The sequence below is a fragment of the Salvia splendens genome, unplaced genomic scaffold, assembly GCF_004379255.2.
Source record: "Salvia splendens isolate huo1 unplaced genomic scaffold, SspV2 ctg839, whole genome shotgun sequence".
Classification (NCBI taxonomy): Eukaryota; Viridiplantae; Streptophyta; class Magnoliopsida; order Lamiales; family Lamiaceae; genus Salvia; species Salvia splendens.
Window position 1 is genome coordinate 1 of NW_024599519.1, and position 66,225 is coordinate 66,225.

Consider the following 66,225-nt stretch of genomic DNA (forward strand, 5'->3'; position numbering starts at 1 on the left):
TTTACTTTTGTAAATACATATTTTTTTCCTTGAGACTTTACTGAGAAAATAATGGTCTCTGGTTTTAAAAGGGTAAAAGAAAGAGAATGATTTGGGCAGTGATATTGCTTAGATAATAGAGCATAATATGAAATGGTAATTAATCTTTTTGTTGAATATAATGGCAATATAGTAAATACCAAATCTATGGGAAGATACGAAATGTGTGTGCACACACACCACTCGAATCACCTCCAAAAATCTAAACCTGCCAATAGCTGTTGGCCTCTCCCTTTTCCCATATATTATCCTCGCCCCGCCACATTTATTTTAAATAAAATTGATATTATACTCCATTTCCATTGCTTTTTTATCAAATCAAATTGAAATAATTGTAATATTAAGAAGAGGAAGAGGAAAGAAGAGAAGAGGAAGAAGAAACAACAGTCACACATACACAGCTGAGCCTGAGCTTCCCCCAATTCCTCCAAACAGGTAACCTAACTGTACTTTTCTTTTTTACATTTTTTATTTGCGAATTCATCGATCTTATCGAAATAGCAATAGCAGCATGCATATATATTTGTTTTCTTACCTGAAAACCAAAAAATTTATTAGTTTGTGGCGAGTGATTATGGTGTGGTGATGATCATGGCCACTGCCGTCGTCGGACTGCACACCGCCACCGGAAAAAGCCTCCTCCGCCTCGGCGCCACCTCCTACTACTCCGATCTCTCCGCCGAAAGGCTCAATTGCTCCGCAGATCCCTCTACCTCCTCCTTCCATCATCAATTTCATCTCCGCCTCCGGCCATAAATCACGGTCACGTCGCCGCCCGCACTCCATCAAAGCCCTAAGAGATCCTCACCCCTGCCTCTCCGATCCAGATCATCTCGTCGATGCGGTGCTTCTGCTGCGCAGAAATCTATGCTCGAGAAGCAATGGAATCTCGCCCCTAAATCTGAGGTCACTTGTTCCGGAACATCCGCCCGCCGCCGCAGGCTGGAATCCAGGAAGAGAGTTGAGAAGCCGATTATGAATCCGGAGCTTCTTCGCAGAGGCTATGTCAAGACCGACCAGCTCCTCACTCATTCCCAAGTCGTTCAGCTCTCGCACAAATCAAAGCAGGCCTTGCCTTGGAAGAGCGGAGGGCCAGGTTAAAAAATATAGTGATTCACATAGTATTATTATGTTTTTTCATTATTGTGATGTTGTTTGTTGTTGTTGATGTGATCAATCAATCCATCAGGCTGAAGCAGAGATTAGGATGCGAGCCCTCGGATGAGCAGCTCGCGCCTCCATGAGGATGAGCCGTGCTAATCTGCAGTCGAAGATGATTGAGTGCTCGTTGGCGAGAGAGAAGCTGGCGATGAGCAATATCCGTCTGGTCATGTCTATTGCTCAACGATACGACAACATGGGTGCTGAAATGCCTGATCTTATTCAGGCCGGTCTCATTGGGTTGCTACGAGGGATTGAGAAGTTTGATTCTTCAAAGGGATTCAAGATCTCTACGTATGTCTATTGGTGGATAAGGCAGGGTGTTTCAGAGCTTTAGTCGAGAGCTCTAGAACCCTGAGGCTGCCAACGCATTTACACGAAAGGCTAACTTTGATCAGAAATGCAAAGGCTAGGCTTGAAGAAAGAGGAGTAACTCCATCTATTGATGTGAGTAAGCCCAGCTATTGGTTTCCATGTTTTAACATAACATATGAGATCTAACATATCATTTGATGCCTGTTGCAGAGAATTGCTGAGAGTCTCAACATGACTGAGAGGAAAGTGAGAAATGCCACTGAGGTACTAATGATTTTTGTATTTATGGATCACTATTCAATTTCAAATGGATTCTGCATTTCCATCCTAATAACACTTATCTTTACAGGCAGTCAGCAAGGTTTTCTCTCTTGACAGAGAAGCATACCCCTCTTTAAATGGTCTTCCTGGAGAAACTCTTCATAGTGTAAGTACACGACTCATATCTTCTTCATATCATGGTTTCTCATTGATCTAATTTTATGTGCTTATGCAGTACATTGCAGATACTCACATCGAGAATAACCCGTGGACTGGAGTTGATGAATGGGCACTTAAGGTACTAAAACCCCAGAAAAAGCTCTTTGAATATGATTACATTAGAGATCCCTCTTTGTCCCTCCTAACTTTAGAGGGAAGCATAATAAGTGTCAAAATTTTCGTCTTAAGTTAGGATCACATGCATAGTTATGAGTATGCTTTCTATAAGCGTATGTATTAACATCTCTCAAGTTTCATTCTTTTATTTGCTCCTTTCCTTTCAGATGCGAATATGTTCTTTTGATGTTAAGTGAAGACCAAAATGAAACACAAAACACAAGGAAGTAAACATGTTGTGTGTTGCAGAATGGAAGTAGATAACTTATTAGTGAGACGTTGCGAGAAAAGGGAACAGATATTATACGTCTAGACTATGGCCTGGATCATGAATGCCTCACTTGGGAAGACATTAGCAGACGGTAGGGACTCTAGCTAAACTGTTGTGTTCCCTGGCTTCGAGTAGATTGATGATGAATTGACTGAACCATTTTGTTGGTAAATTTTCAGAATAGGGTTGTCGAGAGAGAGGAGTAAGGCAGGTGGGGCTCGTTGCACTTGAGAAATTAAAACATGCTGTCAGGAAAAGCGGATTGGAGGCCATGTTGGTGCAACACTGATAGCTATAAATACTGTGCCCTTAATGTATATATAGAGGCAGAAAAGAATGTTATAGATGAGGATCATATGCCATTTTTACACAATATTCATAAGGATGTACTTACAATTTTTAGACATGTTAGATCTCTGTCTGATGTCTATGATTTCATACACTACTAACCATATTCACTTCACATTGCCAACACAAAATGGCTAACATTGTTAGGAGAAGCTAGTGCGGCCATATGCGAAATAATTGAAGGCTGGACATATGTAGAAATAGTCGAGTTAAGATAGTAGATGGTGATAGAGCATATACTACTAGACCGTTTTAGCTAGAAAAAACCAAAGGCCTAGCTCCCAACCACATAAAACCAAACAAGCACTAGGCACACAAACATCATGACGATGGCTAAGCACGACCATCCCACAAGCATAAGTAGTTAGCTTTTTCCATCCTCAGCAGATTTCAACTTGTGCTGGCGGGTTAAGACCAAATTTATTAGCTCGCTCCCAGCGTTCCAGACGGCTTATCCCTATGCAGGGTCCATAAGCCATGTTCATGTCAAATTGCCTCAGAACCTCCTCCTTCTCATCATACTCTTCTGCATTATGTCAAATGCATTGCATCAGAAATTATCTTTAACCAACCTCTCTTGCAGAGTAAGCATTGTCGGCACTGCCTTTTGTCATCTTTTGAATACATAAAGCTTTGTTTTATTTAGCAAGTATTGTCCCCATGAAACACCATATCTTCCATCTTAGTTTCTAAATAAGCAGAAAAATGAGAAAGGAACAGTTTCTAAACAACTATTGTCCCCATGAAGCACCATATAACTGAAATACTGCAAGAAAACTTTAAGAAAAAATTGCAAACTCCATGAGCATCTTTAAAATGTGATTCTTCAAAAGTTCAAAATATAGTTTCAACACTAGGTTATATAAACTCAAAAATCACACTATGGAGGATTTAGAATTTAACCTTTCTAAGTTAGTTTGATTGTTGACCTAATTTAATTAGAGGACTCTCTTATGAACTAGCTCAATTTAATTAACCATATTTATGAAAATATAAATGGATTTGTATTTAAATTAATTAATTTAATTAGTTGATCCAAAAATGGTTTAGTTAATTAAATGGATTCTGTCATGTACTGAAGTTACCTCGTTCGCTTAATGTACTAAGCAAATTCTGTCATTTAATGAAGTCTTGTTCGTCATTTAATGAAGTAGAGTACTTATTATAGGTTAATAGGTGATCTAGATTAAATTAAATATATGTGTATAATTGAAAAGGTATAAAAGGTAAGTGAACAAAAATATTCTTTTGAATTTGATTTGATGTAAATGATCGGAACAAAAATCAACTTTTGACCTGACAATTACATTCAAATGAGTGGTATAAATAATTGAAAAAACCTAATGATTTTCTTGAAACTTCAGCAAATAGTTGAATCTCCAATGAAATTGCCATGAGAATGTTGTATTTGCAAAATTGAAATCTCAAAAACATGGAGGAAATTTTATATAAAATCAAAAATGAAAAAACAGAATAAACTTCGAACACAGAGAAAGCAATTGAACGATCATCAGCTCTTTGTCATAACGGTGAAAAGTTTGAGAAGGCGTGACTGATAAAAAATTAGGTTTCACGCAATCGTTTGTTTGCAAACAAATGAACAATATGAGTAAGTAAAGGAGGTGACCTTGAAGATCGAGAGTAGCATGGGAGATTAGAGCCGGGGGCTGGACAACGTCGGAGCCGCAGGAGGCGGATTTGTTGCTCTTCTTCGTCGCTCCGGGCTTTCCTTTCTTTTTCTCTCGGAAAAATCCTTTGACTCCTGTCGACGCCATTGAATTGATACGGAGATTACGGTGGTGGTGACTGGTGAAATTTTGAAATTTGAATTGGGGTATTAGGGATTCGGATTTTCTTTAGAGATGGAAATTGCAAAAAAAAAAACCCTCCGATTTTAGATAAACTACAAGAAAGCCATTAAATGGGCTTCACTAATTATGGCCCATATGAGCTAAGGCCTAAGCCCATTTATAAATGCTACAAGGTCCAATAATCCAGTCCATCTTCCTTGGACAGCAAAGCAAAGGCAATTTAATTGCTTTCTTCTCCGGCGCCATGAATGAATGAGGGATAGCTCAATTACAATGGAAGAAAACAAGGCGCAGCAACATCAACAGCAACAGCAGCAATTGTTGCAACAACAGCTGCTGATGCAACAGATCCAAAGGCAGAAAGATGCTATGTCACGGTTCCCCTCCAACATCGACGCCCATCTCCGCCCCCAGGGTCAGGCGCAGGCTCAGCACCCCTCTCTTCTCCAGTCCCGCCCTCTCACTAGCCCTAACCCTAATCCTAATTCTGCTCCCGCTCCCCAACAACCGAATCAGCTCCACCCCAATTCCAATCCCAACCCAAACCCTAACCCTAATTCCTCTTCTGCATCGACTACTGTAATTAACCAGCACCAGCAACAACAACAGCAGCAGCAGCAGCAGCAGCACAAGGCTTCTCTCCAGCTTGCTTATCAAGACGCTTGGCGGGTCTGTCATCCTGACTTCAAGCGCCCTTTCTCTTCCCTCGAGGATGCCTGCGAGAGGTTTTTCTTGCAACTTAAAAATCTCTTTTCATTTCTCGCAAGTCATTGCTGTTTTCACTCTTAAATACTATTGTGGATAACCCTTTCATTTCTTCTTCTTCTTCGTGGTTTTGCTTTGTGAATCGTGGTCTGTATAATCGTGGGCATAAAATTGGGGAGTTGGATGATTTTTAATTTTAAATCAATCAAGGACAAGATGCTTAAAGGTCTCTACCTATTTATTAGGCGTTGTGTTGCATCCTCATCTGCAATTTTAGACCCATAAGATGCAATGCATAAAAAGCTAATGTATTTATGGTTGTTCTTTGCCATGCTCTTTATTTGGCTTATAAATCATTGAGCTTTAGATCGGGCATCCCCAACAAATGAAATCTAGTAGAGTTTAAACAAAAATAAACCAAACTCACTTCCTTTTGAATTGGAATGTTATGTTGACAGTCTTACATTTTACCCACCTTTCACTTCAACTATAAGGAAATGAATACGAAATAAAGGGGATAGTTTAGTGGGTACTCTTCTTTAGCTTCTCTGGTGGTATAGGAACCTGAATGTGGGCAACCCACTGCTGTTGCTTTTATAATTCTTACTGGGAGCATAACCATTAACTGTTTTTCTCTCTTGAATTGTGCATAGGCTATTACCATATCATGTCGTGGCAGATTATGAAGCAGAGGAAGATGACAAGATCCTTGATACAGCCACCACAGGCCAAATTCTTTCTCGCTCTCAGCAGTGGGACAATAACATTGCTGCCAAAGTAGCAGAATTCACAGCTACATTCGAGAAGCAAGTCTTGGCATTCAACATTATTTCCCGCAAACGGGGTCTTGGGGAGTTTCGGACTGAAGAAAAGTTGATGATGGAGCAATTTCTTTTACAAGAGGAGAAGCGGTCACTGCTGGAATTAAGGGCTGAAATGGATTCGCGGCAGAAGGCTAGTCGAGAAAGTCATGAAGCAAATATGCGGATGGCAGCCATGGCACATGTGGATCAGGCTCGTGCAGAATCACAAGCGCATGCAGAAATGATGGCCCGGGCTCCAATAAGAGGAAGTGCACTTGGTTCTCGTGGTAATAGCTCAATTTCTGACATGGGTGAGCAAGAGCAGGATTTCCACCAGGATGAAATTATGAATGGGTGGGGGAGCAATGCACAGAAAGATGATAGGGAGCCATCTGAAGACTTTTTGAATGATGATGAAACAGAAAATGGAGATAATGCATTGCAAAGCGAGTGGCCTGAAGGAGGTGAGCTAGATCTGAATGCGAGATAATTTGTTCATCTTCAGAATAACACAGCTCAGGGTTAATAGTTTGAGGGTTGAATATGGCACCACACCGTTCAATTCAATCAGCAGTGTGTTATTGAAATAGGCTTGAGTTCAATCATCTTTATAGTTTTCTTTGATATTATGATTGTGGTTGTTTGTGAGTAACAAAAGAGATCATGAAAGGATGTATGTTGTTGGTCTTTCCATCTTGTATATCTTTCCTTTTTTATCACCTGATAATGCCTCTCTCTCTCTCTCTCTCTCTTCTCTCTCTCCTCTCTCTCTCTCTCTCTCTCTCTCTCTCTAAGGTGATGTTTTCCTACTTGAACATACAATGATGCATCTGATTGTTAGAAGGTGACTAGTTGAGGTTTAAAATTGGCACTTGGCACTTGGCACTTGGCACTAGCCATGTCTCTTTTGAATGGAGCCCCCTTTTTTTTACAAAGGGAAAGCAAGCATCACTATATCTCAAGGTTTAGCGATTTTTGTTACACTGGTGTCTGGTTAGTTAAATACTGATACTTAAAAGTGGTATTGGTCGAAAATACAACCCAACTTTGGATAAAAACTGGAATTTTTTGCAGACCTTTATAAGTTGCTGATAAAATCATAAATTTTTAGTGTGGTTTAAATTGATGCAACATATTCAAACCTTCGTGACATTATGCGTGCGACATGGACGCCGATTAGCCGCATTGCGTTCGGCGCCTAGATGGCACTCGGCGTCCGCCGACATGATTGCCAGCGCATGCCAATTCTACCTATAAAATACCATACTCTTATCTCATTTTTTGCACCCAATTCTCACTTCTCTCTTCAACTCCCAATTTTCTCACTTCTCCTAAAAAATGGTTTCTGATGGTGAAGGCCCAATAGATGAACTCATTTCGCAAGCCTTCTGGAAAGAGACAACGCGCCAACTAGAACGACGCAGGAAAACAGAGACGGAGGTGGCGGTCCCTCGACAGATCTGGCATCGAAGGACAGTCATCCGCGCTACCCAATGGCTGTTTGGAGACTATTTTGCCTCGGAGCCACGGTGGGGGCTGGCGTTGAGAATGCAACAAGATCTTTGCATGCACATTGTTAACACGTTGTTGACGTGTAAACTTGCCAGAATTAAGTTAGTCACAATAGTGGAGGGGAGATAGATTATCGATGAGGTACAATATAAATCTTAGCATTGTGGTGTGGTGTGGTGTGGTGCCGTGTCAAGATACATTATCGTGACCAAACTTTTGAGAAAAAAGCAACAGATCCAGAGATAATAATAGACGTAACATCTAGGCTGGAGTAAAGTAGCAACCGAACAAGCCTTATAAGTGATAAGTTCCTACTCAAATTACATAATCCAGACACAACACAAACCAAGAGAAGTTGACAGACATTCATACACGAGTTGATTATTACAAAACCTAAAAACAAACCAAAATAAACTAAACCAGACCAAACCAACATGAGTACAAGTTAAAAGCCTACACAAGTATCGCTAGTCAAGTTTGGAGTTTATAAAAGAACATTAATGCTAATAAAACAGTTAGTGATCAGCATCCATCTTGTTCAAATGGAAACCACCTTCATCGTTCTTATGCACCTCAACCTTAAACTTCTCCTCTTTACCACCTCTCTTCACTTTCAGAAGCATGTCAAATTTGGCAGATGATTCAACAACCTACCCAGGGGAATTAAGTTATAGACACGTTAGTTATATAAAAGTTGGCAAAATGAAAAAAATTTACATATGGATTCGAAGAAAGAGTTGAACTTGTCAGCATATATACTAAGCAAGCACCGAAACAATGATGACACCACCTTGAACTTTCACGTGCCAAAGAAACTCATTAACTAATCTTTAAAAAGAAAAAACTATCGATAAAAACCCCCCTCGGACCTTATAGTCAATATCGCAGCCCCAACTCATACAGTGAATTGTAGTCTCAATAAGTACCAATAATATCTATCTATGAGATTTATCGGTCTGAGGTTATTTTTTTCATTAAATCTTTTCAAGGTCATCCACATTCATGAGATGAGACCTACATCTATGAATACAAAGATTGTGTTAACAATGGAAATTACATGTTCCACAATCAACTTTTGAAAATTGCTACTTAACACTATACCGATCAATCAAAGAAAACTCACCTCTGCATTAGCGTGTACAATCTCACTAAGTTCATAAGGAAGTAAAGAGTTGGATCTCTCCTGGATGGTCTTGACAGCATGGTGAGCCGCATCTTGCACAACAGGATCGTGCACCGGCACTGATTTCCAGCCAGCCACATCTTCTTCTGTAGAAGCAAAACCCAAGTCTTGGAATTTCAGGACTCAATTTCACACATAAATCTAACCAACATGATTTTAACTATACAAAGAAACGATCAAATTTGAATCAAATAATCAACCCTAACAAGAAATTTAGTTCAAGAACAAGGTACAGTAGTGTCAATGCTTAGCTTCTTAATGTTTAAAGCAGTAGTGAACAGTGTAAGTTGTGGATGCCCTTAGATATTCCTATGGATTGAATCTAGTAGTACTAAAAATTTACTAAACTTACAACAGTAGCAAAGGAATTGATCAGCTGAAATAGAGAAAGATGCAGAAAAATTGAAAAGGGGGAAATGGATTAGGTCGGTACCCTTCTTAGCGCCGAGGTCGGATGAGGTAAAGGAAGGCACATCTCCAACATGTTTGAACTCTTGAACCTGCATAAAATCCTCCCATGGTTTAACCCAAATTTTGGTCTCGTAAAGCTTCTTCTTCCCGGCGTCGATAACTTCGAGAGTAAGATGATGGATCGTGCCAGCGACGACTTGCTCTTGCGCCTTGACGACCCTGACCAGCTCAAGCAGGATATTCTGGAAACAATTTAAGTGTCAAATTGGAGAGAGGGAGAGAGAGAGAGGAGTGGGGGAGTGGTGGTACCTCTTTATTGTTGTGGTGATCAACGGCGAATTTGGCGAGAGAGTGGACATCGGAGTTGGAATCGCGGGGAGCGCCGAGAGTAGCCATGGTATCGGTGGGTTGATCGGAGCAAAACCCTAAATCGGAGTGGGAAAGAGAGGAAGAGAGGGAATGGGCACCGAGTAAGAAAAGGAAGAAGAAAGAGAGGTGTGTCAGTGTCATTGTCGATTGGATATGAAGATAGCCTAATGCAAACGCGTGTATTTATTACTTTTTTTTTTTTTTTTCTGGCTCTCATCCAATTTTCGTATTTATAAAGTTATATTGGGTCAGATCAAGAATCTATAGAGGTTTGTTCGCCCTTAGAATATCGGCCCCACTCGCTTCGCTTTGGTACTGATATTCTTCATTCTAGTAGACGCCGCAAACTTTTTTGATTTCTGTGTCCACTCGATCAAAATGACCGCGAAGCATCTTCAGACTGCGGGGGAGAGGGGGGCGTTCCTCTTGGAAGCACGCCCGCCGCCACCAACGTCCGCAAATGCCGAACAACCTGCCAAATAACATGGGAAGAACGAAAAGAAATGTCGCGGTGCTTGCAACTATTCCTCTCCGTCCAAATGAACCAGTATACCAAACAGGGAATAATGAAGCTGATGTGCAAGGCGGTGGCCCTGTGAGAGGACCTCCACCAAAAACCTAATCTAAGTGCAAAATCAGTGCACGTGTGAATGTGTGTGCTGATGTAAGGGAACCAGCCATCAAAGTAATCCCAAACCGATCTCGCCAGAGGACTCGACACAAACAAATGCTGAAACGACTCGACTGAAATAGAAGAGACACAACACAGACACTTGGAAGCGAGAGAGATACCACGGGCCTGAACATAACAATCAACAGGGAGCCTGTGGAGGAGGAGGCGCCAGATGAAGACAGAGATGGTAGGGGTCAGCCCAGCATTCCAAACCATGCGAAGTCCGAAATGTCTAGGGGACCGTGTCCGGATGAGCTCCCAAGCTGAGGCCGTCGAGAACTCGCCATCGCCAGTGAGGCTCCATCGCATCACATCCCGCCTGGCCACCTCAATCGGTACAGCCCTGATAAGATCCAACACATACAAAGGCACACCATACAAAGCCAAATAATCATGCAGATTTTCATAATGCCAAGTATGGTAACAATACTTGCGCATAGTGAACTGCGCCCATAAAGATCCTGTGCGAGAAATCTCCACCAGAGCTTAATGCTGAAAGCTTTGACTACCTCGCTGAAACGACGGATGCCGAGGCCTCCCTCATCCAACGGCAGGCAAATCTTCTTCTTCCAGCTAACCCAGTGAATCTTCCTCTGTTCCCCAACCGTGCCCCAAAAGAACCGAACCAAGATCTGCTCCAACTCCCTCATCCAATACTCATACGGCTTCAGGACCTGGAAGATGTGAAGAGGGATGGTGACAAGGGTGCTCTTGATCAGAGCGAGGCGCCCTCCAAGAGAAAGATGTCTGTGAGACCAGCTGTGAATCCGGTCCACCATCTTCTGTCGGATATCTAAAAGGTACTGGGCCTTCAGCCCCCCCTTATAGATAGGGACACCAAGGTAAGTGAAGGGGAGGAATCCCTGCTGGAATCCACTCGCCTCTGCCACCTCAGCCGCCCAAGCGTCGAACTTCTCAAAGAGGTAGAAATGACTCTTTCCCCTGTTCACCATCTGACCCGACACGGCAGAATAGTGCTCAAGACAATGAACCAGCCTCTCCACAGACTGTCTGTGCGCCCTGACAAAAATGATAACGTCATCGGCATAAGACAGATGGGATATGGCCGGCGCGCGCCTAGCACATCTATACTCCATATCGGGATGTGTGTCCACGAGCCTATTTTTTAGTGGGGTGAGAATATTACATTTCACTCGGTTCCATAATACTCCTGTCAATTTTTTATTATCCACGAAAAATATAGCACGTTTAAAAAGAGAAATTTTTTAACAAATTCTCTCATACTTTTACTCCTCTCTTATTAATAATATGGACCCCACATTCTATTAACATTTTTTCTCTCTTACTTTACTAATTCCATGTTAAAACTCATGTCATTCACAATGTGTCCTATTTTTAGTGGACGGAGAGAATAGATAACAAAATGGGATAATGATTAGAAATTTTAAAAACTTTGTAATATTAATACAAAAAGATGAGGAAATGTAACATTTTTCATAAATTGTTTACTTTCATGCTTACTTTTTTGAAAAAAGTTTTCTCCCACTTCAATATATAAAAATATATTTCCCTTTATATTTACTATATAAAAAACATCTCTTTAAATTTTGTATTATCACTCAAGTGTAACTGACATTTATTTGGAACCGAGGAAGCATTGTTTTTAAAAATCTTATGTATACAATGCTCATCTCATTTAAAATAAGATGAAGAGAGTGTTTGTTTTACGCTCCCATAATAATACGTAGGGCTGGTATTCGGTCAGTTAACCGACCATATTTCGGTTCCAAAATAAAACCGAAACCGGCACCGAGAAAGAATCGGTTATTTCAGTTAGAACCGAACGGTTAATCGTTCAACAATGGAACCGAAATTACTTAATATTTTTCACTAAACTATGTTGTTCCATGAGATTTGAACTCGGATACAGCCAATCATCGGATCAACGGATTATTATTGATTTAAAACCTTGTTCCATTTTTCTTCCTTTTATAATGGCCTATTCTATCCATTCTTTGTTATACTAACGATGTGAGACAATGGTAAACATAAACTAGCTTAAGAAACTTTACTCATAGTTGTAAAAACCCTAAATGGCCTAACTCTAGTGTAAACTCTAAATGGCCTATTTCCAAATGGCCTATTAGAATATAGAGATGTGTACTCAAAATGAAACGCCTTTACTATAATGAGATGGAGGGAGTATCTACAACTCCTATTAGATTTACATTAAAAACAAACTCAAAACACTTGAATAAAAAAGATAATATAGAAAATTTTCTTTTAGGTACGAGTTTAGTGTAAATGATTGGAGTAAAATCACTATTTGATATATAACATTTAGTTTAAAATAAATATAAGTTTAATATAAATGGTGGGAGATATTTTTAGTACTCCTTAGATGAAAGAATACTTCGTTCATAGCACAACTTATATTCTTTTTGGATACCCTATTTAATTTAAATCATTTATTTTTTAACAAAGTATAAATTAATCATTATTTTTATTTTATTCTCTTCTATTTTTAACTTTTCAGTTTATTTTATCATTGCTTAACTCTCTAAATACTACTACTATTTTCTAAAATTCTGTATATAAAATGGATGTTTCATTTATAGTAGACCGAAGATATTACTCCTTTTGCACTCTCATTATGATATGAAAGCCTAGGGCTAGCAATTTTTGGCACGACACGAACCCGCACGAAAATGATGGGTATGTGTCGTTCGTGTCCTTACGTGTCGACACGATAACAACACGAAAATTCCGTGTCGTGTCGTGTTACACGTTAAGAAATAATATTAATATATTATAATATTATTATTATTTGATTTATTTTAAAATTTAAATTAGGTTTAGTCTAATGGAGCACTTAGTATTAGCGTGAAAATAGATTTTTCATTTTTCGTATCATTATAGTGTCGTGTCATATATGTGTTGTTATCGTGTCGTGTTGATCTGAAGTGGTTCGTGTCGTGTTCGTGTCTGAGGGTCGTGTTTGTGTTTGTGTTTGGAGTTTTCTTAACGGGTCGTGTTCGTGTTTGTTGTTATCGTGTCGACACGATAACGACACAACACGCACGATCTTTCACCCCTATGAAAGCCTCTTTACTCTGGAATCTTCATTAGAAAGTGTTCCGTGAGGCATACGAATAATTTTTTATTACTACTATTAAATTGCCATAGAAATAATTAAACATATGGTGTCAATGATATTTAATTTTATTTATAATAAGTCGGACTTTAGCTCAATTGGACTTCTAATTGGCTTGGATTAAGGGTTTAGGGCTGGTCTGGGTGAAAATAGGAGTAATTATTCTACTATAGAATTAGATTAATTTTTTAATTTAAAAAGGTCTAATTTTGAAGACCAAAGAAAATAAACTGATTACTTTGATCAGAAGTCAGAACATAGATTGATTGAAGTAGTTGATTTATTTTTGTGGTCTATTCCAGTGGGCAATGATTATATTTTATTCGATTTAGCAGATAATAAATTCGTGTCCGTAAAGAGACGCCAGAGATTCAAACAATTTGGGTCAAAAATAAAGAAGATGAATTGGAATTGGAATTGGAATTGGAATTGTGAATATGGTAAATTTGAAAACCGTAGTAAATGTATATATATTGTTGGGTGCCGTGTTGTGACTGAAGAAGCAATGCATCCTTTGTTCTTCTTCTCCGATCCATATCCATTTGAAGTCGTCAATCAATATCTAATTTGTTCCAAATATCGGAAACCCGGTTGTGGCGATTAGAGCTCCACGAAAACCAGAAATCCCCAATTTCAAAATTTCAGCTTTTCCTTCCATGAATCGAAATTATGAATCTTTCTCCATCTAATCTACTATCTTATGGACTCCAATTCCAATCTCAATCCCCCTCCGCCAACTTACAAGGTTGGTATTCTTTTTTTACCTCTCTTCGTTTCCACCTCTCACTTTCCCATCATTTTGTTTCAGGATTACTACAAGATCTTACAACTCGATTATGATGCAACTGACCACAACATCCGCCTCAATTACCGCAAGCTCGCTCTGGTTGCTTTCTACTTCATTCATCTTATTTGAACCCTATCTCTTCTCCTAAATTCTAATTCACCTGCCTTCTTCATTTGCAGAAATGGCATCCTGACAAACACAAGGGTGATGCTGCTGCTACCTCTATATTTCAAGAAATTAATGAAGCTTATTCTGGTAAATTTTTTTATTTTGATTTTGGGATTTTATCTGCTTTTTTGTTGCCTTCTTTTTGCACAATGGAATTAATCAACTTTCCTCACAATTCATTCAGTGTTAAGTGATCCAGATAAGAGACTTGAATATGATTTGAATGGAAATTATGAGATTGACAAGTATACTCTGCGGGTTAGTATTTTGTGCCAATATCTGATCCACCTCATTCTACTTTGCTATTGTTGCTCATAGTTTTGATCGGCCTCCGCCTTTGTAGGAATATTTATCGAGATTCAAAGGAATGATACTCACTTGTAATGGTCTTGGTATGACACAAACATCAAAATGGTAAGCATGATTAACTGGTTTGGACTTTAGAGGCTTGACTTGTTTGATCTTCTTCTCAACTATATTGTGAACTATGCATTGATCTCTACCATTACTGGTGACTAAACTGCTGTAGAATGAGTGATATGAATATGAAAGGGGGGAAAGCTTCACACATAGATAAGTTGAATCCATACATTCCACAGCTAGACTAATACGTTCTAATCTTCCTTTCATGTGCAGCCTATTGCAGTAGTTGTAGTAGTATATTATGATGGTCTTGCAAATATATCTGCAAGACAGTTTTGTTCATTCACCTTCGTAAGTTTGCTGTGATTTGATAATATGGTCGTGCGTTTCATGTGATTCACCCCTTGCATAGTTCCTTCATCCCCATGAGTGAGCAAAGCTAGAGCCAAGAGACAGTAACTGTAACGATAATGAATTTTCCGTCATAGTGACAAGCAAAAAGAATCGAGTATAAAGTATAATTAAGTAGTTACATAATTTGTGATTTACGTTTACATTTTGTAGCTTGGCATTTCTTGTTGATGAAAACTGTAAGTGGTTTGTGTTCATTTTGTTGATGGTGCAGGTCACAGACACTAATGGAACTCAATGATTTAAAGGAAAATTGAGGTTCGGAGGGAGTCATTTTATTTCTTCACCCCTCTCCATGATTTAAAGGAAAATTGAGGTGAGACAAATATTTGTATCATACTGTTAAGTAGTGCAGTTCATTTCATGTTCATACTAGTTATACAGGCCTAATCTTGTGGTATGTCTTCGTCCGCGCTTTGTCCCTTATCTATCCACAGATGCGCATATGCCAGTTTAAACTAACAAGGTCAAAATATGTTTAACAAGATCTATTTACTGCTTCAAATTGAATTCTACTAGGAGTACAGTGTGATTGTTCTCTTTCAAGTAAAGGGGGAAGGAACTTGAATCTGATTCGTGTGTTGTTGATTGCTGGGATTGTTAAGCAATTTTTGTTCTTGTGCTGATAGAATTGATTCGCCAGTGTCACACATCAACAGCCAAAAGCAATAGATGCTACACACCAAATCTCAACTAAGCAATAATAACATTTATTTAAATAAAATGTGTTGGGGCGTGCTGGTACTTGGAGATAAACTGCTACATATCTCTCTCAAAGCACAAGAATAATAATTCATCTAATTATACAGTGGTATAACTATAAACGGCTAAAATTGTTCAATGGATCAAAGAATTGGCACGAAACATATTTTTCCTTTCGCTAAATACAAAAGATCAAAAGCCGGAAATTTGATCAGAACCGACATCAGACCAACTAGCATAGCTCTTTGCTCTGGCAATGGAACACAAATGACTCAGCCAACTTAGCAGCATCTTCTACCCCTAACCGAGTTCCTTGCTGTGCAACAACTACAGATGCGACCTTTGAAGCTAACGTGCCAATACTTCTCGAATCAGATACACCAAGCGACAAACCATACAATATCCCAGATGCATAGGCATCCCCAGCCCCACATGTGTCCACTGCCACGCAAGGATTTGGAGGTATGTAAACAGATTCTCCCTTCACACCAATGTAAGAGCCTCTAGGGCCGTCTGTCACTGAAACAAACGGAACAAAATGGCTCAGGTACCTAGTGGCCGAGATGGGGCTTTCTTTCGAGGAAAAATGACACAAAGTCCTGGCTTCATCACTGTTGGCAAAGATTATGTCTGCATAATTTGCCATGATGTCCCTGACAAACAGATACAAATAAAATGAGCAAAGAACAAATTCCTTGAATTTGTTCTACATAAAAAATTACCCTATCGTCAACACTCAAAAAAAGCCATCAATATCTTTGAATGTTTTGAAGGATTAATATTTCCAAAATAGTAGCTATAGTCTCTGATTTGACAAGAAACCAACATCCAAAAATAAATCTCAGGTGACAGATTATAATTCAGACAAACCTCAGACCAATGAGGATATGCTATACAATTGGCAAAATATTTACCAGAAGTCATCATAATGTCTCTCAATGCAGCTGACATCTGATGCTGTAATGGCAACAAGAGCACCACATTTGCGGGCCTCTTCACATGCCATGGCAATTGTTCTGATTGTGTCTGGAAATTCGAATAAGTATCCTTCAACAACTAAAATACTTGTTTTGGACATCAAGCTAGCCAAGCATGAATCATAGTTTACTCTTGAAGACGTGCCCTGGTATCATTAGAGAGAGCAATTTCATAGATATTAACAGAGTTGCTAAATTGAAGAACTGAAAATAAGATCCGGGATAAAATACTAAGTATGGCAAAATATGGATGTTCCTAGGAAGGTAAAACTGTGAACATGAAGAAATTTATCGACAGTTGACATGACCAGCAGCATGAGATAAGTTTGAGTTGATCACAAATGAAATAGGCAAATTTACATGTTCTGAGACAAAGTATAGATTAGCTTCAAATATTCCGGGATCTAGCTCTTTGCGGAATTAAACAGCCCTTCAGAGTCGAGTTGATAGTTATTTTACTTTCACAAATCCTGCTCATTGGCTCAACCAATGCAGTAATGAAGGCCTAACCTGTCACATAATTTTGTTAGAGGAAATGGAAATGATGTGCACATTTTACTGTAACTTTTCCTTCGCAAAAGGCTTTCAGACCTCTGACATGATTGGGAGCAAAACTGTCGTAGAAATCTCAACATTCCTTATTTCATGCTGAACTTACTCAACCTTTCTGAACTGTTCTAACAAAAAGGCTTCTATTATACGTTTCCTGAATTAGTTCATTGTAGTGGCAGTAACTGAAAGACCCTACTTCACATACATCATCAGTACCCCATGTCAACATAGTGGTTTTGAATAATAAACCTTCACAACGGTATCTTCGTATTTCCCACAATGCTGACCATCGTATACTCACATGAATCTTAAACTGTTCATTAACAGAAATGCTACTGACCTGGTACGCAAGCATTGTCCGTTGAGCATCCGGAGTTGTGAGAACAATAACTGTGCCGGTCGTTCCATCCTTCACTGGTGCTGAAAGGAAATTCACATTTGCTCGCCGGAGTTTTGATCTGTATTGAGTCACATTCACAAAAGCATGATTCAGAAATAAGACTCATAACAATCTAGCAGAAGAAAAAAAAATGGAGACAAACAACATCCGAAGCACACTAACTGCCTAATTAACCTCAACTCACTATACATAAATCACTTGATAATAAGTTATAAGAATACACAAAGATATAAGAGATGTCTAGATGTAGAACTAATGGATGATAGGTGGAAACTATAAGATTATGCAAAACACAAACCATGAATCCTACCGGTAGAATCCGCCTAAGGGATCACTTCCAACACTGCCTGCCATGGCAACATTCAGCGAAGGTCCTCCAATAGGTTGAGCACCAAGCCTCGCCAAGGCAACCAAGGTGTTGGACAGAGAACCACCCGCAGCAGCTTTATAGCTGCATCCATCCATGGCCCGTAAAATTCTGCCTCTTTCTTCATGATTCACCACTTTCCTTGTACCCTTTTCTAGTCCGAGTCTATCAAGAAATTCATCATCGACCATTCCCGAAAAGTCCACCTAGACAGTGAAAATGAACCTCTTAACTTTGCTCTCATAGCATCATCCTAAGAAGTAAAGATAAGCTCTAATACGGACATGATTGAATAAGCAGGGAATCATCCGAGCAATTGACTACCTTAATTTCTAATTTGTAACTTCCAATTTCATTATCTACTGATGATATTTACTACCCTTTTTTCTCAATTTCGGCTCTCTAATCTATCAAGGGATATTTCAAACATTTCAGCAACAAAAAAAGAAAGTGCCTTTCAAGTCAATTCATTCCACATAAAGCTGAACCGTGCAAATTTGATCAGAAATCCAAATTAGGGGAAATTGCATATATCCATAATTAGGGAAAAAGGAAAGAATACCATAGCTTGGCCGAGGCCAAGGACGTGCCACGTGTCAGGCAAATTGTCAGGCAGGTGATGGGGGGATTCGTGGTCGTCGAAATCGGAGAGTCGTAGGTCTCCAGCTTCAGAGCCACAGCGACAGACGTAAAGCAGAGCATCCGAGGAGGAGGAAAAGTTAGAGTTGGAAAGGATAGGAAGAGGGCATGAGGGGGGGCGAAGGGGTGTCCGGTTGAAAAGGGGGAATGAATTGGATTCGGATAGGGAGATGAAAGGGGGCAGTTTTCGTAGTGTGGGGGATGGGAGAGAGAGAGCCATCAGAAGAGAGCCAAGTCCACGGCGGAGATGTTGGGTGCAGTGCAGGCGGCGCTGGGCTAAATTCCACGAATGGACGTCATGGGAGATGATATCCGCCATTTGTACCCGAAAAAAAACATTTCCAGTGATGGGAAAGACGCGTGAGCCTCTCGCGTGTTTGCCTTGGATACACGCGAGAGCCTCTCGCGTGTTTGATTAAACACGCTTCAGCCTCTCGCGTGTTCAACCTCCTTTGTTAATTTTTCCAGATCGGGGAAATCGTAGCGGAGGTTTTCGTGATTCTGGTTTGCTTGTTTGAGCTTGGATTTTGAAGAATCGCGGATCTTCTCTGACCATACGATTTCGACGACGTCTTATGCTTTGTATGCGAGGTCTCTGATTCTGTGTTCCAAACTGCTTGGTGTCTTTGGAAAATCTGGAAGAACTGCTTGCAGGAAGGAGGCATTTTTGTGGATTGATTTGATTTAAAACACGCGAGAGGCTGAAGCGTGTTTAATCAAACACGCGAGAGGCTCTCGCGTGTATCCAAGGCAAACACGCGAGAGGCTCACGCGTCTTTCCCATCACTGGAAATGCTTTTTTTCCGGGTACAAATGGCGGATATCATCTCCCATGACGTTCATTCGTGGAATTTAGCCGGCGGCGCTGGCGATTAAACCTCCCATGAAGTATCTAGTGGTGCTACAATTGCTATTATGTTGAATAAGTCAAAATAGTGTCTGATTAAATGACATAGTATGTCTTATGTTATACTCCATCCGTCCTAGTCCCACAAAAATATGTGCATTCTATTTTTGAAAAGTTATATATCAATTTAAAAATGTAGACGTCACTGTCCACTAATATCACTTTAACTATCATTCTCCTTCTCTCTCTTACTTTATCATACCATTCTCCTATTTTCTCTTACTTTACCAATTTTATCTCAATTACTGTGCTATACCTCCATATTTTTATGGGACGGATGGAGTATGTAGGGATTAAGAAATACTACTAAATTTCTGAGAGTATATATGTCTGCCGATAGCAATAAAGATTTAGCTCAATTAGATCTTGTTAATTGGTACTATATTATGCTAGTGCGTCAGTTTTATTAGGTAAGAAAAAACTTTCAGACCGACATTGCAGCCTTTCAAGATAGGTAGCCAAAACTTATCAAGGTCATGATATATTTTTCTTCTGCAAGGGGCTGACGAGCAACCTACTGTGATGACATGTACCACTACTAGTCATATAATGCAGAAACCTTAGACTTGTTTATTTTATACTTTATCTGTCCTAAGGAAGATGATTTTCCTTATATGGCACAAAATTTTATACAATTTTATTTTGTATATTAAGTGGAGAGAATAAAGTAAGAGAGAAAAAATAAAAGACAAATGAGTTTCTGTTTTTAAAGAACATAGTAAAATTTGTGGAGTTCAAATTTTGTAAGAGCTTATAAAATACAAAAATTATATATTTACTGCATAATATATCATAATAGAATAATTTGTATAAAAAATTTACTCCTTCTGTCTCCAAATATTGACTCACTTTGACCGACACAGATTTTAAGAAATGTAATTACTGCTGAGTTGAAAAAGTTATTGAAATGCGGGTACTATTTTATATATTAATTTTTTTTATAATAAAATGTGAGTAAGAATGAGTTCATATAATACAAGGTTCACTACAAAAAAAAATGATAAAAAGTTAACTGAGTTAAATTTTGTGAACATAAATAGATAAAATTATGGAATTATAAAATATTAATAATGTTTTTAAATATAATATTGACTTGAACAATGTCCACGCAAAGTGGACACGACACGCCCACGACCGTCGGATGCGATAAAGCACCACCATCTTTAGTTACGAAGAGAGAATCTCGATTTCCACGTGTCCCCCATCCAACCACATCTCATGATACCCTCTCTTTTCCCAAACTACCCTCACATGCTTTTTTAAATCTCACTCTGATCTTCCAGTTTTTATTTTTTGCACCAAAACTTTCTTCCTTTTCACCACAGCAATTCCTTTTTTTAACCCAACTAACGCATTTAATTTGTAATTGTATTTGTTGATTGATGATAAAATATTTCATCCTTTCATTCATTTATACATTTAATAATTAAAATTTTTTGGGTTTATACCTATAAATCAATCTTTTTCATAAATATGGTCCCTCAGGGTGGCAGAAGATGTAATATTGTGATGAAATCAGTGGCAAATGTTAAACGGGGATAGCTCTAAAACCCCAAATCATGGCCTCCACAAACCCTCTTTAGCTGCCTCTGTGTTTTCTCCGTTTACCATTTCTCGGGAACCCTCGCCGCCATGTCAGTGCTCACGCGCCGCCTCGGTGCATTGGCTGTGCGTCTCTCTTCTCCGCTCCGCCGCGGTTACGGATCAGCTGCCGCTCAGCTCGATTTCGATTATTACTACTCCTACAATGCCGAGGAGGAGACAGGGCCGGAGCCGCACCGCCGAGGAATGGAGGAATCCGACGGCTGGGAGACGCCACGGAGAGGCGTGCAGTGGGTGATCATAGGCGATCCTCTGGTCCGCCGACACGTGTATGCGCAACGCCTCTCCAAGCTTCTCGACGTGCCTCACATATCCATGGGATCTCTCGTTCGCCAGGAGCTCAACCCTAATTCGCCTCTCTATAAAATGGTTTCATTTCTCCTCTTGTTGTTTTCGCCCTTGTATTTGTCGATTGAAGCTATTTTTTTAAAATTGGTGGTTTTGTTGTTGAATTAGATTGCAAACGCAGTGAACCAAGGAAAATTAGTTCCAGAAGATGTGATATTTGGGCTTTTATCGAAACGGCTAGAGGAAGGGTATTGCAGAGGTGAAACCGGCTTCATTTTGGATGGAATTCCTCGAACCGCGATTCAAGCTGTCAGTTCTTCTCCCCCTTCTCTCAGTATCATTCTTTCCTTATCAAATTATGGCCTTTTGCATCGAAGTAGTCTGATTTGAAAGATATGCTGTAGAAATTCAGAAAAATATCTTGTTCTAATATGTAAAGGGGTCTCAAATTATTAAGCTTTGCAGGAGATATTGGATCAAATTGCCGACATAGATATGGTACTGAATCTCAAGTGCAAAGAAGGTTTTGTGGTGAAGAAGACAAGTTTAGACAATGGCATCTATTCGCCTTCTCAAGAATTAAATCCCATGGCCAACTCTGACTGCATTTTGAAGGAGAAACTTGCCATGTATGCGGAACAGGTACATCCTTCACCTCTAGATATTGATTGGTGGTGAATATATAGAGCTTGATTTGCTGCAGAGTTTTAAAAGTAAAATCTTTGGCAAGTAATGGGGTTGTTTTTTTTGTGGCAGATGAAGCCTGTAGAAGAATACTACAAGCAACAGAAGAAGCTTGTGAACTTCCAAGTGGCAGGTGCTCCTGCAGATACGTGGGAAGGTCTTTTGGCTGCATTGCAGCTGCAGCACATGGCTCCCAATTCATCATCCCACAAGCTGACTGCCTAATTTTGGCCATTTGTCGACATGTTGAATGGAGTATTTTTATTTTGTCAAGCTCATGCAATTTTGTGATAGAGATGAAAAGCTATGTTCCTGCTTTTCTTTTTTGCTTTTTGGATTTTGTTGTTTCAAGATATTGTAATAGAGAAATTAGTGTAAACTTTGTTCGGCATTATATTATACTAATAGATATGATGATATTTGAAACTATTTGTTGTTGAAGGTAATTGAGGTGAATTTGTTACTCCACAAAGCCTCTCTATTGGTGGAAGAAGCAACAACAAACATTTAAGACCTTGTAAATGTTGTGGTGTTTGTACAGTATTATTCTTTCCATACTTGCCGAAGCAATTGATACCTAACGCAAATTGGGGTTCTGGCTGACGACCGGAGGGTGAGGGCTTTGAGAGGTGAGTTGAGCTGGTCGAGCTCGTCGTCGCTCGTATATGATTTGTTGAGCTCAGAACGGCCGGCCAAGACAGTAGCAGGTGATGGTGGGTGAAACACGATAGGTGCTGCCTCGCATGGAAGGTTCACTATCGAGTCTTGTTCCAAATCCTATACTCGTAGTAATACAACCATCAGAATTTGATGCTGAATATGTCAAGTAAAAATGCAAAGAATAATAAAGACCTGTGTACTGAGAGCTTGAAGAAGAGCTGCAGGGACGGGGTCGGGGCAAAAGTCATCGGGGATGAAAGAGTTGAGAATCCAGGTGAGCAGTGGTAGGCCGAATGTAGGACAGACCTGAAGTGGCCAATCAATATAAGCAGAAGAAATGAATGAACAAAGTAAAGCAAGGCGAAGCAAAAGAATGAGAACCTCTTTTCTAATGGATGGAGTCAATAGCATGTCCTTGGGAAGCATCATAAGGTCGCTCAGCGCGTTTAGCAGACTGAAAGGTTTCGGTGATCTTGCCTCGTCCTTGTCATCACCGTCCATCCCAAACAGATCAGTCAGCCACCTCGACCAATTCCCAATCTGTTGTAGCATCAGAGATTCATCATATCATACGTGCAAGAACAGAACGATGAAATATCCATATATCTATCTCGGTTGTTGTATTTGTACCGCATTTTTGAGTTGTGCACCAGCACCGAAGCTAGGTTTTCCTGGTGGAACTGGAAGCACATTAGCATCAGTGATAGGGTCTGCTAGAGGATTTGTTGGAATTTCATCATCCGATTCTCGAAGGATGGCATTGAACATAGCCACATCTAAGCGCGCGACCAGTTGCTCCATAATCTAATATCATCATCATGTCAAATTCAAGCTTTGATTTCAGTGGAATATATTTTGACAAGTACCAGTTTGGAGAGAATAGGTAAACAGCCACAATCATGTCCTCCACCTCGAACAGGGCATATCCTCTCGCACGCATCCTTGAAAGCCTTCTTCCACAGTTTGACAGAGAAGTTCCCTTGCTGCTGCCTTGTTCCATTACCACCACACTGCATGTGTGGTGTAAAAGTCTACACACAGATAGCTTGGTGAGATTGGTTTCAATCAGTGAAAAGCCAGCAACAACGTTCGTACGATACCTGCCACCACAGTGACTCTATGATTCTGGAAAATATCCATCCCTGTGCCTTTTCCAGTGCATCCACCAGATTCTCCTTCTCACCCCCTCTCCTTGCAACTGCTGATGACTTCTTCTTTCCAGAATTACGTATCTGAATCGTACTGTCCCCAAACGACTTGCTGATCATCGCCCTTAGTACTATGGCATTGGACAGCCAGAAAGTCAATCTATATATAAAACACACAGACATCAACATGAGGGCAAATAAGGAAGGTATTGAGTGATGAAAGGCATACCTAGGAACATCATTGCCACATGCTTTGGCAGCTAAAACTAATCCAGACACAATACTTTCAGAAGCACTTTCTCTCCCTGATTTCGGGTTCTGTTTATTGGCATTGAAATATAGCCTTGAGAGGCGCCGCGCTGGAGAATGGACTTTACTCGTGGAGCTTCCATGCTCTGCTACGACCGAGTAGAGGCTCACCTCAAGGGCTGCTGCTTCACTCAATTCTCCCTCCAAAATCTTTATCCTGTTTTCCAATTGCTGAATTCGCCCTTCTGAAACAAGGCTCCTTGTTTCCATTCTACACACCTTGCGCTCACTGCTTATCGAGCCTGTCACGTGATGGTTTCTTCTGGTCGAAGAAGCCACACCATTTTCCAATACCATTCTTTCAACTTGATATATGTTTCGCACCTCATTCTCGAAATTTTCCTCTTCCTCTTCCCCTTCCTCTTCCACTCGTTTGTTTAGAGGTGGAGAGTTTGTTCTTCCATCCACAAGCAGTTCCTCTGCACTAGTAGATGAACCACCGCCAGAATTTCGATTCATCACTGCTCTCGACGCCTCAGAGCTAATCCGGATTCTCGCATCCCTTTTACCAGCCGCAACAATCCCCTCTTCTTCCCTGTGATTGGATCTCAGCCTTTTATCTGCTTCTTTCACTGCAGATGACTGCAAACTGTGAGATCCAATCCTTCTCGATATCCATTCAATATCAGACGACAAATCCATGGACGAGGAGGATTCAGTGGCCTGCTCCCGATGGCCAACTTTTGCACTACCATTCACTGCAATCTGCATATTACAAATGAAACAAGTTAACATGTGAATAGAGAAAAGTTGATCATACATAGCAAGCAATGTACCTTCTGGTTTAAAGCCGAGGAAGCGGCATTTGGGGAAGATTGATCATGATCATGATCATGATCAGTAGTAGACGATGCTTCTTCTGCATATTCCTCACTCATCAATGAAGAAACAGACTCTCTCAACGAGGAGGAGGCCGGTTCGATTTTGAGGAGAAGCAGCGGTTGAGCAGCATTCCTATAAGTCCTCTTGCAATGAATGGGAGTGCTAATGCTCAAACCTTTCTCAATAACACCATAAGCACCCAAATCAAGAACTACACTTGCCAGCAGCTGCCCTTTCAAACCCTTGTCCCATCTTGGCTCATAGAGATTAAACTCAATGCAAGCATCCCCATTTTCCCTCAATCCGAAACATTCATTGAATTCAATCCTTCCATTTCCAGGCACAGCTTGATTGGTGAAGCCACAGCTCCCATCACTATGCTCCCAGTGAATCACAACAGAGCCTAATCTTCTCAGAGACTGAGAAGGAGGCCATGGCTTCACCTCCACTATATGAACAACGTAGTCAGCCTCAATCGAAGGCCCTTTCTCGGTTTTCATCCTCACACCTAAAACCATTTCTTACATCTACTACAACACAATCACAATTACAAAAAGTGATTTTTATTGCAAAATTGTAGCTAGCTAGAATGGATTTACATCACTAAAGGTGAAAGCAATGCCACATTGATCCGTGGAGATGAAGACGCATAAACTAAACCTTAAACGGTTAAAACTTCAAAATCGGAGAATAAATATAGATAATTGTGAGAGAGCAACAGAAAATGGTGTAGTTAGAAATGGCACAAATGTAGCAATACCATTTTCAAAAGGAGAAAGAAAATCAGATAACAGTGAAAACTCAACCACTCAAACTCATAAACAAGAGAGAGAGAGAGAGAGGTTGAGTAAGGTAAACATTGGTGAAGCAGAAGAATGTGGTTTTGTTTGTACATATGTTAACAAAAAAAAACAAGGATGGAGTAATTATGCAAGCATGTGATAACCACATCAAAAGATGTAATATTTTGTCTCAATAGTAATCACACTTAGCGTTTGTCTCCCCTAAAATCACTAAACAAATCATTGGGATGATAGATGCAATGGGCTTCCCACTCCTACTTATTTACTCATAAAAATATATGTTCATTTTAATTATGTTATTGATGCTACATGTTATTATTCTTCTTATCTAAACTTGGCTACTTTTGATTTGGTTGGAGTAGTAATTATGTTATGAAATACCTTACCAGCAAGAGAGAGAGAGAGAGAGAGGAAGTTGGTAGAGTATGAAATCTTGCATCTCTCTCTGCAAATAGTAAGTATAAATGTGATGGAAGGTGAGAGAGTTAGAGTTGATGTAACCTTAAATGCTCATCAACTTACATAATGGTAAGTTGAAAACTCCCCTACACTAGTATTCTTGTTGGGCTGTTAAACTGCTAAGCCAAGTTAATGCCTAACTAATCCATTAAGTGCCACCACCTAATTTCTTCACTGTATAAATCAAATACTGAAAAAGAATGCATTTACATTTTTGCCAATATAGCATAACTCACTATCTAACCTCTAAATTTACATTCCCTACTAGTATAACTTAACCAAAGAGGAGGAGAGGTTAGCCGAAGCTCTGATGCGATGCACTATCCGGATCAGCATCGGCCGTGGCCTGCACTTGAGCAGCATACTGCAAGTTCCACAGCACATCTTCGAACGAGGGCCACCCCGAGGATCCATCTGATATACATTTGTTCGTGATGGATATCACAATGGACAATGACTCCTGTGAGCTCGTGGCTAGCACGATTGGTTCCACTATCCTTCGCCTACCATCTTGGCTGCTGAACGATGTCTGCCATTTGAGGAAAAGATAAAGAATCAAACACCTAAACCATAAACTGCAATAAAAGGAACCAACATAACATACCATCTCATTTAGCAGAAACGCTTCGCCTTTTGAACTTGTGATAGGACCTACCAGTGACTCGAGTAATATGAACCCGAAGTTGTGAACATCGTCCTGCAAAGGATAAATAGCTGCTTACAAGAATTAATATGGAATCAAAAGTGAAGGGAGGAGCATACATCAGTTTTTTCAGTTTCATCTGCAATGAGAGACATTCCATAATCACTAAGCTGCGCAATCCCATGCTCATCTATCAGTATACTGTTGGTCGTTAGATGATTGCTCAGAGAAGGGGGGATCACCCCGGTGTGAAGAAAATGTATGGCCTTGGCTGCACCGATTACAACAGCCAATCTTTCTGGCCACTTCAGGACCTTCTCTGTACAACAACACAACCAAATTTCATTGTCTATAAAGTTAATAACATATGTCTTGTGTAAAAAGATTGGCGATGCGTATAGTACCTGAGAGATGAGAGCGGAAGCTTCCATTAGGAACGAATTCTTGCACGAGGTACAACCTATGCACAGTTGAGTCGTCCTGCGTTCCATCATCAATGCAATGACCAAGAAGGGCAACCAAGTGAGGATGGCGAAGCTTTGAAAGCAAATCAATCCGCCGCTTGAGGTTTTGAATCGAGCATTTTCTGTATAGAGTTAAAGATCGGATAGCAACAAAGCTTCCATTCTCTAACCTTCCCTTGTAAACCTGTACATATGAACCCCTAGTTAATGCAAAATACGCAAAATCACATCAAAGAGCCTATGTTCCGAGGCGAAAAATAGCTCCATAATTGGCTAAGCCGCCTACCTTTCCGAAAGAACCTTGGCCTAAGAAAGTTGACTGATCAAAGTTTTTGGTAGCTTCTTTAAGTTCTGGTAAAGTAAACACCCTATAGGATGGAGAACTTTGGTTCTCAACTTCAGAAAGTATCTCTGATGGAAGGAAAAAATGGAAAAATTCAAGATTTAGAAGCAAAAAAAAAAAGGATAGATGACATTGTAACTGAACCATAGTGCAGAGAAGTTAACATACTGGTACTTGCTAGGAGATCGGGGGAAATTGGTCGATCATCTTGTTTAACCTTAGGTGCAATGTGCCGAACTAGTGCATGCTGTGTTCGGTGCCTTTTATAGAAAAACATAAGACCAACAAGCAAGATAATTATCACTACAACGACAATTCCGGCCAGAAGGGCTATTTCCCTCATTCTAGACCGTCCTTCGCCCTTGCTAACGCCTTTGCAGTATGATGCAGAATGCTGATCCCTGGCATCAGTTGAGAAACAATTCCCACTAATTTCGACTATTCTTTCATCTGCCAAGCAATTAGGAAGCTGGCCTACCATTTTATTATCAGAAAGATCGATCAAACTAAGTCCTTCTCCGCACTTGAGATGCTCAGGAAGTGATCCACTAAGAGTGTTGGATGACAGATTCAAGTAACTAATATTGGGGAGAGAGAAGAGCAGAGAAGGAGGGGTTCCGGTAAGATGATTATTCGACAAATCAAGATGCTGTAGCTGTTCCAACTTAACAAATTGTTCGGGTATGCTACCGGAAAATGAGTTCTTGCTGAGAAATACATTAACCAGCCCTTTTGGCAGAGGGGGCAATGTAGAATCTAAACTGTTCTCTCTCAAATCTAGCAACTGCAAAGTGGAGAGTTTGCTCAGATCAGGCATCTTTCCAGTGAGAAAGTTGTGAGACAAAACTAATTCAATCAATGTTGTGATTCTTGCAACTGCAGAAGGAACCTCACCATTCAATCTGTTGTTCTTTAAGCTCAACACAGTGAGATTCGACCACGAATCCAACCACTCAGGAACACTGCCATTGAAATAGTTCTGATCAAAGCTCAAAGTCCTAAGCTTATCCATGCTTGACATTTGAGAAGGAATTGAACCAAACAAGAAATTTGAACTCATGTCTAAAGCTTCAAGCAGATATAATCTATTGATTTTGTCAGGGAGTTGGCCCCATATGCCTAGAGACACTAAAGTAACAACCTTTAAGCTGGACAACCTTACCAAGGTTGTAATGAAAGAATCCATAGAGAAACCCTGAGTCAATGTTAGATTTGGGATTGCAAACCCTCTGAATTCACTACTGACCTTTGCAGGTTTGTCTCCCATGATCCGAAGCTCGGTGACAGAATTGTTCTCGCATTTGATGGTGAGCTGTGGTGAAGAGAACAAATTGCAGAAATCAGCATTGTTATTTTCCCAATTGCTCAGTGGCAGAGGGTACTCCAAATGCTTCCTCATCTGAAGAAGAAGCTGAGTTTCATAACTTCTCAGCTGATGAGTGCAGCAAGCAAACACCAGCCATGAAAGAAACACTAATACATAGTAATTTGAACACCCTATTTGTTGTAGAATTGATGGTTTCATGGAGATAAGATATTGAGGAAACATTAAAGATGGAGAAGAAAGAAAGAAAGAAAGAAAGAAAGAAAGAAAGAAAGAAAGAAAGAAAGAGAAGAATGGTGGATTCTATACAACTTAAGGAAGCAAAAGGGTGAAACTTGAAGGTTTTATTAACAGACAGAATTTGACATAAATGGTGAAGAGTTGAAACAAGTTCAAATGATAATGAGAGGGGGTTGGAAGGGAATAATCAGCATTGATGAGAGTAGGAAAAATGGGAGCTTTGGCATTGATGGCTGAGGTGATATGGAATGGAGCATTGAGATTGAGAGGGAAAGGAGAGAAAACAAAGACCAGTTTACTGTTAAAAATCAAAGACATAGATTATTGTCAGGAAATAAGGTGTATCTATGATTTCGAAAATTCACATCATCTGATTACTGATCCTAGTAATTGGATATATGTTAGGCTATATAATGTTGCTTGCATAATAGGAATATTTTGGTCATTTAATCAGTAATATAATAAATTTCTCAATGTATATATTGGAAAAATAATCTGCATATTGCTTTTGGTTATAGTGAGATTTTTAAATACTTGTTTATTTTATTTAGTATTAATTGTTATATGTATCTCAACCAAAATAATAAATAATTGTATTTTGGCTTGGATATAGTAGTATATCAAAATAATCTGCATAGTGTGTTTTTAAATACAATTATTCATTTATTTATTGTATTTAGTACTCCCAAAATAAATGTCATACTTTTCTTTTTGGTTTGTCCCACAAAAGATGTCAAATTTTCATTTTTTAAAAAATGTTTTCTCTCACGTTAATATATAAAAATATATTTTCTCTGTGCACTTAACATACAAAACATCTCCTAAAATCATGTGTCATCACTCAAGTGTGACATTTATTATGGAATAGATAGAGTATTAATTGTTATATGTATCCGATCCCACAGTATACAATATTGGATTGTTTGTTGATTGAATGTTTTTGTTCAATTGGTATCATAGCCAAAATCTACGGTTCTATTGTAAAAGATTTTATAGATTTGGTATTTCCTATTGGACTAATTTCATGTTCGCATAATTTGTTGATTGCCGAATGTTTGGAAATTTTATGTGGGTGTGTGAGTCTCGCCGGGAGGGGACACTTGCAACTTATCCCGCTCCCCCTGGTCTCGTCTTGCCAAGACGGGTTGCAGCTTGCACATTGCGGATGCTCTTATTCGCGAAAAGTAGTTGCTATGGTCACATGTTAAAACTATTACTAATATACTGTGTTATAACTATTACTACTATACGGTCTTTATTTGTTTTTATAAATCCAACAATATAAAGTCAACTACCATTGTATGTATTTCACTCACAATAATACTAAGATGTAGATTGGAAGGAGTGATTACTTCATAAAAAATGGATCACGGGAAAGAAAACTCATGCCTTCAAAACATATCAATCATACTAATGATTGAATGTGAACTGAGAAAAATAGTACACTAGTATTCGGTTATTACATGGAGTTTCACTTTCAGGGAATCTCGCTCTCTAAATCTCATTTTTCATACAGAAATCCAAACAATACCAGTTTCCATTGGCAGCGGGAAAAAAAAACAAGAAATCTTTTCGCTAGTGAGATTACATTATTCGCCACCAAAATCGAAAGAGCTACAAATCTGCCCGTAGCCTGGAAAAAAACTGTCAGTTCATGAATAAACTAGCGCAAAGACAAGCAGATAGTTGTTCCTCAAGCACGGAAGTTGAGGAATCTAGTTCACAACATCAAGCACCAGCTTTCGAGACTTGAGAACAGACCACCTCATGCGCCTGTAATAACCAGCTTGAAGAAGCGCGAGTGATAGAACGAATATCCATTTGAATCCCATCTGTGGTTTCAGTTTAGCAATGCCAATATGTTAGACAAGAGGTAAAAAGCTCATGGGTTTTTGAAGTCTTTGATATATTTGTTATTGAAACCTTACCAGTTTTCTCTCTTCCATTTCTGGCTCTGCAGCCCATGTTAAAAATGTGACAACATCTTTCCCCATCTACGAAAGATAACAAATAAAGAGATGAGGATGATACGGGAAATGGGAATGTGACCTATTTCTCAGACCTATGCATGAATGGAAAGACTGATACCAATACGTGCAAGGAAATAATCAGGGATTTTACCTGAGCTTCTGTTGCAGGTGTACCATCTTCATACTCAACAGCACCATCATTAAGCATTTTTGGCATAGCAATAGCTCCACCAGGGAAGTAAGGGTTATAATGCAATCCTTCACGAATCTAAAATAGAAATACTTTCACCATTTAGAATCCCATATATATAAGGGTGACCAAATGCATAAAGAGACATGCCCTGCCACTCGACCTTACTAGAGTTTAAAAAAAGACTTAAATTCAATAAACACTGTACTAAGTTGCGGTCAGCTTAGAGTCTTAGACACAAATTCTTCAGTATAATATTGAAATTTGCAAAGGTAAATCAAATATGAACCAGAGAAACTTACTGTGACACCAGCAGGAGGGTCATGATATCCAGTCAATAGGGCAAAAACATAATTTTGTCCATTGTGACGAGCCTAAAGAAGCAAAAAGAATAACATATAAGCAGAGATGATAACATGACATTACAAGGATAAAGAAATAGGGAGAGGTCGAAAATACTTTGGTTATAAGACTTAAATCGGGAGGATAAGCGCCGCCATTAGCGAACCTAGCTGCTTGTTCATTTGCATATGGCTGAGGAAACCGGTCACTGAGCTTGCCAGGACGAGTAAACATCTCCCCCTCATCATTAGGCCCATCAACTACCTCAATCTCAGCGGCCATAGCTTTAGTTTCCTCTTCTGTATACGCAACACCTACCAAGTCGCGGAATGAAATTAAGGACATTGAATGGCAGGAGGCACAAACTTGTTGATACACCTGGTGACCACGGCGAATCCTGTTTAACATGGAAAAAGGCATTTTAATTTAAAATCAATTGGAAATGAAGAGCATTCAAGTATTTAAATGGAGAAGAGGATGAAATCCAATCACAGTAGTAGAAACTAATCCGACATATTTGGTAGAACAGATCACAGACAACCATTTGGGTTTAATGGGACAAGTCTCTCATATGATGATAAAAGCATAACTACGTAATCGACATGTAATTGCAATGCTTACAAGTTACAGCTACAACAATGAATATTTTCAGCAGAAAGCACAAGAACATTGGCCAAACAAATAACAGAAAATAAATACACATTGCAACTATATACTGGTATAGGAGCAAATAAATCCAATCTCACTTTCCCTAGGCATAGTTTGTTTAGTTCATTAAAAATCCATCTTCTTTTCAATGATTCATCATGAGCATATAAACATGATGTCCCCTTCTAAAATTAGTTGGCACCTTCTAATGCTCAAGTATATGTTGAAGGAAATAGCATTTTTGAATGAGAATATGAGGTTGGTCTTTTGGCAGAATGCATAGTACAGTTTGGACATCGATCTGGTCATCAGTAATTATGAAAAATAAGATACTTTGGGTTGATCATACCCTAAGAAAAAAGATCCAACACATACAAGGAGAGAATCTATGAAAACGGACTGCCCCAAAATACAACTTTTTCTTCACCGTCAAGAACCAGAGGCTAGAGAAGAACTGCGTTGATAGGCCTCCGTTTACCAAGTTGATATTATAGGAGATTCATATGGGTTGAAAACAACTACAACATGCAGTGCAAATTCCTGGCATCAGGTTATAAACCAATGTACGGGATAAGGAATTCAGAGAGGTGATGTAACACTATTTCAACGGAAAAACTTTATAAGAATGAATCTAATAGCAAATAGACACAGAAAATTTAACTCAATCAAGTTCCAATTTTACAAAAAGTTTTAATTTATAAGGAAATTTGGAAACAGAAAATGCAGAAATCAAGATATTCAGTTCTTATAAATACAGTGTACAAAAAAAGAAGTTGAAAAAGCAACAGATTAACTCACGAAGCATGGTCGTATGAATTTAGAATGCCACTGTGTGGCCAAGGATAGGTGGCAGCTTCCAAACCATGTTCAGCCTCATCACAAGATGCTATTGTTGCATAACTTAACAACCCTGAGACACCTGCCCCACATAGAGCCAATACCCTCCAGGACTTGGTGGTGGCAGATCCAACTGCTTCCTGCTCTTTCTTAGAAATAAGAGATGACAAAACTGGAGAAACCTGAATGCAAACAAAAAATTGGATTCACCATTTTAGTATTTCTGTAGCACTGAATTAAGAATTTTCCTAGATGCTGGTTATGCCAAAGAATATGAAATAATTTCTTAGTTCTGTGTCAGGAAATAGAAAATTTGAACCAAGGCTTTGTGAGAGAAGAAGTTGTGTATCATGTTTCCCATAGACTAGGATAATAGATAGTTAGAACTTTGGAAATGAATGGATGCATTCATTCAACTTTCAATCATGGGCAGATTTTGCACATATTTTCAGTATCTGTGTTAGGACCAGAGGAATGGTTTCACCAACCTTACATTAATAGCATTGACAAAAATGAGAAACTATCCAGACAGAAAAAATGTAAAAGTTAACCAAGAAAGATAAGCTTACGGTGTTTTGCGACTGAAGTCTCTCTCTTAGCAACCGACGGAGAGCTCTGCCCCCAAACATCTTATCTCTCTGTTATCAAAATAAAAGAACAGATTGGAAGATACTCAGCTTGAATAATCCCAAAGGCAGTAGGCGCAAATTCTCATTAACAGCAAATAACCATTCAAGGACCAAAAACACAAAGCTAAAATAAGTTTAAGATTTTGAATTACTATGATAGAAATTAACCATGTTTAACCTCTCCCTTCAAGGGGAAACATTAAGTGGAGAGATTTTCCAATGTGTGCATACATCCATCGCTATTCAAACATATCTCGATAACACAAGAAAGCCACCATTCACCAAATGAGCAACAATGCCACGACATCGCTCCACTAGATGTAGTGAATGTGAATCAGAACAACCCTAATTGAGAATTTCTACAAACAACCAGTACCGATAACTGAAGATGGAATAAAGAGGTGGTATGCTCTAAATTTGACTACAATTCAATCAATAATTTCAACATTCAAACACGAAAATCGCACGCATACAGAAGAACACCATTCAACATCTCAAAACACAAGCAATCAGGGGCGTAGCCACCTTATGAGGACATGGGGCAATTGCCCCTCCTCATCCACTCATTCTCTTATATATTTATACATAAAATTTTAATTATGTACTTTAACCACACTAATTGTCCCTTCTCAAATACATAAAATTTTTCTATGTATTATATTTTTGCCCCTTCTCCAATAAAATCCTGGCTCCGCCCCTGCAAGCAATAAAGGCATCATCACATAAACAACCACAGATTAACCTACCAACATGTAGAAATGCAAGGCGACAATCGGGAGTGAAATAACACTACATAAGAAGAAAATACAATAAAATAGACAGCTGAATAGCAGATCGAGCGGAGAAAATTCACCTACAAAAACGATAATCACCACGGCGGCGAATATGAGATCCGAGGAAAACGATAATCTCTAATTTAGTTCATTTATCATCTATTCATTTTTTTTTTAGATTTCTCGAATTTCAAAAATAAAACTAAGAAATACTACTCCATATTTATTTTTTATACTCCCGTTACAAGTGATGATTTCTTATGAGATAGAAAAAAATAATAAATTAAGAAAGAGGGGTGTGATATTACATTTTCGGGCAAGGAACTATGCTCTCGCCCACACCCAATCAAGGAATATCTAATTGAGCATATTTACGGGAAATTTGGCAACCATTAGCCGATCTCGCACATCATTTTTATGGAGTAACTCTTCCGTTGTGCTAGCTAATTTTCAACAAGCCCTTTTGCTTTTAGGAAAATGTATTTTGTCGCATAAAATACATTGTAATATTAGGACTTCAAATTATGCATTTTTTGTATTTTTCAATTATGTTTTCATTTTATCAATAAAATTTATGAATTTAGTATTAAAATAATATTTAATCTAAATATAAATTATTTTTTTTGGAAAAAATTAAAAATTAAATGAATTAGTGGGACCCCTACAACGGAAGACATGGAGATGTTGTTTCTTAATTAAGAGATGAAATAAAAAAGTGATGTGAAACTCATGAATGTTAAATGGAGGAGATATATAAGAGACAAGATACTGGATGACCTTAAGAAATATTATACAAACTTCAAATTATGATTTGGACTATTAGAAAATAGCAACTAAAAATGTCAATACAGTGTCAATTAGAATAGAACAATAAAAAAAAGTGTCATTTAGAGTGGACGGATGAAGTATTGTTTATTAGAAATAAGATGAGTAGCTTAGTTTTTTTTATGATTATCTTATTTTATGTAAAAGTGATGTGTCAAATATTCTAATCAGTTAAGTTTAATATAATAAATCTATGTTCAATATTAATTGTCAACGTGGGATAAACGAAAAAGATGATGAAGCCGTGATTCAAATAACAAATATTAAAGGTCAGTTGCGAGTGAATGTTGTGACCACTTTTCAGAAAACTGAAAAGAACAAACCAAAGCACCACACTAAACATCATTGTCGTCTACTAACACAACAATAGATACATTCCACAATTCTTGAACAGATCAAGAATTAGCAAGTGTACAAGAAAGTACTAATGTTTTAATCACAAAGTAGAACAGTTTGGGTAGACGATACAAGTAAACCCTTTTGGCAGGGCTCCGCCCGACTGCAGCTCGTGGCCAACCTTGCCCTCTGACGAGCAACGTGCTATATCAAGATCAAGTCATTGTTCACTGGGTTGAACATCATTCCAGTACAGATGCTCTGAAATATAATGAGGGAAAGAAATCTCTGAAGGAATCAAAATCGGGCAGGTTGCTTGATCTTCCAAGTGAAACGATGAAGAGTCATTTGTTTACTTCAAGATAACGGAAGCAAAACCTGCAGTAAAGCTATTACGTAAAAGGAATGTACCTCTTCATTGCGATTTCTCTTTAGCATCAGAGCTAGAGTCGAGATATGATATAACAAGATCAGCTGCTTGACAACCGCTTGAGATGGCTTTGCCTACTGATAATCCTCCCTTGTGGTTTCCTAGCATTAGAAACACACAAGAAATTTGTCACTATAAAACCAGAATTTACCGAAGTGGTTTTCATATGTAGCTGATGTTTTCCCAGCTTATAAAAAATAGATGGCAACAATAACATAAATTGAACACTTACCGGCACAAAAAAGTCCAGGGAGTTCCTTTTCCATCTTGTCAATAGCTTGTATGACCGAACCATAATTAAGCCCATACGAAGGAAATGCTTTGCTCCAATAATAGTGACTGCAACAGCACGTAACCGGTAAGAAAAACATACCCATAATGGGTTCATTTACTAGAACTCTTTAGTTCAAATGCCCACTAGATGCTCCGAGTTAAGAAAAATTACTTCAGAAAGGCAGGTTCCCCCTCTGCACCTAATAGCTGTCTAAGATCAGATGTCACTATCTGCTTCAGTTCATCACTGCCACAGACAGAAGTAACAGAGATGAAAAAAGGTTTTTAAAAACAAAGGTAGAATTGAAAATATTTATGTATTCAAGCTGTTGACACCTTGAAGCTCTGGCTAGCTCCCGATTTCTACTTCCACCAACGAATGTAGTGTAGAGATAAACATCAGATGGTGCCCGATCGGGGAACATCATTGATGAAAAGAGAGTGCCTGTGTGCAGGAAATTAAATACCATAAATAAAAAATAAATAGACAGTAAACTCAGAAACTCATGATTCATGAAGCTAAAAGAATCACATTACCGAGTGTTCTCAAGCCATTTTGTTGCTCTTTTGAGGGTATGAGAACACCAAAGCCTTCAAGTGGTCGCTTTACATTTTCCCTCTTAAATGTTGTGATTATGACAGACATTGGTAAATAGCTAACCTGCTCATAGTGAAAAGGCATGAACACCATAATTTCCATTGAAGGCGGTAGGTATAGAAGATAGGGTCAAGCCTGGTAAAAGTATAGATAGCCATTGTAGATGCAAAGAAAGAACATACCTCAGGAATGAAATCTAGGAGGAACGGGTTTCCTCCTTTGGTAATCTTCAGTTGTTTAACAGCAGAAAGAGGGGCCTTAAAGAAAGACATTGGAAACAAATTATAAACATTCATCCTTGCGCAGTCTAAATTTCAAAAAAATTTGAGAACTTGTCAAACAAAGCATATTACATTAAAACCTTGATAGCCACTATCATGATTTAAGGGCGTTTAAGTTCATAACAAAGGTAAAATGGTCTTTTCAAAATTGGAATGCACTGTTTTCCTTTTGAAATGATCTGCATAGTCTGACACGGAAATCACTTAAATCTGATCAGAAACGGCTACAGAATGACCTAATTATACCCATGCAATGGCCTAAAATGGCTACGCAATAACCTTATTCTCGCAAATTACAGTACACGGAATTAATAAAATGACTTTGTTACCCGTCGTATGAACTAAAAATGGCCTCCGTGTTTTCAAAATCTGAAAGTTCTAAAACAAAATTTGATCCATCCATTTTTTGATCTAATCATTGAGATTTGGTCTCTAGTTATGCATTAGGATTTAGTTATTCATAGATCACTACCCTATGTGTGTGCATATATATATGTATCAATGTGAAGTGGAGGTATAACCGAATCAAGCATATGCACTTACTGTGACTATTAATGCGTCAAAGGACTTCTCACTGGAAAGCCTTTTATCGTTCAATTCATAAGAAATTGACCAGCTATCTTGAGGTGACTTCTCACTGCAACTACAAGCTATTTCCAGCACCTTAGATTGAAGTTTAAGTTCATCTTTGCCGAGTTCATTGCACAATGCATTGGTGAGTGTCTGTGAACAGTCAAAACCACACTTACATTCCAATCATAACCATTGGCATGAAAAAGTCGAGATGATAATATACCATCAAGGAACTATTTCTACAAGTAATCATTCAATGTTTCAAATTGCATTAAACTTCCAAGAGGATATTCCAAAAAGGTCAACAAATCCATGCTTCAGGCACAATATTGAGACCAACGTGAAGACACTATTTAGGAGCTTAAGAGGTGTGCTCCCTTTAGATGCTCAACTTTAACCAAGTAACAGTAACTTCTCTATGTCTGAAAGTATTAGCGAAATTTCTGGGTAGTACATAATGCTTTAGCCTTCTTATGTGAGTATGCTAACAATGTGTTGATGCTTTTATGTATGCTTCTCTGGACAGCTTTTAGATGTAATACAACAGAGCAAGAATCCTGACCACCCATAGCCTAATTTTAAGTACAGAATTTTGTTGATTGCAAATGAAAAGTTTGGTTACCAAGAAAGATGAAAACTGAATTCTAGATTAAAGATGTATGAAGACTATAGTTGATAGGTCTACCTGCATCCCACCTAGAAACGAAAATGAACCATGCTTTTGCTTCTTCTGTGCTGATGAGTCTATTCCACCAGATGTGTCCTTTTTGGCAGATAACTTAGACTGAATAGCACCAGATATGATTGAACCATACCTGAAAAATCACAGAAAAAATCATAACAGCGTTGAAAGACATATACATGATGGATTAGCATGATAAAAATGCATAATGTGGGCTTGTTTAGCACTTGTTTAATTACAGCCATCCATGAAAAAAAAAATTGTTTTAAGCCAGAGATGGCGACAGATATTGGGGATTTGGCGTTGAACTCGTGGCTGGCAACATGCCTCTGGAACTTCCATGTCTGGCCATCAAAGTTGAAAATGTTTCACCAAAAAAATCTCTCAAGCTCACCTTCAAAAATGTCCCCCTTCTCGTCTACCTGCTTATATGGCCATACCCCAGCCCCATCTCCTCAATTCGCTCTGTTCCCAATGCCCATGGCCACCGACACCATCAATCAAGACCTAAGTTCTACCACTGCATCGCCGACATGGGCATCAGTGCGGGCCGCACACACCATGTGAAGCAGATTTCTCCTAAAGTTCATGGTTTTTCCGACCAATATCCCATAAAAGAATAACTAATTTGAACCAGCTAAATGTGAAGCAAATAAATAGTGTTATTGGAAATCACCAACATTGATACTAAACTCAAAGAAAGACCGATGCAGCAGAAAAGGTTTGCTCTTCTTGCACATCACATTTCATATATGTAAAGATATAAACATTGCTAGTGTAAATTTTATTTCTTTATTGAAGTACTATTTTTTAAACTGTTGCAGACAATGTCCTCCTAAACTAAAAATTTTGTCAGTCTTTGATTACGAACTTTAAACATACTCAACTGTTTGCAAAAATCAAATTTAAATAAACTCTATGTGAAGCTTACCTTTTCTCAAGATTCCATATCTCTGGAAATACATGTTGCATCTGGTTCAGTAAAGAAGAGAGATTTTGTATCAGGTTCAGTTTTGAATATCGGGGAAGGCAAGAGAAACAAAAATTGGCAACTCGAAGAAATTTAATTATCTTTACACACAATCCTATCTTCATTTGATTTTGAAATTAAAAGAAATACATCAAACAATATAGAAATTTGTAAGTACTTACTGATAGAGACTCGGGATCTCCACCACTAGTTCCAGCAACAAAAGGATCAATAAGATAGTCAACAACCTGAAAAGTAATTATGTCATACACTAAGCAATATTTAACCAACCAGTAAACATGACATAACTTCCTCCAAAAGTAGAATTAGGCACAACACAAGAAAGGAAAACAAAAAAGACATGATTCTTTAAAGTTTTCTGAAGAACAAGTCCTTGCAATATGAATAATTCTCAGAGATTAGTTTCATATTCATTTGCAAAAATATAAATAGAAAAGAGTACGCCATGTTATGAGTATTACCTCTTTCCCAAAATGTCGTCGGAAGAAAGCACCAACACTGCAGACACAAGCAAATATTAATCATGCTTTTTGAGGCAACCAGCGCTATTCCCAATTACAGTAAAAAGACTAAAATATGTTACAATTAATAGATTATCACAAAGATGATAGAATAACTGTGTTAAGATGACATGGATTTTCAAAATATCCAAAGAAGTAGGTATCCCAGAATGTAAGTTATCAACACTTATAAAATGTTTGTCAAAAAAGAGAATAAATATGGGCACAAGAGAAAATGTGCCACAAGTGCATTACAAAGTGAAGTTCTGCAGTTTCCCATATAAATCATGTCACTGTGAAGCATCAGAAACATGCAACTGGAAGGAATATACATATATAAGGAAAAGGGATAGGACCAAGTAGAAACCATCCCTCCCGTATAACCATACAACTATGCATTTTTATATATTTTGACATAGATTTTATTTATTACAATAATATACTTTGGGTTACAACAATAAATTATTCAAAGATCAATGGTCCAAATTAGGTTCTACATCTGATACTATAGGAACAGGAGAGAAGGTTTTAATATGATCCTCCCTCTGTCGCTCTATATATATGTTGTGTGTGAGTGTGTGTGTGTGTGTGAGTGTGAGTGTGTGTGGGGTGGGGTGGGGAGGTAGACAGAGAGAGAACTAACTCGGCAAGATTTAGCATATTAACTCAAATAGTTTCTCGGTACCTTTCCTTTTCGTCAGGCCTCTTGGATGCATTAATACTTTTCCACAAAAATGGCTCCAAAAATAATTGAAGCTGAAAAGAGAGAGCAACTTTGTATGAAAAGCTGTTTAAAAAATGGAAGGAGCATACGGAGAAGTAATTCACAAGAATAGGTTCACTGGCTCATTTGATCCTGACTTAACGTTCCAAACTCTAAATATAGTTCAGCTTAATAAATCTTTCCCCTATGGAATAGAAGAGCTTACTATTAATGAATTCCATGCTTCAGTCCTTAATAAATGTTAAATTATAGGAGCAAACCTTTGACCCTGCCGAGAGAAAATTGCTTCTGATAAGCGCAACAGGATTTGATGGTAGCTGAGATGTAAAATGTGCAGTTAGTGCTTCAAATATGGAAATGTAGCCACCCCCTATTCAGTTAGTACGACCCTACCAATACTGGCACTCCGTCTTTAGCTATATAACGCTTCTGTTGCGAAAGAGGCTGCATCATAAAACCATATTAAATTCCACAGCTACTTAACATGAGAAAACACTCATAGTGTTAGAAGAAACAAAATATAGCACTTGCAGAAACAAGGATAAAGAGGAAGATTAACTTATTGAATCCAAAAAAAAGGAAGAAAAGATCATACAAATTGTTGCTTATCCCTAAGTCCAAGATTGTCGAGCAAAAACCCAACAGGTGCCTCGCTTTCAGTCTGCCCACAAGATAGAATTTGTCAATATACGCACGACAAGATAAAGCATCTCTTCTGAGTACGAATACATATTCCTATAAAATAGACTGATGGAAGACTTCATACTGCCTCACGAGTACCATAGTGTTTGCTCCTTCATCCCATATCAAACCATCTCGTGAAATGCTTCTTAACTTCCCTCCAACTCTCCCATCAGCTTCAAAGACTGTGACGTTCAACCCTTGCAATTTCAACTTATATGCTGCAGATAGCCCACTTCACAAGGAAAACAAACAAACAAACAAACAAAGAGAAACCAAACGAAATCAAAAACTGGATGGGAATAAGTAAATCAGGCTGAGAAAATCAAAGGAAAAAAGTATGTTAGATTCTGCATACAACCATTCTAGTCATATACTACTATTTCTTCCAAACCAATCCAATAATCACTTCAAATAATTCAATTAGGTTATGATCACCGCAGCCTCTGGAATTTTTTGTCGAGAAAGTGTTAACCAAGCTACAAATTAACAGCATTTCCCGAAAATGATGACAAACGCAAAATTCAGCAATCCGAGCAGTGAATTACAGGTCGACTCACCTAACACCAGCTCCAATTACAGCAACATTCTTAACAGAAGAACCTGAAATTACACACAATCAATAATCTCTTGAACCCATGTTAATGATTACAAAAAAGAACAGAGAGAGATAAGGGGGAAACCTTGCTTATCTTCTTTGGAAATGGAAGCCATGGGGAGGCGGGTAAGTTGGGTTTTGAGGTGTGGAATTGAAGGTGGAGAAGATAATTGCATAGGGTGGGTGGGAAGGGGATAAATAATCAACGACTAATTCGAAGTTGCATTAATGGTAATTGCAGTGATGATCGAGTCAGGTGAATTTGTTTGCACCGTTAATCCGATTTCCACTCTCTACATTGCACTTTGGCTTTTTCTTCCCAAAGGTTTGCCGCTATTAGAAAAACGGTGATTTTTAATCTTTTTATTTCTCTACCAAACTGAATGAGATATTATGATTTGATTTAAATCAAATTACTGACAAAAAGCATCGAAACTACCTTCATTTCAATAAAAATTACCACCTTCTTCCAGACACAAAATAAAACCTGACCCCTTCTCGTATATTACAAAAATGGGCAAGTGCATAAAAAAGAAAACTCTTTTTATTATAGTAGGATTATTTGAAGAAATATGGAGTATAAATTATTTTTATTATAATACTCGTATTATATTTTATTTCATTTCTTATGTATAATTTTAAAATTATTAATACAAACTAGTTAACTAATACAATTAGAGTTGAGAGTTACCTTTCGTATTTTATTTTATACTACTAATTTTTCTTTGATAATTAATTATTAACTCGCTCATTTTTTTATACTTCATTCTCTCTTTTAATTTATTTTCTTTACCTATACTTCATTCTCGCTTTTACTTTATTTTCTTTACTTTATTCACTTTTCTCCTTTTTCCTTCATTTAATACAATATGACTCAAATAAACAATTTCAACAAATTACATTATAAATATCAACGTGCACTCCTGCGCGCCCACAACTCTTCAATTATATCATACTGGAGTCGAATATGGGCTTCTTGTTGGCGCATGTCGGCATGTGCTTGGAGCCGTTCGGCGTCATCATGAGGTATCCCCATTCATACACTGGCGGTGGCCACGCCATGACTTGGCCCGACCCGTATCATCTTCATTGGTCCAATCAGTCAGTTCTGGACCTTCTTGTTCGACGATCATGTTGTGCATGATAATACACGCGTACATAATATCAACAATGCAGTCGTCATACCACAAACGGGTTGGACCCTTCACCGCCGCCCATTGAGCCCGGAGCACACAAAATGCCCGCTCCACACCCTTGCGCGCTGGCTCTTGTCGGCTTGCAAAGTAGACCTTCTCTTCTTCGATTGGACATTTGATCTCATCCGCCAAAATAGTAGCCCATATCACGCTGGTTGCTGTTGGCGACAAAACTGATGGTCGGATCGACGCCCATGCATTGCTCGTTGAAAAGGGCGACGACTGGAGGATGTTGATGTCGTTGTTCGACCCGACTACCCCAAAATATGCATGTCAAATCCACAGCCGGTAGTCAGCTACGGCTTCGAGGATCATTGTGGGATTCTTGCCTTTGAAGCCGGTCGTGTAGTGCCCCTTCTAAGCGGTGGGGCAATTCTTCCACTCTCAATGCATGTAATCTATACTGCCCAACATCCCGGGAAACCCATGCACCGACCCTTGCATATCCATCAGATTCTGACAGTTTTGGGGGGTAGGCTTCCGTAGGTACCTCTCCCTGAATATTTGAACGACGCCCTGACAAAAATAATTGAGACATTCGTGGGCAGTCGTCTCGCCGATGTGGAGGTACTCGTCGAACATGTCGGCCGCGCCTCCGTAAGCCAACTGCCTAATTGCAGCAGTGCACTTCTGTATAAGCGAGTGACCGGTCTGCCACTTTCATCTTCCCTGAATCGGAAGTACTTGTACCGACGCTCTAAAGCGTTCACGATACGCATAAATAGATCCTGTTGCATCCTAAAACGCCGCCGAAATAAGTTGTCCCCAAATCGTGGTTGCTCGCTGAAATAGTCGTCAAACAACCGTTGGTGTGCAACGACGTGATCGCGGTGTACTACAACTCGATGTTGGATGGGGCGAGGTACCGCCGGCAGCTGCTGCTGCAAGGCCTCCCTCATCAAGTGATTTATCTCAGCGGACGTATTGGCCCGTATCTCTTCGCGGATTCGCCACGATACTCATCATCCCAGCCACTGCCACCCGTATCACTATCACTAGCCATTCCGGGATGTCGAGAAATGTAGAGAGAAAGAAGAGAAACTCGGTAATACAAGTGGTGCGAATGAAAATAAACTGGAACGAGCTGTATACATAAAGTTTTTTTAAAAATTAAAAAATTCGGTTTTCCGTGGGCTCGTCCGTCGGTTTCCCATAACAGCGGACGAGCCGACGGACAGCGCGACGGATGACCGCTTTATCCGACGGACGAGGGGTCGTCTGTTTCGCGCTCGCCGGTCGCTCGTCCGCCGGCTCGTCCACTATTGTGGATGCTCTTGGAGGTACGAGTACCATTTTTTAATCTACATTTGTGCGACCATTGCTGATGCCCACTTAAAATCTCCACTGATAAACAAAGTCTAGATTTGCTATTAACCGTCACTGAGGCCCAATAACTTTTATTTTTATCTTAAAAACTCCAAACTCAGATATTAATTTCACGTCGTCGTCTAGCTTCTTCGTATCATCGGATCTCACATTCGCCGCCGTGGGATTATCGTTTTTTTAGGTGAATTTTCTCCTCCAGCTCTATATTTTGTTATATTTTTTTTTCTTATTTTTTCTTTCTCTCCCGATTTTCGTCTTGCATTTCTACACGTTGGTAGGTTAATATTTCAGATTCAATTAGGGCTATGGTACTTTATATGGTTGCTGCCTTTGCTGCTTCTGTTTTAAGATGATGATTGGTGTTGTTTAATTCGCGTGTTTGAATTTAGAAACAATTGCATGAGTTGCAGTCAAATTGAGAGTATACCATCTCCCATTGTTATTATTGCCATCTTCAGTTATCGTACTGGCTGTTTGTAGAAATACTCAATTAGGGTTTTTCTAAATTACATGGACTAGATCCAGTACAGTGATTTAGTGGAAATGTTGCTCATTTGGTGGAATTATGGCTTTCTTTTGGTATCGAGAGTGGTAATATGTTTTAGTAATAGCGAAGGTTGTATGCACACATTGGATAATCTCTCCGTTTAATGTTCCCCTAGAAGGGAGATGTTAAATACTCCGTACATTGTTTATTTTCTATCATAGTAATTCAAATTTTAAAATATTCTAGCTTTGTGTTTTGGCCCTTGAATGGATATTTCCTGTTAATGAGACTATGCGCATGCCTACTGTGTCTCTCGGATTAGTTCAAGCTGAACATCTTCCATTCTGTTCTTTTATTTCGATAAACAGGGAGATAAGATGTTTGGGGGCAGAGCTCTCCGCCGGCTGCTAAGAGAGAGACTTCAATCACAAAACACTGTATGATTCTCTTTCTTGGTTAAATTTTACCGTTGTTCTGTCTGGATAGTTTCTCATTTTCTACAATGCAATGTAAGGTTGGTGAAATCATTCCTCTGGTCCCAACAACAGATATTGAACATATGTGCAAAATCTGCTCATGATTGATAGTTGATTGGGTTTTGTTCCATTCTTGCTGAACTTGTGCAATGAATGCATCCGTTCATTTCTGAAATTCTATAAATCTGTTATCATAGTCTATGGGAAACCTGATACACAACTTCTTTTCTCTCACAAAACCTTAGGTTCAAATTTTCTTTTTCCTGACACGGAACTGAGAAATTCTTTCTTTCATTTTCTTTCGCATAACCATCGTCTAGGCAATTTCTGAATTAAGTGCTTAAAAGAAATGCTGAAACGGCGATGCCAATATTTTTTTGCCTTCAGGTATCTCCAGTTTTGTCATCTTATATTTCTAAGAAAGGGCAGGAAGCAGTTGGATCTGCCACCGCTAAGTCGTGGAGGGTATTGGCTCTATGTGGGGCAGGTGTCTCAGGGTTGTTAAGTTATGCAACAATAGCATCTTGTGATGAAGCTGAACATGGTTTGGAGGCTGCCACCTATCCTTGGCCACACAGTGGCATTCTAAATTCATATGACCATGCTTCGTAAGTTAATCTGTAGCTTTCTCAAGTTCTTTTTTTGTACTCTTTATAAGAACTGAATATCGTCAGTTCTGCATTCTCTGTTGCCGATATAAACGAAATGGTTTTGTAACTTGATTGAGTTAATTTTTATGTGTCTATTTGCTTATAGATTCGTTCTTGTAAAGATTTCTCTTTGAAATAGTGGGACTACAATATGTTTGGAACCAACTCATTGTGTTACATAACCTCTCGGCACTTATTATCCTTATATTGGTTTGCAACCAGTTATCAGGATTTTGCACTGCGTCAATCTTTTGTAGTTGCTTTCAACCTATATGTATCTCCTATAATATCAACTTGGTTAATGGAGGCCTATCAACGCTGTTCTTCCCCCCGCCTTTGGTACTTGACAGTGTGGAAAAAGTTGTATTTGGGCAGTCCATTTTCTATATTTTCTCCTTGTGTGTGTGCTGTATCTTTCTGTTCTTAGGGTATGATCAACCCAAGTATCTTATTTTTAATAATTAATGATGACCAGCTTGATGTCCAAATTGTACTATGCATTCTGCAAAAAGACAACCCCATATTCTCATTCAAAAATACTCTTTCCTTCAACATATACTTGACCACTAGAAGGTACCAACTGAAATTAGAAGGGGACATAATGTTTATTTGATCATGATTAATCTAAGAAAAGAAGATGGAATTTTAATGAACTAAACAAACTATTTGCTCCTATACCAGTATATAGTTGCAATGTGCATTTAATTTCTGCCTTTTGTTCGGTTAATGTTCTAGTGCTTTGTGCTGAAAGTATTCTCTGTTGTAACTGTAAGCACTGCAATAACATGTATATTATGTAGTTATGTTTTTATCAACTTATGAGATACTTATCCCATTTAAATCTAATGGTTGTCTTTATCTGTTCTACCAAATATTATGAATTAGTTTTTACTATTGTGATTGGATTTCATCCTCTTCTCCATTGAAATGCTTAAATGCTTTTCATTTCACATTGATTTTAAATTAAGATGTCTTCGCCATTATAACAGGATTCGGCGTGGTCACCAGGTGTATCAACAAGTTTGTGCCTCCTGCCATTCAATGTCCTTAATTTCATTCCGCGACTTGGTAGGTGTTGCATATACAGAAGAAGAAACTAAAGCTATGGCTGCTGAGATTGAGGTAGTTGATGGGCCAAATGATGAGGGAGAGATGTTTACTCGTCCTGGCAAGCTCAGTGACCGGTTTCCTCAGCCATATGCAAATGAACAAGCAGCTAGGTTTGCTAATGGTGGCGCTTATCCTCCTGATTTAAGTCTTATAACCAAAGTATTTTCTACCACTCCGGGCTCTCCCTCATTTCTTTATCCTTGGAATTTCATGTCCTCATCTCTCCTAATTTTTTTTCCTTTTGCCTCTTTAGGCTCGCCACAATGGTCAAAATTATGTGTTTGCCCTATTGACTGGATATCATGACCCTCCTGCTGGTGTTACAGTAAGTTTTTCTGGTTCATATTTGATTTACCTTGTCCAATATTATAGTATTGAAGAATCTGTGTGACTGTGTCTAAAATGACCTCGTTTTAGTATAGAGTTTATCGAACATTAGTCTGTATTTGGCAACTGTCAGCTCACCAAGTGGATTAATATGTTCATTGCTACCCTTCCCACTTTAAACTTACTATTGTGCTCCTTTTTGTTTTATTTTCTTCTTCTCTTTTGATAGGTCGGGTGGCAGGGCGTCTTTTTATGCATTTGGTCATCCTTACCACCACCAGCACTCTTTTTACTTCTTACATCCTGATTCATAGCTTAATTAGTGTTAACAGAACTTTCAAACTGTTACGGCTCGTACCTAAACTTTGATCTGAAGCATTCCTTATATTACGTGGTCCTGTCCTTGGATTTTTGTTTAATTATTCTAGTGGTTTTGAGTACTTCAAATGAATCTCCAAATGTAGTCAGCTGATGTTAAAAATCATTTTAGAAGTAGTTCTGTGTTCATGTCATGTGTCCTGAGTACATGAGACTGCCATGCATATTTTTGAAAATAAACAATTATTCTTTCATTTTATTTGTAGATTCCGGTTTGGAATATCTTTGTAAATATCCACAATTTGTGATTGAACTTTAATTGCCATTACTGATGATTGGGAATTTATATATGGGATTCTAAATGCCAAAAGTATTTGCCTTTTTAGATTCGTGAAGGATTGCATTATAACCCTTACTTCCCTGGTGGAGCTATTGCTATGCCAAAAATGCTTAATGATGGTGCCGTTGAGTATGAGAAGCTCAGGTAAAATCCCTAATTATTTTCCTTGCGCTTAAGCACATGTTTGTATCGAGGTACAGGCCACATTCCCATTTCCCGTATCATGCTTATCTCTTTATTTGCTATCTTCCGCAGATGGGAAAAGATGTTGTCACATTTTTAACATGGGCCGCAGAGCCTGAAATGGAAGAGCGAAAACTGGTAATGTTTCAATAACAAATATTGCAAAGACTGTAAACACCACGAGTTTTCGACCTCTTGTCTTACATATTGGCATTGCTAAACTGAAACCACAGATGGGATTCAAATGGATATTCGTTCTATCACTCGCACTTCTTCAAGCTGGTTATTATAGGCGCATGAGGTGGTCTGTTCTCAAGTCTCGGAAGCTGGTGCTTGATGTTGTGAACTAGATTTCCTCAACTTCCGTGTTAGAGGATCGACTATCTGCTCGTCTTTGTGCTAGTTTATTCATAAATCGGCAGATTTTTTTCCAGGCTGCGCGCAGATTTGTAGCTTTTCCATTTTGTTGGTGAATAATGAAATCTTACTAGGGAAAAGATTTCTTGTTTTTTTCCAGCTGCTTTATTGTTTGGATTGCTGTATGAAAAATGAGAGATATAGAGAACGAGATGCCTGAAAGTCCAACTCCGTGTAATAACCCAGTAATACTATTTTTCTCATTTACTTGAGCAAAATTTTCATTGTATTATTTGGGGTTTATTTAATCACATTGGATGCTACCGGTTTTGAAATAAGGCTCCTCCTAATTAAGTTGTACTATTCTTTGTCATTCACCTAAAGCTTTATCCTAATTATCAAGAAATATATGCTTGAATGCTCCTATATTAGTAACAAAATATTCTTATGGTCCCGAAAATCACCCATCTTTTATCAGTAGTTATTAGGTTCGTTCATCAAATCAGTTCATTTTTAATATTTAGAAGCTTTTTTACTAGTTAATTTATTAATGATGTGAATCTCATTATCTATTAATTGTAATTCAATTTACTTTTTCTTTTCTTATATGTTACTACTAACTTTATATTGTTAAAATTCATATTATTTGCAATCTTTCGATTGATTCAAACCTAAAGGGGAAGGGTATTGATGCGAATCAAACTGTACATTTTATTCCTCTAACTTTACATGATTTATATAGTTTGATGCTTGCAAAAGTATGTGTTATGGTGTAGGAATGAAGCCTGGATGGTGAAAAAGTTGTGCAAAAATTCCCCGATCTGCCCAGAAAGCTCTCAAAGGGAGGCACCCGTCCGGGTGTATTTTTATGCCTGCTAATTCCACCCGGCCGGGTGCAATTTTTATTACACGCGGAGTCCAGAACGTTTCACCCGACCAGGTGATATTTCAGTTGCACAATTCCACCCGTCCGGGTGTAGTCCGCAATGCATGAGGAGTCCAGAACGTTTTCACCCGACCGGGTGATTTTTCAGTTGCAAAATACCACACGGCCGGGTAGTCCATTTTCAACTGCAACTCGGCAGTTTTCCTTGGCGGTTGAGGGGAGAAAAAAAGGAGAGAGAAAGGAGAAAAATCAGACGGATTGGGGCAGGAAAAAGAGAGAAGAGGGAGAAAGAAAGGAGGAAGAAGAAAAGGAAGAGTTCCGGCCAACATTCCGACGATCCGTCTTCAAATCCCAATTCCACTCAACGAGAGCATGCTTCCTATGGTTTTAATTGCAAATATCACCATGTGGTTAGGCTAAACTCTCTATATTACTCCAAGTTGTAATCTAGGCTTTGTATGGATGTTTCTACACTATTGAATTCATGTGATTTGATACCATCAATGTGATTAATGTTTATACACTATGTTTTTTGCTAATAATGTAGTGTTGTTATTTCCTTTGCTATTGTCTCTTTAACATAGTTTAGGATTGATTGATTGTTGGTATACTATTGAATTAGAATTGTTTAAAGGATAATTTGATAGTGGATTAAGTAGGTGATTATAGTAGATGTTTATTTCTCCCGCGCTTCCACATGAGTTTATAGACATTGAAAATTGGTTCATAGGTTATGTGTTCAGTTAATTGTGAACTACTCATCGCGTACATGTTCAGTGTACGTGATTAGGCTGATGTTTTAATCCCATCATATGATTTATTGTAAAAGGTGTAGAACAATACAAGCCTAGCGAGCAACTTGGAGTGACATATTTTCCTATTTGAATAGTCTTTCTTAGTTAACTTGTAGCTTAATTTTGTCATCGACTTTTGGAAATCAAAACCTTCTAAACAAATCACTTTTTAGTATGTGTTTTCTACGTCTTAGAATTAAATAATCAATTCCTTCCCTGTGGATCGACACTCGAAGTATTACATTCGACGCTGTATTCTTGCAGTATTGCTGTAATATTAGAGCTATTTTATTAAATTTGTGTGATCTTACACTTGATAATTGAACTCGAAAATTTACACATCAAGTTTTGGCGCCGTTGCCGGGGAAGGCAATAGATTGTTTAACTTCTAGTTTGTTTATTTGTGTTATTTTATTTGATCTTTCTTTTTATTTTGAAGGTACTCATTTCGTTTTCTTGGGAGGTGATAGTCATCTACCACGTCTGGACTTGAAGACGAAGGAGTATATTTTCTATGTGATTTTTTCCCCAACTCTTAGTTTAGGTAGTTTAGTTTTTCACTTAAGCACACACTTTTTATAGTACTTACCCCGAAGTTGTCGAGAGGTCTCACTTTCGGTATTAGGTAATATATTGTGTTTGTGCTTGGTGTCTTTTCTGTTGCGCAGGTATTAAAAAAACAAAAAGTGAATGCACACGCGATCACAGGGTACACCACCGTTTGGATTACTCTGTTATCAAAGAAGGAGAAAGTTTAGAGGTTCAGCGTTTGAGATTTATCCGGACTACCCGAGTCCAATCAGAAATAACCGACTCTTTGGTGAAGAAAGGGAGGATTATCAGGAGCCAGTTGTTGAATCAATGGCAGAGAACAATGAGATTCCACCACCCGTGGGATGGTGACACTCTTAGATCGGGAATTGAGTACCCGGGGGAGTTTGCTTATGCAAACGACAACGTCAATATTCCACCTCACTACATTAGTTTGGTGAATGGAGGAAATCTTTTCCACGGACAGGATGATGAAGATCCGGTGAGTCATCTTAATGCCTTTTATGAATTGACCAACTCTCATAGACCTCCAAATGTGGAGCACCATCGGATTAAGAGGGCATTATTTCCGTTCTCATTGAGGGAGAAAGCAAGAGCGTGGTATGATTCATTACCGGGCTACAACATAGCAACATTCTAAGAGTTGAAGTCGTTGTTTCTTTTGGAGTACAACTCTCCAATGAAGATCGAGAAGTTGAGAGAGGAGATCACCTCATTCCGACAGAAATATAATGAGTCTTTCGCAGAAGCTTGGAAGAGATTCACAGAAATGCTAAGGAAATGCCCAAGTCATGGTTTAGCTCCGGGGCATGACCTCTTGAAGTTCTACAAAGGACTCAACAATGAAGGCACGGGATTAGTCACAGCGGGCTCAAATGGGAACTTGGATGATCTCACTCATGATGAAGTAAGAGCCTTGTTTCAAAGGTTGGCAAATAATCAAAGAAATTGGCATAATCCAAGAAGAGCGGCTGAGAAGGCAGGAGATACATTTGGTGCTACTAAGGATGCTGAGAGAGTGACAGCAATCGAGGCTCAATTGACGGATATAAGTACTCAAATGTCTTCAATGACAAAAGCAGTGAAATCTCTTCAATTGACTGCTCAACCTCAAGCAGTGACTGTGATGAAGTGTGGGTTGTGCCAAGGCGGACATCATACTGATCAATGTCTAAGTCTTCAAGGACCACCAGTGGAGGACGTGAATTACATAGGTAACAATCGTCAAGGGTTCAACCAAGGCAACCAATACAACAATCAGCAGAATTGGAGGCCTCAACAAATAAACTGGAATCAAGCTGGTCCTAGCAACACTTCGGGGACTCAATGGAGGAACAACACTCAACCTCCGGGTTATGAGAAGAAGCCATCAGTTGAGGATCAATTGGGACAGATTCTCTCTTTTATGACTAAGAGTCAAAAGGAGAATGAGAACTTCAAAGATAAAACGGTGGAAAAGTTTGGGCAGATCGATGCTACAATGAGAAATCTTGAGACTCAAATTGGACAGCTTGCTACGGCATCATACACAAGGATTTCTAATACCATCCCAAGTAATACAGTGCCCAATCCGAGAGGTAATGAACAGTGTAAGTCAGTGATTTTGAGAAGTGGTCGCGAGTTGGATTCGACACCATTAATGGACGGCCAAGGTACTTCCGGCATCTCACACGCAGGGGCGGATGAGATGTTAGGCTTGCATTCCTCGCACGCAGGGGCGGACGAGGCATGTAAGGGAAGTCCCGCGTTGGTGTAGGGGGCCCAACATGGTCAAGAACAGGCTGCATCCGGCAGCAAGGAACATGGTGAAGAATCCGATTCAAGTGGAAAGTTTACAGTAGAAGAGAAATGAAAGAAGACATCAGAAATGGAATCAAAGAGAAAGATGAATGCAAGTCCGGCACAAGACCCGTAAAGTAAGTTCAACTTCCCCGATCATATTCCTCCTCCACCCTATCCACTCAAAAGGAAGAAGAGGGTTCCAAAAGAGAAAAGCTTTGAGTGGATGATGAATGTGATCCGAAAAGTGAATGTGGATGTATCATTAGTGGATCTCTTCACTAATTTTCCCAAGTTCTCCAAGTTCTTCAAGGACATGATGGCAAACAAGGAGAAATTACAAGATGAGGGGATAGTGGCATTGAGCATGAATTGCTCACAACTGATTTCGGGAATGATGCCAATGAAGAAGAGGGATCCCGGAAGTTGTGTGATCCCTTGTGAGATTGGGAATACAATCTTCACAAAATGCTTACTAGATCAAGGATCGGGAATCTCACTCATGGCATTGAAAACTGCTCTTGCCATTGGACTGGAGGATAGAATGGAGCCCATCGACATTGCTCTACAATTGGCTGATCATTCCATCGTGAAGCCCACTGGAATAGTAGAGGATGTCTTGGTCAAAGTCGACAAATTTGTCATCCCTGTTGACTTCATAGTATTGGATATGCCCGAGGACAAAGAGGTACCAATTCTGTTTGGTAGACCATTTCTTGCCACGGGAGATGTGTTGCTTGGAGCAAAAGACAACTCTGTCACGTTCAGAATTAATGGTGAGCAAGTGACCATTAATGTAGAAAAGGCAATGAAGCACCCTAGCGATGCAAAAGCGTGCTTTAGAGTTGATGTCCTCGACAAGTGCATATTTGACAAGATGTGTTGCTCGGCAAGAATAGAAGGAAGCGTGTATGACAAAGGGAGTTTGGAGAGAGACTATGGTTCGACACTTAAAGTAGATTTTGATGAAATAGAAGATTCTCAAGTTGATCAGCCAAGTCTCGAGAATGAATGTGTGGTGGATACTTTTGTGGCGGATGTGAAACCTTCAATCGAAGTACCACCAAAGCTTGAATTGAAGCCACTCCCTACAAATCTGAAATACGTCTTCCTTGGTGAGGATGAAACTTTACCGGTTGTGGTATCGGCTACGTTGAATGATGAAGAGGAATTCAAATTAATAGAGCTACTGAAGTCACACAAGAAAGTTCTAGGATGGTCCATTGCCGACATCAAAGGAATTAGCCTCGCAATTTGTATGCATAAAATCTTGATGGAAGATGGAGCTAAGCCGGTAAGAGAAAGACAAAGAAGGTTGAACCCACTTATGCAAGAAGTGGTGGAAAAGGAAGTGAAGAAACTATTGAAATATGGGATGATCTATCCCATTTCCGATAGTGAGTGGGTCAGCCCGGTGCAATGTGTACCGAAGAAAGGAGGAATAACCGTGACCGTCAATGAGAAGAATGAAGTGTTAGCAACTCGATTGGTAAACTCATGGAGAGTTTGCATGGACTATAGAAGGTTGAACACGACAACAAGAAAAGATCACTTTCTGTTGCCATTTCTAGATCAATTGCTTGATAGGATTGCGGGTTATTCCCATGATTGATTCTTAGATGGATACTCGGGGTACAATCAGATTGCAATTGCCGCGGAAGATCAAGAAAAGACGACATTCACATGTCCCATTGGTACGTATGCCTTCCGCCGGATGCCTTTTGGTTTGTGTAATGCACCGGCTACATTCCAACGTTGCATGATGGCAATTTTTTCCAACATGAATCAAGACATCATGGAGATCTTCATGGATGATTTCTCCGTCTTTGGATCCTCATTTGACTTTTGTTTGGAAAATTTGAGACGGGTCTTACAAAGATGTGAAGAGTCAAATCTCGTGCTCAACTGGTAAAAATGTCAATTCATGGTCAAGGAAGGCATAGTTTTGGGACACAAGGTGTCGGAGTTGGGATTGGAGATGGACAAGGCGAAGATTGATGTGATCTCTAAGTTACCTCCCCCAACGAATGTGAAGGGCATCCGTAGTTTCCTTGGACATGCGGGATTCTACCAAAGATTCATAAAAGATTTTTCAAAGATTGCAAAGCCACTTTGCAACTTGCTTGAAAAGGATGCCAAGTTCGTCTTTGATGAGAAATTCCTAGAGGCATTTGAGTTGCTTAAGAAAAAGCTAGTCGAAGCTCCTATTATTATCACACCCGATTGGTCGAAGCCATTTGAATTGATGTGTGATGCTTCAGACTATGCTGTGGGGGCCGTTCTAGGCCAAAGGAGAGATAAGGTCCTACATGCCGTCTACTATGCTAGCAAAGTACTCAATGAGGCTCAATTGAACTACACCATGACAGAGAAGGAAATGTTAGCGGTTGTATATGCTTTTGAGAAGTTTCGTGCATACCTACTTGGCACGAAGGTGGTAGTATTCACAGACCATTAAGCTATCAAGTATTTGATGAACAAGAAAGATGCAAAACCTCGATTGGTGAGATGGATCCTCTTATTACAAGAATTTGATGTGGTAATTAAAGATAAAAAGGGGACCGAGAATTTGGTAGCTGATCGCCTTTCTAGGCTAGAGGGCTTGGAAGAGACGGAAGATGAGAGAAAGAAGAGGATCAATGAAAAATTCCCCGACGAGCAAGTTTTGCAAGTGGAAGCTCGGGAAACATATGTGCCGTGGTTTGCTAATTTGGCAAACTACCTTGTCACGGGTGTTGTACCAGAAGGGTTGTCTTCTAATCAAAAGAAGAAATTTTTTAGTGATACCCGCACGTATGTTTGGGAAGATCCATTTATCGTCCGTATTTGTAGTGATGGACTTATTCGAAGGTGTGTGGGAGAGCATGAGCACCTTCAGATTTTGTCTGCATGCCATGATTCCGTGTATGGCGGCCACTTCGGAGCACATCGAACAACATTTAAAGTGCTTCAGTCTGGATTCTTTTGGCCATCTATCTTCAAGGATGCAAAAGCCTATGTAGAGAGATGTGACAGTTGCCAAAGATCCGGCAATATCTCGTGGAGAAATGAAATGCCAATGAATAACATTCACGAGGTAGAACTCTTTGATGTTTGGGGAATAGACTTCATGGGACCGTTTCCCAAGTCTAATGGGCAACAGTACATTCTCGTAGCTGTTGATTATGTCTCCAAGTGGGTAGAGGCAGTGGCCTCGGCAACCAATGATGCCAAAGTGGTGTTGAAGTTTATCAAGAATCACATCTTTAACCGCTTTGGAACACCGCGAGCTATAATCAGTGATGGAGGAACTCATTTCTGCAACAAGTTGTTTGAAAACCTCCTACGAAAGTATGGTGTCCAACACAAGGTTGCTACCCCTTATCATCCCCAAACAAGTGGTCAAGTTGAAGTTTCCAATCGTGAGATAAAGTGGGTGCTTGAGAAAGTGGTAAGGCCGTCTCGAAAGGATTGGGCTCAAAAGCTAGATGATGCTTTGTGTGCATATCGAACGGCATATAAGACCCTGATTGGAACTTCGCCATACAAATTGGTCTTTGAAAAAGCTTGCCATTTGCCGGTAGAGCTTGAGCATAAAGCTTTTTGGGCTTTGCAAAAGCTTAATTTGGATTATGATGCTGCAGCCGAGAAGAGGATGTGCGACATGAATGAGATGGATGAGTTTAGGCTTCATGCATATGAGAGCGTTGATCTCTACAAGGAGCGTGCTAAGAAGATACATGATGCAGCCATTAAGCCTCGTCAATTCCATGAAGGACAACTGGTCCTTTTGTACAACTCTCGGCTCAAATTGTTTCCGGGCAAGCTCAAGTCAAGATGGTGGGGTCGTTATGTGGTGCACAAGGTATACCCCTATGGTGTTGTGGATGTTCGAGATCAGAAAAATGATATCATTTGGAAGATGAATGGCCAACGCTTGAAGGCCTATGTTGGAGTTGAAGGTGACATGGATGCGAGAGAAGTGGCTTCTCTAGTGGAGCCAAAAGTGTAGAGCAAGGAGAATGAAGGTCAAGCCAACGACAGTAAACAAAGGAGCTAATTGGGAGGCAACCCAAGTTTTTTTTTTCTTTTATTTTTGTTTTCTTATGTTGGAGGTTTTGTTTGCCCAATTCTTTCCTCTAACATTTATTTTGAATTGAGTGTTTCTTTTTGTAGGTTTTGTTTCTTTTTGTAGGAGCAACATGGAGATAGGACTCATTTGGAGCTTATGAGGAAACACACCCACAAAGGAATACACACCCACCCTCCCACCCGAATGCACTATGGATTTCATGCCAAGTTTGGGGGAGTTTTCTTTCCCTTTACTTTATATGTTCTTCTTTGCATGCATTGAGGACAATGAAGCATTCAAGTTTGGGGGTTGTTTGAGTTTCAATGATTTGTATGCATGTTTCTTGGGTGTAGTGTATGATAAAAGTGTTTTGAATCAGGTATTTGACGGGTGCATGCTAGATCTTCGGCTTTCTAGTTGGGAAATTTTGCATGATTTTACTTGATCTTTGCAGCTTAGGATGGATAGAATCTGTGCATGAATTTATTTGAAAGAGCATGTTGTGACTACATCCGATTTCTTGAGTTGAGGAGAGTATGAAAGTCATATGTCTTGTGGAAATTATCTTGGATTGATTTGCTTTATCGAGTGAAGTGCTTGTATTCATTTGTGTCAACGATATGGGAGGATAATGCACTAGGATGAACTCTATGACCAAATAATCACATGCCTAGTCCAATACATGATCCCTTAGAAGCCACTTTGAGCTTAATTCCCTATCATTTGTGTAAACACTTAGCCAATCACTTAGCTACTTAAATAAGCCTCATTTTAGCCTCATTCTTAGACCTTGCTACTATTTGGGTGCTAAATACTACTTTGAGCTTTGTGGTTGAGTTTTGAGTGTTGGGTGGTGTATTGCAAAAAAGGGTAGACATTTTGAGACTTGATTTGATGGATAAGTCAAAAGAATGAAGTTCTTAGAAAGAAAAAAAAAAAGACGACCTCCAAATTTGCAAAAGTCAAGGTCTTATCTAAAAAAAGAAAGAAGAAAAGAAAAAAGAAAAAAGAAAAAAAAAGTTCGATGAAATAAAGTTAGAGCTTCTTTTTATTTTTAAGATGTAATCTTGTCTAGAATAATCTCAAGTTTGGGGGAGTGAGAGTTTGGTTGTAAAATCTTGTTGTTTGATCTTTGGAAAGAAGTTGTAAGAGGAAAGAATTTGGCACTCAAATGTGTAGCCTTTGAGCTCACTATCCATATTTATCCTACCTCATACCTAGCCTCATTACAACCTTTAATAAAGACCTTGGACCTTATTGTTGACATTTTGTGGATGTTTTGTAAATAGCTTGGTAGAGTTGAAGAAGTTTGATTTGAAATCCGCGAGTAATTCAATTTACTTTTTCTTTTCTTATATGTTACTACTAACTTTATATTGTTAAAATTCATATTATTTGCAATCTTTCGATTGATGATTGGTTCAAACCTCAAGTAAAGGGGAAGGGTATTGATGCGAATCAAATTGTACACTTTTATTCCCCTAACTTTACATGATTTATATAGTTAGATGCTTGCAAAAGTATGTGTTATGGTGTAGGAATGAAGCCCGGATGGTGAAAAAGTTGTGCAAAAATTCCCCGATCTGCCCAGAAAGCTCTCAAAGGGAGGCACCCGTCCGGGTGTATTTTTATGCCTGCTAATTCCACCCGGCCGGGTGCAATTTTTATTACACGCGGAGTCCAGAACGTTTCACCCGACCGGGTGATATTTCAGTTGCACAATTCCACCCGTCCGGGTGTAGTCCGCAATGCATGAGGAGTCCAGAACGTTTCACCCGACCGGGTGATTTTTCAGTTGCAAAATACCACCCGGCCGGGTAGTCCATTTTCAACTGCAACTCGGCAGTTTTCCTTGGCGGTTGAGGGGAGAAAAAAAGGAGAGAGAAAGGAGAAAAATCAGACGGATTGGGGCAGGAAAAAGAGAGAAGAGGGAGAAAGAAAGGAGGAAGAAGAAAAGGAAGAGTTCCAGCCAACATTCCGACGATCCGTCTTCAAATCCTAATTCCACTCAACGAGAGCATGCTTTCTATGGTTTTAATTGCAAATATCACCATGTGTTTAGGCTAAGCTCTCCATGTTACTCCAAGTTGTAATCTAGGCTTTGTATGGATGTTTCTACACTATTGAATTCATGTGATTTGATACCATCAATGTGATTAATGTTTATACACTAGTTTTTTGGCTAATAATGTAGTGTTGTTATTTCCTTTGTTATTGTCTCTTTAACATAGTTTAGGATTGATTGATTGTTGGTATACTATTGGATTAGAATTGTTTAGAGGATAATTTGATAGTGGATTAAGTAGGTGATTATAGTAGATGTTTATTTCTCCCGCGCTTCCACAGGAGTTTATAGACATTGAAAATTGGTTCATAGGTTATGTGTTCAGCTAATTGTGAACTACTCATCGTGTACATGTTCAGTGTACGTGATTAGGCTGATGTTTTAATCCCATCATATGTTTTATTGTAAAAGGTGTAGAACAATACAAGCCTAGCGAGCAACTTGGAGTGACATATTTTCCTATTTGAATAGTCTTTCTTAGTTAACTTGTAGCTTAATTTTGTCATCGACTTTTGGAAATCAAAACCTTCAAAACAAATCACTTTTTAGTATGTGTTTTCTACGTCTTAGAATTAAATAATCAATTCCTTCCCTGTGGATCGACACTCGAAGTATTACATTCGACGATGTATTCTTGCAGTATTGCTGTAATATTAGAGCTATTTTATTAAATTTGTGTGATCTTACATTTGATAATTGAACTCGAAATTTACAACTCAGGTATAACCATATAAGGTATCCTTTCTCCTTTAGGAATTGGAATTGAAATAAAATAATGATTTATACCAGTATTATTTAGAAATGATTTTATTATGTTGGTACCTAAATAAAAATATAACTCTATTAATGCGAAATGGAGGATGTAATTTACTTGTGTTGCTGCAATTATTTCCCCATATGGATATTTTTTTGTTCTCAAACTATTTGGAAATGGGAAACTATATCTTTCAAGTGATTTAGTAGTATGTTAGTTTTACTTGAAACTTTATACGAATATAAACGCCGGAAAAAAGGATAAAACTAGAGGGGCTTGTATTATTATTTTATTGATTTAGAGCGGTTAATTATGTATTAATTCAATATTAAAAGTAAAAAAAAATTACTCTTTTTTCTAATATCAACACGTATACTATGTATTTTACCGAGAAACATGATAAGTTTAAACATCACCTCCAGTTACTCGTAGCAGTAGTAGTACTAGTATTGCCCGCACGGGCTTAACTCAGTTGGTTCCTGGGTGGTAGATTGTCCCTAAGCAGACATGATCGAATGCTGGCAGCCGCAGTGTGGGAGTTTCACCACTGTGGTGGCTCCTTGTGTGCTGGTTACCAGTGTAAGTTCCTCCCACCTAATGGGCCGCTGAGGTACCGTGTTTGAACCCCTCCATAGCGATGTCGGGCCGGGTTATGGGGGCGCCTGGGGTGAGCGAATCACCTTTTGTCCCTAAGTAGTAGTACTAGTATTAAATATCAGTGGACGATTATGCCCCTATCTTGTCCTTTTTGGCCCCCTTCAATAAAAGATGTTTGGCTGCAATTTTGATTTGTAGAATTATGAGGGTGGCTTCTAAAACTAATACTCCTTTCGTTCCATAAAAATATGGACAGATGAGATGACACGTGAATTAAAATAAAATTGGTAATATAAGAAAGATGAGAAGAATGATATGGTAAATTAAGAGAAAGGAGGAGAATGGTGGTTCAAGTAGAGTTAGTGGATAGTAAAACCTACATTATTAAATTGACATAACTTTCTAAAAATGGATGTACATATTTTTGTAGGACGGACAAAATGAAAAGCATATATATTTTTATGGGACGGAGAGAGTAGTATTTACGCTATTTCACAAGCCATTAACCCTTCTCATTATTTGGAAAATCACATTATTTATAGAAATATAAAATTCAGAAATCAGAAGACATTAACGATATAAAATCATAGCGTCAAGTTTTTACCAATAATAAAACGGAAACCATAGAGGGACATTATCGTCAATAGGAATTTAGCCTCCATTGAGGCTATCCACAATGGCGCCTAGCGCACCGCCTAGCCGAGCGCCGGCGCTAGGCGGTCGCTAGGCGAACCATTGCAGCTTCCGAAAACCGCCGAGCGGTTTTTCGGAATTAAAAATCGCCTAGCGCTAGGCGGTCGACGGGCGCTGGGCGATCCGCTCGGCGCCATTGCAGCGTCGGGATCGCCCAGCGCATCGCCCAGCGGTTTTTTTATTTTTTTTTTAAATTTTCGAGACACTATATATACGCGATGCCGACATGCGCCAAACGGAAGCTCATATTCGACTCCAAAAGGATTTAATTGAAGAGTTATGAGCGCGGAGGACTGCTCGGAGTTAGTTTTTTTATTTATGTAATTTTGTAAAATGTACTTTTTTTTAATGTAATTTTATTATTAATGTACTTTTTTAAAATTTTAGTACTTTTTAAAATTTATTGTACTTTTTTTAAAATTAAAATAGTATTATTAATGTTTCCGTATATGTCTCGTAAATTAAATTCCGTATATTGTGTTATTAGTGATGTGGCTATTGATGTGGCTGGGCTATTTATGATATGGCTAGACTATGGCTGGGCTATTTCTGATGTGGCAGGAGGATTTTTAGTATTGATGATGTGGCAGGAGGAGTTTGTAACTGGGCTATGGCTGAGCTATTGCTGGGCTATCACCACGGTGGATACCCTGATAGTAGAGAAGAGAGTTGAAAAAACGATAAGATAAAAAAAATATTTGTATGTTATTTTGGGAAAAATGAAGCTTTCATTGCACACCTCTCTTCTCTCGAGTCTGAGCAATCGACCGTTTATATTGTCAGAGCACACCTTCCTTGCCTCAAATCACATAGCCAAAGCTTGAGAGTTGAGCTGTGAGAGAGAGAGATGTTTTACTCTCAGTTGCTGCTATCGAAGAAGGGGGCGTTAGGCATCATTTGGATGGCCGCTCATTGCCATAAACGAATTAAGAAGGATCAAGTTCACCACACCCACATTCCTTCTTCTGTCGGTCTGTCTCTCTCTCTCTTCATCTTCATCTTCATCTTCATCTTCATCTTCATATTCACTGAGAAATAATGTAGTATTATCTCTATTTTAATTTATTTTTGTTATTGTTTTTGCCGCCTGGTTAGCCCGTTTTTGCTGTGGTTGCAATTCTGTGCGTTTTTACTGCAAATAACTAATTATTTCTAGAATTTTATGGATTATTTTCACGTTTCAAAAGCTATTTCTCGTTTGCCCTTTCAATGGTTCAAGGGGTTTTTTCTTGCTTACTTCATTTTACAAGTTATTTTAGTTCTGCTACTATTAATTAGAAACAACAAAATTGAAATGCTGCATATGTATGGAGGTTTTGTGGAAAAGTATGTAGTTGTTAATGCAGCTGTTAGTTTTAAGCATAAGCTATTAGTACTAGTGAAATTGCAGCAGATGCGTTATGAAAAATTTTATGAGATTTGATGGAACTAACCTATTTTGCTATAATTGTCTTCAACAGATAAGATCCTGGATGATGGAGTTCCGGTGGTCACTCATAGAATTTTAGCCTTCCTTCTTCTAGGCATTGTGAGAATCTACTCCAAGAAAGTTGAGTATCTACTTAATGACTGTCATGAAATTCTCAACAGGCTGTGTACCTTTAAGACCGGGAAAAGTGCACAAGCTGAAGCAGGTGTCGGCATCTCTCGCCCTCAGGGACCTTCTCACTCGATTACTCTGCCCGCGAGATTTGAACTTGATACATTTGATCTTGGTCTAGATCAAGATGCAATGGGGTGAGCTTCATGCCTGATATGATTCCTATATAAGTTGTGGTTTTGTGTGGTTCTTTATATTTCTTCTTGTTATGTTTGGTTATGCAGTGGGAAAGTGAGATCACATGAACAAGAGATGCATGCAGGTATGATGTTTTTGCTTTCACTACAATGGTTTTATGCGTCTGTTTTGGCACAACTTAGCATCTAATTTTGTAGATGGGTGCGGAAAAGTCTCTCGTAGATCTGGCTCATTTCGCAAGGTGTGTATTTTTGGTTCCACTTTTTATCCCCTTTACTTCATGTGGAAGTGATGTAGTTGTAGCAAATCAACAAAGAAGTAGAAAAAATAGGCTTCGTGAAGTGATTCAGTGACAGTTTTTATTATGATATTGTTTGGCTGATAGTCCTCCAACAAAATTTGTACAGGATATTGTTCCACTTTCTGAAGCTTACTCATCTACTCACACACCGCCCAGAGAGTATGTATGCAAGATCTGTTACTTTTGCATACGTACACATATATACATGAAAACTTAGTAACATACCTTATCTCTTGACTGGTGCAGTGTGTTTGAAGCCCATCAGGAACATGACTTGTCTGTGAAGTCATCAAGTAATGCAAACATTTCTTTAGCTGGTGTTGAGGTACTTCGTCGAGCACGTCATTCTTTAGAAGATTGTGTGGATCCAATTCAGTTGGATGAGACTGAAAATGAACAAATGCATAACAAGCTATCCATCAAGGATTGCAAGAGTTGTCCAACAAATGAGGCAGATTCTGATTCTGCTGCTGCTGTTCGTCTATTAAATAGTAGGAATCATTCTTTACCCAGTTCAGGCATTGAACTCATGGTACTAGATGATGCTGAAAAGGAGCAACTGAACAATAGGGCATCTCATGAGAGTGCCAGCCCAAATACCAAGGGACGGAGTCAAGAAGAACAAATGCATGCTTATTTATCTGACAAGGATCTAAGGACTAATATCCATTGGCCGACTAACAGTATGGAGTCTGATTTTGTTGTGCGTCTATCCAATAATGCTATCTTTCCCTTACCAAGTTTGGAGATGCTTCGTGGAACTGTGTTTACTTTGGAAGATCGCCTTGAACCAATGGTGTTGGATGAAGCTGAAGAAGAGCAATTGTATGACAGGCCATCTAATAAAAGTACAAGTTCAAATTTCCTGGTGCCAATTCAAGATGTGGAATTGAATTCTGCTGTGAATCCATTACACGAAGGAAGCAATCCTGTAGAAAACTTGGAAATACTTGATGAAAGCAATTTCTCTATGGAACATTTATCTGGTTTAATGCTATTGAACTTGGCTGAAAAGAAAGATGACCATGATAAACCAACACTTGAAGAGGATGTCGCTGAAGAGAAGCGCATGGACCATCTGCCTACTCAGTTGAGTTTTCAAGAACATTTAGACCAAGTTTCCAGTGAAGCAGTTGATAATGCAGGGAAAGTGGGTCCGGAACTAGAGGTGATTCCCCAGGAAAGTGTAAAATGCCATAAACCAGAAAGTGTTCATGTGTCTATTCTAACTCCTCAACCTAAGCTTCCAGGTAATATCACATTCTGACTACATTACACTTTCCATTTTTGTGCCAATGTACTCTCAGTCTTTCTGTCGACACCTCCTAAATCTTACTGATATATTATTCCATGCCTACCAAACTCTTTCTCTGGTTGTATTTTGTATCATGAGTGACTCCTATCCTTGTTTTGTTTGTATAGCAGCAGATGTTGGCACTGTGGGAGTTGCAGCTGTTCAGACTCCTGGCAGAAAGGAAAGTGCAAAGTTTCTTAAAAAGCGGAAGGCATTGGTGGATGTGGGCACAGTGGTGCCTAATAAGTATGTGATTGATTTTCTCTTTTGATTCTTTGGTATTACTGAGTAAAACATACTATATCATAAGACGTGTTGAGAAAGTCCTAAGACGTAAGAACAGTCTCTGTTGACTTGGTGGTTCTTAATTGAGATGAATTTCTTGTAGTTATAAAAATTTGATGCTAGTATATTGCTCTTCATCTTGAAGGGTATTGAAGAGATGGATACAAGAAGATCCAATTGACCTAAAACGTGAGAGAAAGACTATTCCTCACACTCGGTTACAAGCCTGGAGATCTCATAAAAGTTGTTACACACACAGTTTCCTTGAGCCTTTGATTCCCTGTGAGTGTACTCATAGTCATCTAGGATTCAGCTTCAACAAGTAAAAGATTTTCCGCCACCTTGAATATTTTTTCCTTTCCTACTCAGGTGTCTCAGTAAATCTCTGTTACAACAGCTGCTATGAACTAGAAACTTTATCTGTGAAACCATCTGTTGACCAAGATGGTCTCAAAGCTCCTACAACGCATGGTGCTCAAGAACAGATTCCAGACATCAGATCTCCTATCACAGAAGAGTCTCCCACACAAACTCCAGTTGTCAGTTCTCCAGTTACAGATTTACTGAGTGGGCAAACTGCTGTCACGCCCCTGGTTTTAGAAAAGCCTCCTGAACTAGCTCCACCTATCAGATCTTCGGTTGCAGAAGATTTTCAGGACCAAATTCCGATCGCTCCTGCAACACCTGTTGCTTACTTTAACTCGTTGAGATCACACGAAGCTGAAACAGTTGCCGCTGATTCAGACATCTTGGAAACTTCCTCATCCCTTGAAAGCATAGAGAAGGGTACATCTTCAAGCGAACAACTTGAACTGGACGCTTTGTTTCAGGAGGTAGTCGTGTATTCTGTATCACAGTTTGCATTTTGATTTTGGTGGTTGATTTCAAATGCAAAATAAAACTTGGCAGCATAGTAGTTGGTCACTAAATACATCCATTGATGGCTAAAATGTTTTTCTATCAGGAAACGAGCTCGTTCAGAGGTGATAGCTTGGAGAAAGGTATTTAAGTGCCCAACTTTTATTATGTTCACTAGTGTGCGATAGCAAAATTCTTCATATTGTGATGATTTAACCTTTTCATTTTGCCAACTTCGTATTTCCAGATGCATTCTCTGCCAGAACAAGGTATAACTTACGTTCTTTCTGGTAAAAGTTGACTGACACGAGGGTGAGTTGTGATGAACTCTTTTTCTATGCAGAGTAATTGGAAGTCATCTTGCTAAGAAGCTCCTGCATAAAAGGACACGAAAAGAGGAAGAAGTATTGAGCTTGTCGCGCTTATTGGCAGGAAAAACAAAGAAAGAGAGCACAATTATGTTCTATGAGATACTGGTAATCCATTCAAGCAATATATATGTATAGCCTTGAGTTATTCTGTGGTATTAATCTATGCCTGCGATATTGAAGG

General features: G+C 38.9%; 10 protein-coding genes, 1 non-coding gene and 3 pseudogenes across 25 annotated transcripts in view; 6 read left to right on the plus strand and 8 right to left on the minus strand.

Annotated features, from left to right (window-relative positions):
* Positions 1 to 598: 598 nt before the first annotated feature.
* On the plus strand, positions 599 to 2,702 carry LOC121791517 (annotated as a pseudogene).
* A 322-nt stretch (positions 2,703 to 3,024) lies between these two features.
* On the minus strand, positions 3,025 to 4,581 carry LOC121791518 (annotated as a pseudogene).
* A 175-nt stretch (positions 4,582 to 4,756) lies between these two features.
* Positions 4,757 to 6,769, plus strand: LOC121791514 (putative mediator of RNA polymerase II transcription subunit 26). The gene is made up of 2 exons (XM_042189435.1): positions 4,757 to 5,267; positions 5,901 to 6,769. Exons 1-2 carry the CDS (start codon positions 4,795 to 4,797, stop codon positions 6,538 to 6,540), a joined length of 1,113 nt encoding a protein of 370 aa, XP_042045369.1. The 5' UTR covers positions 4,757 to 4,794; the 3' UTR covers positions 6,541 to 6,769.
* Positions 6,770 to 7,829: 1,060 nt separating this feature from the next.
* LOC121791512 (cysteine proteinase inhibitor 6-like) lies at positions 7,830 to 9,686 on the minus strand. The gene is made up of 4 exons (XM_042189433.1): positions 9,466 to 9,686; positions 9,179 to 9,398; positions 8,686 to 8,831; positions 7,830 to 8,212 (listed from the first exon to the last, which is right to left on the minus strand). The coding sequence occupies exons 1-4, from the start codon at positions 9,664 to 9,666 to the stop codon at positions 8,078 to 8,080; spliced, it is 702 nt and encodes a 233-aa protein (XP_042045367.1). The 5' UTR covers positions 9,667 to 9,686; the 3' UTR covers positions 7,830 to 8,077.
* A 4,071-nt stretch (positions 9,687 to 13,757) lies between these two features.
* LOC121791513 (dnAJ-like protein slr0093) lies at positions 13,758 to 16,190 on the plus strand. Of its 3 annotated transcripts, none has more exons than XR_006048586.1 (7): positions 13,758 to 14,058; positions 14,122 to 14,199; positions 14,280 to 14,355; positions 14,453 to 14,526; positions 14,612 to 14,682; positions 15,257 to 15,358; positions 16,078 to 16,190. XR_006048586.1 is itself a non-coding variant. In XM_042189434.1 (6 exons), the coding sequence occupies exons 1-6, from the start codon at positions 14,014 to 14,016 to the stop codon at positions 15,297 to 15,299; spliced, it is 387 nt and encodes a 128-aa protein (XP_042045368.1). In that variant the 5' UTR covers positions 13,759 to 14,013; the 3' UTR covers positions 15,300 to 15,670. The 3 variants fall into 3 exon arrangements, 1 of the variants encoding a protein (XP_042045368.1); XR_006048584.1 differs by lacking the exon at positions 16,078 to 16,190 and adding an exon at positions 15,480 to 15,670; XM_042189434.1 differs by lacking the exon at positions 16,078 to 16,190 and having other exon boundaries at positions 13,759 to 14,058; positions 15,257 to 15,670.
* Positions 15,732 to 19,359, minus strand: LOC121791510 (annotated as a pseudogene).
* A 1,792-nt stretch (positions 19,360 to 21,151) lies between these two features.
* Positions 21,152 to 22,589, plus strand: LOC121791511 (probable adenylate kinase 7, mitochondrial). The gene is made up of 4 exons (XM_042189432.1): positions 21,152 to 21,557; positions 21,645 to 21,785; positions 21,942 to 22,118; positions 22,233 to 22,589. Exons 1-4 carry the CDS (start codon positions 21,219 to 21,221, stop codon positions 22,383 to 22,385), a joined length of 810 nt encoding a protein of 269 aa, XP_042045366.1. The 5' UTR covers positions 21,152 to 21,218; the 3' UTR covers positions 22,386 to 22,589.
* Positions 22,590 to 22,641: 52 nt separating this feature from the next.
* LOC121791509 lies at positions 22,642 to 25,976 on the minus strand. The gene is made up of 8 exons (XM_042189431.1): positions 25,054 to 25,976; positions 24,198 to 24,982; positions 23,921 to 24,128; positions 23,687 to 23,851; positions 23,451 to 23,624; positions 23,202 to 23,360; positions 23,013 to 23,126; positions 22,642 to 22,937 (listed from the first exon to the last, which is right to left on the minus strand). Exons 1-8 carry the CDS (start codon positions 25,615 to 25,617, stop codon positions 22,704 to 22,706), a joined length of 2,403 nt encoding a protein of 800 aa, XP_042045365.1. The 5' UTR covers positions 25,618 to 25,976; the 3' UTR covers positions 22,642 to 22,703.
* Positions 25,977 to 26,525: 549 nt separating this feature from the next.
* LOC121791516 (probable inactive leucine-rich repeat receptor-like protein kinase At3g03770) lies at positions 26,526 to 29,490 on the minus strand. Of its 2 annotated transcripts, XM_042189438.1 has the most exons (6): positions 27,980 to 29,490; positions 27,755 to 27,879; positions 27,409 to 27,652; positions 27,124 to 27,323; positions 26,966 to 27,058; positions 26,526 to 26,890 (listed from the first exon to the last, which is right to left on the minus strand). In XM_042189438.1, exons 1-6 carry the CDS (start codon positions 29,358 to 29,360, stop codon positions 26,657 to 26,659), a joined length of 2,277 nt encoding a protein of 758 aa, XP_042045372.1. In that variant the 5' UTR covers positions 29,361 to 29,490; the 3' UTR covers positions 26,526 to 26,656. The 2 variants fall into 2 exon arrangements, with proteins under 2 accessions (XP_042045372.1, XP_042045371.1); XM_042189437.1 differs by having other exon boundaries at positions 26,526 to 27,058.
* Positions 29,491 to 30,761: 1,271 nt separating this feature from the next.
* On the minus strand, positions 30,762 to 35,136 carry LOC121791521 (cytochrome c1-2, heme protein, mitochondrial-like). Of its 8 annotated transcripts, none has more exons than XM_042189450.1 (9): positions 34,845 to 34,997; positions 34,597 to 34,688; positions 33,932 to 34,000; positions 33,324 to 33,544; positions 31,995 to 32,274; positions 31,838 to 31,909; positions 31,497 to 31,613; positions 31,304 to 31,369; positions 30,762 to 31,207 (listed from the first exon to the last, which is right to left on the minus strand). In XM_042189450.1, the coding sequence occupies exons 3-9, from the start codon at positions 33,989 to 33,991 to the stop codon at positions 31,091 to 31,093; spliced, it is 933 nt and encodes a 310-aa protein (XP_042045384.1). In that variant the 5' UTR covers positions 33,992 to 34,000; positions 34,597 to 34,688; positions 34,845 to 34,997; the 3' UTR covers positions 30,762 to 31,090. The 8 variants fall into 8 exon arrangements, with proteins under 8 accessions (XP_042045384.1, XP_042045379.1, XP_042045380.1 ...); XM_042189445.1 differs by having other exon boundaries at positions 34,849 to 34,996; XM_042189446.1 differs by lacking the exons at positions 34,597 to 34,688; positions 34,845 to 34,997 and adding an exon at positions 35,073 to 35,136.
* A 698-nt stretch (positions 35,137 to 35,834) lies between these two features.
* Positions 35,835 to 42,570, minus strand: LOC121791519 (protoporphyrinogen oxidase, mitochondrial-like). 3 transcript variants are annotated; one of them, XM_042189440.1, is made up of 19 exons: positions 42,342 to 42,570; positions 42,219 to 42,261; positions 41,758 to 41,893; positions 41,573 to 41,638; positions 41,371 to 41,421; positions 41,238 to 41,294; positions 40,939 to 41,009; positions 40,215 to 40,251; positions 39,915 to 39,980; positions 39,694 to 39,734; positions 38,766 to 38,895; positions 38,051 to 38,230; positions 37,409 to 37,483; positions 37,166 to 37,289; positions 36,965 to 37,073; positions 36,801 to 36,875; positions 36,588 to 36,694; positions 36,337 to 36,456; positions 35,835 to 36,186 (listed from the first exon to the last, which is right to left on the minus strand). In XM_042189440.1, exons 1-18 carry the CDS (start codon positions 42,430 to 42,432, stop codon positions 36,341 to 36,343), a joined length of 1,575 nt encoding a protein of 524 aa, XP_042045374.1. In that variant the 5' UTR covers positions 42,433 to 42,570; the 3' UTR covers positions 35,835 to 36,186; positions 36,337 to 36,340. The 3 variants fall into 3 exon arrangements, with proteins under 3 accessions (XP_042045374.1, XP_042045373.1, XP_042045375.1); XM_042189439.1 differs by having other exon boundaries at positions 35,835 to 36,246; XM_042189441.1 differs by lacking the exon at positions 42,219 to 42,261 and having other exon boundaries at positions 35,835 to 36,246.
* Positions 42,571 to 44,816: 2,246 nt separating this feature from the next.
* On the plus strand, positions 44,817 to 49,318 carry LOC121791522 (cytochrome c1-2, heme protein, mitochondrial-like). Its single transcript, XM_042189451.1, has 8 exons — positions 44,817 to 44,959; positions 45,634 to 45,702; positions 46,129 to 46,349; positions 47,381 to 47,660; positions 47,755 to 47,826; positions 48,533 to 48,630; positions 48,687 to 48,807; positions 48,903 to 49,318. Exons 2-8 carry the CDS (start codon positions 45,643 to 45,645, stop codon positions 49,017 to 49,019), a joined length of 969 nt encoding a protein of 322 aa, XP_042045385.1. The 5' UTR covers positions 44,817 to 44,959; positions 45,634 to 45,642; the 3' UTR covers positions 49,020 to 49,318.
* A 2,631-nt stretch (positions 49,319 to 51,949) lies between these two features.
* LOC121791525 lies at positions 51,950 to 52,056 on the minus strand. Its single transcript, XR_006048593.1, has one exon. It is a non-coding gene; the product is annotated as a small nucleolar RNA R71 (small nucleolar RNA).
* Positions 52,057 to 61,894: 9,838 nt separating this feature from the next.
* LOC121791523 (sister chromatid cohesion 1 protein 3-like) overlaps positions 61,895 to 66,225 on the plus strand; it is a 4,589-nt gene continuing 258 nt past the window's right edge. The window contains exons 1-13 of one of the 3 annotated variants that reach the window (XM_042189452.1): positions 61,895 to 62,168; positions 62,658 to 62,934; positions 63,022 to 63,059; positions 63,133 to 63,176; positions 63,343 to 63,395; positions 63,483 to 64,486; positions 64,659 to 64,776; positions 64,961 to 65,097; positions 65,185 to 65,648; positions 65,780 to 65,816; positions 65,921 to 65,942; positions 66,017 to 66,149; position 66,225. The exon at position 66,225 is cut by the window's right edge and continues 258 nt beyond it. In XM_042189452.1, the coding sequence (XP_042045386.1) occupies positions 62,045 to 62,168; positions 62,658 to 62,934; positions 63,022 to 63,059; positions 63,133 to 63,176; positions 63,343 to 63,395; positions 63,483 to 64,486; positions 64,659 to 64,776; positions 64,961 to 65,097; positions 65,185 to 65,648; positions 65,780 to 65,816; positions 65,921 to 65,942; positions 66,017 to 66,149; position 66,225 (2,452 nt within the window). In that variant the 5' untranslated portion in view covers positions 61,895 to 62,044. The remainder of the gene's footprint in view (positions 62,169 to 62,657; positions 62,935 to 63,021; positions 63,060 to 63,132; positions 63,177 to 63,342; positions 63,396 to 63,482; positions 64,487 to 64,658; positions 64,777 to 64,960; positions 65,098 to 65,184; positions 65,649 to 65,779; positions 65,817 to 65,920; positions 65,943 to 66,016; positions 66,150 to 66,224) is intronic. The other 2 variants (XM_042189453.1, XM_042189454.1) reach the window with 2 other exon arrangements.

Excerpts from the sequence above, each read along its gene's own strand:
- LOC121791516 (XM_042189437.1), bottom strand. The coding sequence starts at position 29,360 with ATGTTTCCTCAATATCTTATCTCCATGAAACCATCAATTCTACAACAA. Across the intron at positions 27,880-27,979 it reads CGATCTCCTAGCAAGTACCA|AGATACTTTCTGAAGTTGAG; the intron begins GTATGTTAACTT and ends TCCTTCCATCAG. Across the intron at positions 27,324-27,408 it reads CTTCCGCTCTCATCTCTCAG|AGAAGGTCCTGAAGTGGCCA; the intron begins GTACTATACGCA and ends GTTGTTGTACAG.
- LOC121791514 (XM_042189435.1), top strand. The coding sequence starts at position 4,795 with ATGAGGGATAGCTCAATTACAATGGAAGAAAACAAGGCGCAGCAACAT. Across the intron at positions 5,268-5,900 it reads CTCGAGGATGCCTGCGAGAG|GCTATTACCATATCATGTCG; the intron begins GTTTTTCTTGCA and ends AATTGTGCATAG.
- LOC121791511 (XM_042189432.1), top strand. The coding sequence starts at position 21,219 with ATGTCAGTGCTCACGCGCCGCCTCGGTGCATTGGCTGTGCGTCTCTCT. Across the intron at positions 21,558-21,644 it reads ATTCGCCTCTCTATAAAATG|ATTGCAAACGCAGTGAACCA; the intron begins GTTTCATTTCTC and ends TTGTTGAATTAG. Across the intron at positions 22,119-22,232 it reads TTGCCATGTATGCGGAACAG|ATGAAGCCTGTAGAAGAATA; the intron begins GTACATCCTTCA and ends TTTTTGTGGCAG.
- LOC121791519 (XM_042189440.1), bottom strand. The coding sequence starts at position 42,432 with ATGCAATTATCTTCTCCACCTTCAATTCCACACCTCAAAACCCAACTT. Across the intron at positions 41,010-41,237 it reads TTCTCTCGGCAGGGTCAAAG|CTTCAATTATTTTTGGAGCC; the intron begins GTTTGCTCCTAT and ends CTCTCTTTTCAG. Across the intron at positions 40,252-40,938 it reads AGGCCTGACGAAAAGGAAAG|TGTTGGTGCTTTCTTCCGAC; the intron begins GTACCGAGAAAC and ends TTGTGTCTGCAG.
- LOC121791521 (XM_042189448.1), bottom strand. Across the intron at positions 32,275-33,323 it reads AATTCATACGACCATGCTTC|GATTCGCCGTGGTCACCAGG; the intron begins GTGAGTTAATCT and ends CATGTTAAACAG. Across the intron at positions 31,910-31,994 it reads ATTTAAGTCTTATAACCAAA|GCTCGTCACAATGGACAAAA; the intron begins GTATTTTCGACC and ends TTGCTTCTTTAG.
- LOC121791513 (XM_042189434.1), top strand. The coding sequence starts at position 14,014 with ATGGACTCCAATTCCAATCTCAATCCCCCTCCGCCAACTTACAAG. Across the intron at positions 14,356-14,452 it reads AATTAATGAAGCTTATTCTG|TGTTAAGTGATCCAGATAAG; the intron begins GTAAATTTTTTT and ends CAATTCATTCAG. Across the intron at positions 14,683-15,256 it reads ATGACACAAACATCAAAATG|GTCACAGACACTAATGGAAC; the intron begins GTAAGCATGATT and ends TTGATGGTGCAG.
- LOC121791509 (XM_042189431.1), bottom strand. The coding sequence starts at position 25,617 with ATGGTTTTAGGTGTGAGGATGAAAACCGAGAAAGGGCCTTCGATTGAG. Across the intron at positions 23,625-23,686 it reads TACCTATTCTCTCCAAACTG|ATTATGGAGCAACTGGTCGC; the intron begins GTACTTGTCAAA and ends TGATGATATTAG. Across the intron at positions 23,361-23,450 it reads GTGCACAACTCAAAAATGCG|ATTGGGAATTGGTCGAGGTG; the intron begins GTACAAATACAA and ends ATGCTACAACAG.
- LOC121791522 (XM_042189451.1), top strand. The coding sequence starts at position 45,643 with ATGTTTGGGGGCAGAGCTCTCCGCCGGCTGCTAAGAGAGAGACTTCAA. Across the intron at positions 45,703-46,128 it reads GACTTCAATCACAAAACACT|GTATCTCCAGTTTTGTCATC; the intron begins GTATGATTCTCT and ends TTTTGCCTTCAG. Across the intron at positions 48,808-48,902 it reads AAATGGAAGAGCGAAAACTG|ATGGGATTCAAATGGATATT; the intron begins GTAATGTTTCAA and ends CTGAAACCACAG.
- LOC121791512 (XM_042189433.1), bottom strand. The coding sequence starts at position 9,666 with ATGACACTGACACACCTCTCTTTCTTCTTCCTTTTCTTACTCGGTGCC. Across the intron at positions 9,399-9,465 it reads ATCACCACAACAATAAAGAG|AATATCCTGCTTGAGCTGGT; the intron begins GTACCACCACTC and ends AATTGTTTCCAG. Across the intron at positions 8,213-8,685 it reads TTGTACACGCTAATGCAGAG|GTTGTTGAATCATCTGCCAA; the intron begins GTGAGTTTTCTT and ends TCCCCTGGGTAG.